The sequence below is a fragment of the Bidens hawaiensis genome, unplaced genomic scaffold (genome assembly GCF_021521415.1).
Source record: "Bidens hawaiensis isolate Kalapana, Puna unplaced genomic scaffold, B.hawaiensis_p1.1 tig00062044_1, whole genome shotgun sequence".
In the NCBI taxonomy this organism is placed as follows: domain Eukaryota; kingdom Viridiplantae; phylum Streptophyta; class Magnoliopsida; order Asterales; family Asteraceae; genus Bidens; species Bidens hawaiensis.
This window is the reverse complement of record NW_027501120.1, coordinates 6722-78810: the sequence shown is the minus strand read 5'-3', so window position 1 is coordinate 78810 and position 72089 is coordinate 6722. Positions and strand designations below refer to the sequence as shown.

General features: G+C 39.5%; 3 protein-coding genes and 2 pseudogenes across 4 annotated transcripts; 2 read left to right on the top strand and 3 right to left on the bottom strand.

Annotated features, from left to right (window-relative positions):
- Positions 1 to 27603: 27603 nt before the first annotated feature.
- On the bottom strand, positions 27604 to 31894 carry LOC143603495 (tRNA-specific adenosine deaminase TAD2-like). Of its 2 annotated transcripts, XM_077080272.1 has the most exons (8): positions 31807 to 31894; positions 29920 to 29996; positions 29519 to 29556; positions 29374 to 29440; positions 29128 to 29287; positions 28965 to 29043; positions 28283 to 28386; positions 27604 to 28011 (listed from the first exon to the last, which is right to left on the bottom strand). In XM_077080272.1, exons 2-8 carry the CDS (start codon positions 29983 to 29985, stop codon positions 27974 to 27976), a joined length of 552 nt encoding a protein of 183 aa, XP_076936387.1. In that variant the 5' UTR covers positions 29986 to 29996; positions 31807 to 31894; the 3' UTR covers positions 27604 to 27973. The 2 variants fall into 2 exon arrangements, with proteins under 2 accessions (XP_076936387.1, XP_076936386.1); XM_077080271.1 differs by lacking the exon at positions 31807 to 31894 and having other exon boundaries at positions 29920 to 30506.
- A 607-nt stretch (positions 31895 to 32501) lies between these two features.
- Positions 32502 to 33874, bottom strand: LOC143603493 (UDP-glycosyltransferase 84B2 pseudogene; annotated as a pseudogene).
- A 1802-nt stretch (positions 33875 to 35676) lies between these two features.
- LOC143603492 (UDP-glycosyltransferase 84B1-like) lies at positions 35677 to 54706 on the bottom strand (annotated as a pseudogene).
- A 4226-nt stretch (positions 54707 to 58932) lies between these two features.
- Positions 58933 to 62275, top strand: LOC143603494 (protein TIC 21, chloroplastic-like). The gene is made up of 4 exons (XM_077080270.1): positions 58933 to 59271; positions 60486 to 60743; positions 61627 to 61830; positions 61942 to 62275. The coding sequence occupies exons 1-4, from the start codon at positions 59005 to 59007 to the stop codon at positions 62053 to 62055; spliced, it is 843 nt and encodes a 280-aa protein (XP_076936385.1). The 5' UTR covers positions 58933 to 59004; the 3' UTR covers positions 62056 to 62275.
- A 1525-nt stretch (positions 62276 to 63800) lies between these two features.
- Positions 63801 to 65619, top strand: LOC143603491 (putative carbohydrate esterase At4g34215). Its single transcript, XM_077080268.1, has 4 exons — positions 63801 to 64369; positions 64471 to 64528; positions 64583 to 64671; positions 65425 to 65619. The coding sequence occupies exons 1-4, from the start codon at positions 63821 to 63823 to the stop codon at positions 65617 to 65619; spliced, it is 891 nt and encodes a 296-aa protein (XP_076936383.1). The 5' UTR covers positions 63801 to 63820.
- The last annotated feature ends 6470 nt before the right edge of the window (positions 65620 to 72089 follow it).

Here is a 72089-nt window from a genome sequence, read left to right as displayed (position 1 = left end):
TGAAAGTATATGCACTTATGTGTGTATGAAAGAAAGTTAAGAGGTTAAGTATGAAATGTAAGAAGGTATTGTATGATTATGTGATTAACTAGAACTCACTCAGCGTAGCTGACTTTTAGTATGCACGCAGGTGAGTAGAATGAGGCAGGTAGCTTGAGGAGGACACATGGCAGAGTTGGACGAAGCTGGCATCTGAAGATTTTGCTATGATGTTTTATTTTAAAAGACTATGTTTTGTTTTTAAATGACTATGAATGCTCGATAAGACCAGAATTATAGTTATGGAATGTAATGGTTTGAATGTTTTTAATGTTCCGCGAATGTTTTAATTAACTCTGACATTTAGAACTGCGTTTATGAGTAAATCCAACACGAAAGTAGGGCTACCGGTAACGGGGCCTTCCAATAAAGGTTTAGTTTTTGGTAAAACTGATAATTCGGATCAGGTTATCAGTGGGTATGTGGACTCTGATTTTGCCAAAGATTTGGACAAAGGGAGGTCCATTACTGGTTATGTGTTTAAAGTTTTAGGTGGAGTTGTAAGCTGGAAGGCAACATTGCAAAAGGTTGTTGCCTTATCCACCACTGAGGCTGAGTTCATTGCGCTGACTGAAGCAGTTAAGAGTGTATTTGGCTTAAAGGTTTCATGTCAGAAATGGGTCTTGAAATAGAAGATGGGCTGGTGTATTGTGACAATATGAGTGCTATTCATCTGTCAAAACATCAGGTCTTTCATGAGAGATCAAAACATATTAGCGTAAAGCTGCATTGGATCAGAGAAGTTTTAAGTTCTAGGGAGATCAGGGTTGAGTATGTTGATACAAGACACCATGCAGCTGACATGTTAACTAAGAGTGTGCCTGGAACTAAGTTTATGCATTGTTTGGAATTATTGCATATTTCTTAGGTTCAGGGGCAGTTTTGGTATTTTTAATTTCTGCTCAAAGGTGGAGATTGTTAGATATTGAGCTAAATTGAATAGATGATCAAGAGTTAGTCAATGACAGTTGAGTTAGATTGGTTATGTCAAAGTTGGTAAAGTTGAAGATGTTACTCAGCTGTAACTTCAGGGACTGTTTTGTTACTCAGTTGTAACTTCAGGGACTTTTTCTGTTATTTCTTAAAAACATTGATGCTGAAGCCGTTAGCAAGTGGTTAGGGTTATAATTGGGGTTTTTTCCTCAATTTAGTTTTAATTCATTTTTCTTGTAATCTTTCTTAGTACTCTCTCATATTTCGATTTCATTGTAATTGTTCTGATTGTTCATAATAATAGACGAGTAATCTTTTGATCGTGTTCTTCTTCTGGTGCTTTGTAATTTCGCTAAATAGTTAACAAACATCATGTGGTGTATATGATTCTTAGCCAAACTTTCCTTATGATCTTCAAAACATGTTCCGCTTAAATGAATACCCCTATATGCCTGATAGTGTTCGTCCACGACACTACCAAACTGCACCACAATCACACCAAATGCCAAACCTCATTTCCTATTGGACTCAAATGGAACACATGATCAACCGATTCCTCCTCCAAAGAGCATAAACTGTGGATGACCGTTGCACCACAAATTCTTTACTATCAGTATACAACTTTGCAACAATATCCAATAACTATTACGAACATTTTATAATGTTACACAAAAGTAACGCTAGTACATAATTATTTTTCATGTAATCCCTAACTTTAAATCTTTATAAATGGAAGTTTATTGGTTGTACCCCTTGTTTCTAAACCTGACCTAAGCGGTTGATCGGGCCAATTAAACCTAGAACCGGATAAGACTCACGTGCAATTTAGCATGATTAAATTGCTAGCCAACAAACCAGCCAATTTTGGTAAAACCGTGGTTAAATTAAGTCTTGTTTTCATAACAACATTGATTAAAAACATTTCTGCCCGCGCCATCCCTATTGCCATGAAGTTTAAGAAGGGGCAAGCGCTTCCGAGCCTTCACGCTTCCAACTACCAGGAGGCTGAATGGTTCGCGAAGATATCCCGGGTCCAATCTCCGGTTTACCGGTTTGCGGAGTCCGGGATGGTGATGCTGGGGATGAGCCGGGTATGGAAGGAGGCGTCTCGGTTTCCCATCCTTCTCGAATACGGTTTGAACTCTATTCCTTACGGTATGTCTTGTCTTTCTTGCTGATATGAGTTTGTCTTCTAACTGTTTCTTTTCTTTCAGAGGGGAACGATTTGGAGTCGCTCCTGTACCCACGGGAAGCTGACGGTCCCGTGCGGGTGGGCACTCGTGCTCTAGACGAGAACGAGTTGCCCATCCTGGAACAAACGGCTGATCGGTTTGTGGAGGTCTATCCGCTGGGCCACGAGATCCTGAGCCACCGGCGGCCAGGTAAGGCGATACTCTATCCTCAACCCCTCAATGCTGTCCCGCTGCTGGAATTCCTGACATCCTGTCTTCTTCTGAGGAATCCGCAGATGGTCCTCCGCTGGTGCGGAAGAAGAAGGCTGCCGGCGGGAAAGGGAAGGAGAAGGTGGCCTCCACAGCTGATCCGGTGCTTCTATCTGACACCGAGTCAGATAGTGAAGAGGTGGCGGGGAACCCCGGTGGTGAGAAGACCACTGCTCCGGAGGCTACGACTGTTACCTCCGGAGAACCAACGACGACGACGGTGACCGGCATCAAGAGACCGGCTCCATCGGGCTCGTCCCCGCCCGTCCGTACGTTCAGGCTCAAGAAAACCCGTAAGTACAAACATCCTTATCTTTGTAGATTTATCACTTTATAAATTTATTGAAACACTTATCTTCTTGTGCAGGCGTGGATGTTGACGCATTCCAGGGTGGAGCGCAGAGGAGTACCCCTCCGCCGATGACGGTAGGCTCGGTCAGCCTACCTGAGGCGACGACCCAGGCGCCCGCGCCTGCTTCCGCTGGATCAGTTGCTCGCTCCCTTGAGCCGACTGTTCCAGCTGAGATGACGTCACCGCCGGTGGTAAGTGCGATTTTTACAGCATCTTTCACCGAGCCGGCGGTTACGATTGCTGCGGATTCTGCGGCGGCGACCGCGGCGGCGACCACGGCGGCCGCTACTATGCCTCCGCCACAGGCCACGACGGCCGACCCATCAGGTACGCGCGGGGCTTCTCGCCAATCTTTGTCACCTTCCTATCTGCCCGACCTTTTGGATGGATTTCCCTTAGGTTCAGGTGATGGGTTCGGTGGCTATCGGCCTGTGATCGACCCTACAGGTGCGTAGGGTTCTTTTGGCATTTATATTTTTCTTCATCTTTTCCTAACTGCTTTGTTTCTTTTGCAGTGTCGGATTCCAATGAAGTGTATGTTCCGCGATGGAACATCCGCCGAGGAACAACCCTTCGTACCCCTGTGGAGTGCGTGGAATGGGCTCGCCACGCTGCTCCCCATGGTGCGTTGGGGGAAGCCATGGCTAGCTACCAGGAGGGTAGGCTAACCAATGAGCTTCGGGTTCTCCAGGCCTGGATGCAGCCGCGCGTCGAGCTGCTTTGTCGTGAAAACGACAAGTTGAAAGCAGCTCGCGCCAAGGAAGTATCTCAAGCGCGGGCTCTTCGGGAGGAGAACCAACAGTTGGCCGCAGCTGCTGCGGAGAAAGAGAAGGCCTTCAAGGCCCTCGAGGTTGAGGTTCAAGCGCGACTCGAGGCCCGCTCCAAGGCTGCCCAAGCTGTTAATGAACAGCTTCGGCTGGCTAAGGAGACTGCGAGGAACGCAACCGAGAGGGCCACCAAGGCTGAAGCCGTTGCTGAGCCTTTACGCGTGGAGAACGAGGAGCTCAAGGCCAAATTAGAGGCTCTCCAACGTGCTCATGATGCCTTGGCGATGGAAGATGCCAAGAAGCTCCAAGAGATCCTGGACCAGAGGGGCGTGCTTGACCATACCGAGCGGAAGCTTAAGGGCGTCGAAGAGGCTGCCGCAAAGGAAGTGCTACTTGCCAACCTTAACAAAAGCGAAGCCGAACGCGCCTGCACCCAAGCTCAAGCCGCCCTTAAAGAAGCTCTGGTTGCCAAGGAATGGCTTCTTCGAGAAGCGTTGTCTCAGGTATGTTTAGCTTTACGTCTTCACGCTTTCCTTTGTACATAGAAAAGGTGTTTGACACTTGTATTTTCTTTGTAGGTTGTGCATCGGGTCTTCTCAGAGACTACTTACGATGATGCCATGAGCGCAGCCCTCAACGCTTCTCATGAGGATGGGGAAAAGGGCGGCTTCCTGCTTGGTCTAGGGTTCGTTGAGAAAGGCGTCCCGCCTTCCAACTTCCCTTTGTTCGATGTGGACACCGAAGCTGCATATGACCAAGCGGTGAACCAATATGCCGCCTTCCCGCATCCGGTGGTGGAGAAGGTGAAGGAAGTCGCTGCTGCTGATGATGGACTTGCTATCCTCAAGGCTTTCCTTGAACCGCCACGCTCTACTGATGGGGCGGGTCCAAGTGGAAGTGGTCCTGAAGCTTGATTCTGAAGATCCCTTCCCGCTGCTAGGATAGACTATAGATTTTGTTTTGTAGGCGGGTAGTTACCCGGGCATTCTTGTAATATATCTTTCGTGAAATACAAATCTTTTTGCGGATAAGACTGTTATTTCCTTTGGGTTCATTGCTTTATAAACCTTATATGACTTGCATACTTAGTTTAAATTAGCGATTTCCCAAGTGTTTAGAATAAGTTAACCTTGAATGTGGTTGACAGTAGGTTGAAGTTTTGCTTCCCCCTTTGTGAGTGTGCGGATAGGACCGGCACTTGCACTTGGTAGGATGGCTAAACTTTACCTATGTCTGACCTGCGCGTAGGTTTTTCCTTATCCTTTCAGAATGACTTTTAACCGTTCGACGCGCGGTTGTTAATGAGTTAGTGTTCAGCTTCCGCTACCAGGATTCGTGCGGGTATACCGGCACTTTCACATAGTGGGATGGCTGAACTCTTCCCCTTTAACTGTCCTGCGTGAAGGTCTTGTCATTTTCTGGGTTTATGCGGGTTTTGCCGCCTTCCCTACGCAACGATTCTTCACTTGATGCGGCGGATACCGGCATCTCCATGTGCAGAGTTCATAAAATATAAATGTAAAATCATCAGCTTCAATTTATAGGAGAATCGTTTCCATTAGAAGTAGCTCTAGGCCTTTTCTTTACAAATTTGGAATTGATCTACATACAAACTGTGTAATTGAGCTCCCATTAGACGTGGCTTGGATGGGAGCACCATCGAGCCGACATGTATCTTGTTCGGGATCTCGTTGTTTACGCAGTATGTAGTCTCCGTTGAAGCTGCGATTTTATTCGTGCGTTTCCCCAGCTGGGGTTCACGCATCAGCCTGCTCGACGCTCACTTCGCCACAAGGTGCGCGAGTGTCCCATCCTTGACAAATGCTTCGACCAAGTCTTTTACGTCTAAGCATTCTTCAGTGTTGTGACCTTTGGTTTTGTGAAAATCACAATACTTTCTCCGGTCAGCATTGTGGCGATGTCGGATGTATGGAGACTTCGGCCACGGGAGCTCCTCCGTGGCGAATATCTCAGTCACATTCTTTGTGAGTGGCGTCCACCTGGAGTTCTTCTCCGGTTTCACGTTATCTCTTCCGCCCAACCGATGTTGGAAGCCGGACGGGGTGTCAAAGTTTACCCTTGACTGCCAAATGCCCAGCTTCCGTTTTTTGTTCAATCGGGCGGTAAGGACGTTGTTTTCCCTCGTCTTCTGGGTATAGAGGTTGGTGCTCTGCGGAAGATCTCTGCCCAGTTGCCTCTCAGTTTCCGCAAAGCGTTTAGCTGCGGTCATGATGGCATCCCATGTGGATGGCATGCCATCTTTGCCCGTTAGAGTGCGGATGAGTTCCGGGTCGTTTGCGCCTTGGATGAAAGCGGCGCGAACGAGATCTTCGCTAACGTTGCCCAGGCTTAGCTTCTTCGAGTTGAAGCGAGTGATGAAGTCAGGCAAAGATTCTTCCTCCTCTCGGACACACTTGAGGATTGTCCACTGCTCCTCAGTGTACTTTCTTTGCTGACTAAAGTGTTGGCTGAACTTCTGTTGGAAGTCTGCCCAATCGTAGATGTGGTGGACCGGCAGACGGTCGAACCACGCTCTAGCTGCCCCGACCAGCGTCATTTGGAACATATAACACCACGTGGGTTCCGTCCAGTTACTGACGGTCGCCCCTGCGATGAATCTGTTCAAGTGATCGTCAGGGTCAGAAATACCATCGTATGTGCCTATGTTGGACATTTGTTTGGCACTTCTTGGGGCGATTGCTTCCGCAATGTCCCTTGCGAATTTGGACGTTCCCGCCCTTGCCGCGGTTGGCGTGAATGTTTTGGAGAAGTCTTGGGGCTGTTGCCCACGTTTATTGGACTGAATGCTTCTCCAAAACGCCTTCTCGGTTGGGAATCCGTTTCTTTACGCTTCCCTTTCGCCCTATGGCGAGGGTTCGCGTCTTCCTCGGATTCTTCCGAATCATCGTCGTATTCGAATTCTTCCACTTGTTGGAGTGAACGTAAACGTTCATCCAACTCAGCTTGGAACTCTCTTTGACGTGCTTCGGCCCACGCTTTAACCTCATCGAGTGTTTGGCAGGGGAGCTTCATCTGTTGATTTTCTAACTGGGTATCGGTGAATCCCAGTGTCTGATTATTTACTTCACTTGCCCCGGCTTGGGTAGCTGGGGTAGTGTTCGTAAAGTTTGTGTACTCGGTATTCCCCCTTATAGCTGGGGTCGTAATTACCGGAGTCTCTTGGTTACTCGGTTTTGGGACCGGAGTATCCTTAACCATCTTTCCAGAGATTTTGAAAAAACTGGAGAAAAATAAAGTTCTAGCTTTATGCACGGATGGCGCCAATGAAGAAACACCAGTCGAACCCCGACAGATTACGAGTAACCTGAGGGTTAGATAGACGTTTCCCACGAGGGGTTAATTCCGGCAAGATGGTTCTTCCGATAACCTGCAAAACAGACACCGTGAGCTCGTCACTAAGAAAGGGGGGGTTCCTCCTTGTGACCACCCTCCGGCGTGAGAATCAGTCTATATTACTCTTTTAACATAAAAGTACATTAAGAATACTAGAGCAGTTATCAGGTAAATTATACAAGATATTAGATGATGAAATGATAATACCATTTGATGTCTTTTATAGCCGAAGGTGGGTTTCCAAGGAGGTTTAGCCGGCCTAGTACTCTGCCAACTGTGGCCTACACACGTGCTCTGCTGGTAATTGGTGGATAGGCAGCGGCTGATAGTGACCAGGCGTGCTGTTCACTTTTCCTTTTCCACCAACTACAGGCTAGGCACGTGGTATGGCAGGAGTTGGTGAGCAGGCGGCGGCTATTGGTCACAGTGCTGTGGCGTGTTGTCTGCCATGCTGCTGTCAGTGAGCTGTCGTATCCTTGGTCAGATCTTTTGTCCATACCTCGTCAGGTATCACACAAAAGATCCTCCATTATTATACGGACTGGCTCATTTAGGCGGGAGTTTTCCCCCTCCCGCCTTTATGCGAGAATGTTCCCGTCTTTGCTCATTCCTTCTTCAGGTGACTACTGAATTATTACGAGTTTGAGCCTTATGCGTGTAGCCATGCTGCGCGGGTGGCCAGTCCCTAATGGCGGGTATCCGCACCTGCGGGAACAGGCGGATACTTGGAAACCATAGGGAGGCATTTCCTGCGGGACCAGCTTGCGTACCGCATGTGAGGTCGTCACAACTCTGAGCGTGGTGGGTCCTGCGGGTTTGGTAGGTCGCGGCGCAGACGTCCCTATGGTGAAGTCTGCGGGTTCAACTGCGCAGACGTCCGTTTAAGGAGTCTTGCGTGTTCAACTGCGCAGACGTCTCCTTTTAAGGGAGTCTTGCGGGTCCTAACCACCTCTGCTGGGACCTACCTCTTCAGACTCACGTGCAATTTAGCATGATTAAATTGCTAGCCAACAAACCAGCCAATTTTGGTAAAACCGTGGTTAAATTAAGTCTTGTTTTCATAACAACATTGATTATAGGAAACCCAGAATCAAGTACTATCAAAATTTTCAATCTGAGGGTGCGAAAGAATCATAATTATTCCTATCCTAGGCTGCTAGTCCAACACACCATCATTGAATGTGCCTAGAGTTTTCATACTTGCCTCAATTTGAATCCAGGTAATGATATTTTATTTAGAGGATACCTAATTACCTATGTCAAACAATTTGCAAAAGAATGTGCAAGCTTGCCATGTGATAAAAGTCATATGCTGCAAATAAAGTAGACTATGTCAACATAACGACATTAATGTGAAAATAAAACGACTAAATTGACAACTAATTAAATCAAACAATTTCTTAAAAAAGAAAAAAACTTTCATTCAAACTAACATATTTTTGTCCATTATCTTGGCATCTGTATCATCAATTTCCAACATATATATGTTGCTTTCCTTAAAAAAGAAAAAGCTTTCATTTAAAATATAAAATACGTAGGTAGAACATATGCTTCTAGTGTTGCCAACATTATGTAGGCATACGTATATTATGTTAATCTAAAGTAGAGTATGTCAACCAATCATGAAAATTGAAGTTTGAGTGAATAGTGAAAATATGAAGTTTGAGTGATAATGGATACTCATGTCACTTTTAGCACAAAACTAGTAGACCGGAATAAATATTAGTTGTTACACTTACATGCGTAGATCGGAATATGTCAAATATAAATATATGAATAAAACTAGTAGTAAAACTGTTTGTAACACATTTCCAATTTTATAATGCAACGATGTCACTAAACTTGACCAATGTGCACAGGTTGACTTTTTGACTTGAATATTTTTGGTTGATTCTTGACCACTATCATCTTTCTAAGTGTCCACAAATCATCATTTCACATCTATCTTGAGTGATTCATGATATTAGAGACGATATTGTCAGGGTTACGAATTAAATAGTAAATGAATATCAATACATTAATAAAAATCAAAGTTTTTTCATAATACCTCTAAAAACATACACGTAACCTAAATCCTTATAAAAGAAATTGATATTTACCTAAAACTTATATAGGTATCTTTGATATTGTATGTTTGTAATGTAAATATGAATGTTCTAAGTTTTAACATTCATATATAATATTAAATTATCTCAGTCAAAATAAGGTATAGGAAAATGATTCTTTGTACATCATAAGGTATATTTATATTCTTAAGTTTATCACAAAACAACTCCCACCAAACACTTCTACTAACCGTTTTTTATGACTTGCAAAACCAGGAACATAGACTAATATGGTTAATAACTTAATATATTCAAACCTTGTGCTTATACTTTCATAAATTCATAGCCTTCATACGTATATAAAAGAGAGCCATGCTTAACTACAACACATATCAAGGGCACACGCCATTTAGACATTATGAAAACCATTAGTTTTCATATGGCTGCAAATGCGGTTTTTGTCGTCCTCTTCTTTGTGCTTGTTTTCATGTTAACTAGAGTCGATGGTTGTCGACCCATGAGAGAGCACCACCAACCTCCGTCAATCTTAGAGCTGTCTCGGCTATACTCAGGTCCAAGTCGTCGTGGTCCTGGTCACTAACGAGAGGGGGTTCGTCTGTTACCTTCATATGCAGTGTTCATGTTTTTGCTTGATTCAGAAGACTCAAGGATTGTCTTCTTAATGCTTAATTCAGCTTTCATTCTTGTTCACATTTTCACAATAAGTAAATGTAAATGATAACTTCATAATAGCAAATCTACGGCAGTTATTGAATAACATATAAAGGAGTAAGCTTGTAGAACTTATTATGTACAAGTTAGCTAGATTGTATCACAAGCATTAGTATATATGGGATCAAAATATATCTATTTATATACGTGTTTTTTTCGTTAGTGTTTGCGATGGGATATGTTTATTTTTCGTACTTACCTCAAAACATTTTGAGAAAATAATATAGATACATATTGTGACACTCACGCTCTATAGACTTGATAAAATCATTTAGTGCGAAATTTGGTCTCAACTCTTTCAAAATATCGATCACATGAGCGTGATTCTTACAATTTCAAAATGCCAAACGTGTATACTTTGCATGACATCACATATGTAGGGGTATGGTATTAAACCCGGTTTACAATCCTAAATTTATTATATTTGGTTTGTTTTATTATATGGGCTAATACATTTGTTATTGGGCTGAGGAGGTTTGTGGAGGTAGCCCTAATTGGGCTAGGCCCATTAGGGTATCATGATGGTGGCCATGAGACTCTATATAAGGAGGTCTTCACCTCCTTATCAGGGGGTCATGCTCAGTAGGTGCCACCACCAGTTTTTGTGTCTGTGAACAAGAGATCTTCAAGATCATCTTAGCGGTCACCTCCACACCCCCAAAACGCCACTGCAGATCGCGAGCAGCCGGAGGAGAGGATCAGCAGACCAGGATGCGGTTCATTCATCTCGAAATCCGTGGAAGCTCCGTCATGGGTCAGGTCAGATTCCATTTCGTGCTTCGACATTGGCGCCATCCGTGGGACGGCAATGAACCACACTGGCCTCTCTTCTCGGCCCTCCGATCCGTTCATCAAAATCTCAGGAAGAACCACCAAGCTTTTGGGGGAAACCCTTAGATCTATGTTTTCAGATCTGGAAAATACTTCCAGATCTGGAAGATGCAGGAGGAAACCACCAAGCTTTTGGGGGAAATCCTTAGATCTGTGTTTTCAGATCTGGAAAATACTTCCAGATCTGGAAGAAACAGGAAGAAAACAACGAGCTTTTGGGGAAAACCCTCAGATCTGGGTTTTCAGATCTGGGTTCGTCCGAGCAGCAGCCACACCTCATATTCATAGGTTTATAAACCCTATCAGATCTGTTGGTTTTACATAAAACCTACCTGATGTAAGGCCCCGTTACCGGTAACCCTACTTTCGTGTTGGATTTACTCATAAACACAGTTCTAAATATCAGAGTTAATTAAAAACTTTACGCGGAATATAAAACTTTCATAAAACATTACATATCGATTCATAATCATGTCTTAAAACATTCCTCTTGTCTTTCAAAATCAAAACATAACTTATAAAACATATCAGATCTTCAGATGCCAGGCTTTAGTCTTCTGCCATGTGTCCTCCACTCAAGCCAGCTGTCTCAACCTACTCACCTGCGTGCATACTAAAAGTCAGCTACGCTGAGTGAGTTCTAGTTAATCATACAATACTATACAACACCTTCTTACATACATACGTACTTAACCTCATAACTTTCTTTTATACACACATAAGTACTCATACCTTCATTCTTACTTACATACTTTCTTTCTTACTTACATACTTTCTTTACATTCATAATCATATGTTTTAAAGAGCCTTTCGCCCTATAACCTCACAGATATTATAAGGGTCTGGTCCCTAACGTCACAGATATTATAAGGGTCTGGTCCCTAACATCACAGATATTATAAGGGTCTGGTCCCTAACATCACAGATATTATAAGGGTCTGGTCCCTAACATCACAGATATTATGAGGGTCTGGTCCCTAACATCACAGATATTATGAGGGTCTGGTCCCTAACATCACAGATATTATTAGGGTCTGGTCCCTAACATCACAGATATTATAAGGGTCTGGTCCCTTGCTTTCGAATATTAGTAGGGTTCAGTTCCCTCTTCGTTACTATACAACCATGCAACATACCTCGAGTATTATTAGGGCTTGGTACCCTTTTCGTAACCATACAACCATACAACCGTCATTTCCTTCTTTTATTAACTTTATTACGTTCATACACATAAACATACATATCATACTTGCCATATTTATAACGTTGCAACCTGACAGTACGTGCAATATCCGAAGATCGTTCACGAACCATCAAGCAATCATTCATACATATCACATATATCGCATATGGCTTTATAACGTTACAACCTGACAGTACGTGCAATATCCGAAGATCGTTCACGAACCACCAAGCAATCATTCATACATATCACATATATCACATATGGCATACACTTATCACTTAGGATAAATGTATTAACAACACATCAAGTATGCACACAGCCCCGAAAACATAACAAGGAATGGGGCTAGAAACTCACCTGGATCCTGTTACGCTCGCCGTTGATCGTAATTCCTTTCTTTAACTGGGCTCGGCTAACTGTATAATATTTACACATATCAATTAACTACTACTTCTCGTTTTGTATTTCTATCTATATATGACCCACAACGAACGGGGGTCCGGGGGCAGCGCCCCTGGCAGCGGGGTTCTAGGGGCGGCAGCCCCTAGCGGGGTCCAAGGGGCAGAGCCCCTGGCTGGGGTTAAGCTGCCAGGTCAGCTTGGAAAAATTTTATTTTCGATAACTGCCTTAACACATTTTCCATTAGGTTTTTAATTTATTTTCTAAGCGAACTTCACTTTAGGCGAAGTTAAACCTTAGGCGAACTTGGCTTCAGGCGAAGTTAAACCTTAGGCGAACTTGGCTTCAGGCGAAGTTAAACCTTAGGCGAACTTGGCTTTTAGGCGAAGTTAAACCTCAGGCGAACTTGGCTTTTAGGCGAAGTTAAACCTTAGGCGAACTTGGCTTTTAGGCGAAGTTAAACCTCAGGCGAACTTGGCTTTTAGGCGAAGTTAACCCTCAGGCGAACTTGGCTTTTAGGCGAAGTTATCATTTCAGCGAAGTTGCCATCAGGCGAACTTGGCTTCAGGCGAACTTATCATCAGGCGAACTTGGCTTGCAGGCGAAGTTCATCAGGCGAACTTAGCTTGCAGGCGAAGTTCATCGCTTGAAGGCGAAGTTGCCCAGATGAAGGCGAAGTTGTCGCGCTGCAGATCTGTTTGCCCATAACTCCTTCGTTTCTTAGCCAAATAACTCGATTTTGGTATCCACGGAATCGTATGATCGGCGCCTACAAATCCCAACCATCAAATCGGCCTAAAATCGACGTTTTAGGGGTCCGATTTGGGCAGTTGTGTTTCGGGTCCGATTAACCCGTCAAATCCTAACCATTTTCAGTAATATTAGCTTTGCGGGATTAGTTCTTACCTTTCCAACTCAGATCTACCAGCAAAATCTCGGGTCTCGACTTCGGATCTCGGTCGGTTATGTGTGTGTTTTTGAGTGTGTAAAAGAGAAAGATGGAAATAAAATGATATCTTGGGCTTGGGATGGGTATTTATATCTCTCAAGCCCACGGACCCAAAGCCCATTCTCATTTAACCCATCTTACGTAATCTAAGCCCATGACCCGTTCCTTACTCGACATTAAATAACTAAAACGTGAAATCACTAAACATAACTTTCTTTTATTTAACATTATAAAAATTTTAGGATGTTACACCTGATGTGGATATTCAAAACCTTTGGGTCGCGCGTGCGCCCAGGCAATTACTCTGCGCCACAGCGCGCGCGCGCGCCACAGGCGATTACTCTGCGCCTCAGCGGGTCGCGCGCGCGCCCAGGCGATTACTCTGCGCCTCAACGGGTCGCGCGCGCGCGCCACAGGCGATTACTCTGCGCCTCAGCGGGTCGCGCGCGCGCGCCACAGGCGATTACTCTGCGCCTCAGCGGGTCGCGCGCGCGCCCAGGCGATTACTCTGCGCCTCAGCGGGTCGCGCGCGCGCCCAGGCGATTACTCTGCGCCTCAGTGGGGGTCGCGCGCGCGCGCCCAGGCAATTACTCTGCGCCTCAGCGGGTCGCGCGCGCGCCCAGGCGATTACTCTGCGCCACAGCGGGTCGCGCGCGCGCGCCCAGACATGAAGGCAGAGCATGCTCAAGCAATAAGCATGCTCAAGCAATAAGCATGCTCAAGCAGCAAGCATGCTCAAGCATCAAGCATGCTCAAGCAATAAGCATGCTCAAGCAGCAAGCACGCTCAAGCATCAAGCATGCTCAAGCAATAAGCATGCCCAAGCAATAAGCATGCTCAAGCATCAAGCATGCTCAAGCAATAAGCATGCTCAAGCAGCAAGCATGCTCAAGCATCAAGCATGCTCAAGCAATAAACATGCCCAAGCAATAAGCATGCCCAAGCAGCAAGCATGCTCAAGCATCAAGCATGCTCAAGCATCAAGCATGCTCAAGCAATAAGCATGCCCAAGCATCAAGCATGCTCAAGCATCAAGCATGCTCAAGCAATAAGCATGCTCAAGCAGCAAGCAGGCTCAAGCATCAAGCATGCTCAAGCATCAAGTACGCTCACGCATATCACATGCTCACACGTAACGCATGCTCACACATCACAGATGCTCACGCATTCAAAATCTTTAGATTACGCGTCCCACTGCGTATCAACTTCGGGTTCCGCATGCGCGCTCCCAGCGATCACTTCGCCACAGCAGTTTTGCATTCGCGCCACCGCATACAAGTTTTCGCATACATGTTTAGCACTTCCTTTTACTAATTTGAGCATCAAATTAAAAAGAAAGCGAAGTAAAACATACATGCGTGAGCTCCAAGCTCAAACGCGTTGACGAGTCTTAACTCTAAAACGTCAGGGCCTTAGCCCAAAAATATGAGCTTTAGCTCAAACTTAAAGGTTGGGAATCCTCATAATATCCCGTATGGCTACGCGCCAAACTTAAGGGTTGGGGACCCTCATAATATCCCATATGGCTCCGCGCCATAGGCTGGGAATCCTCACAATTTCCCATACGGCTCCGCGCCATAGGCTGGGAATCCTCACAATTTCCCATACGGCTCCGCGCCATACTTAAAGGTTGGGAATCCTCAATTTCCCATACGGCTCCGCGCCATACTTGAAGGTTGGGAATCCTCATAAACCCGTCGGCCACGCGCCAGCTTTTATTATCATTACTTTCATTGCCCGTAAGACGCCCCGCGCGCAGGTTTCCATTATTATTACAGCCCGTAAGACGCCCCGCGCGCAGGTTTACATTATTATTACAGCCGTAAGACGCTTCGCGCGCAGGCTACTGTTATTATTACAGCTTGTAAGTCGCCTCGCGCGCCAGCTCAGTTATTATTACAGCTCGTAAGTCGCCTCACGCGCCAGCTCAGTTATTACTCTTAGCTCGTAAGACGCCTCTCGCGCGCAGGCTTTATTATTTTCAGCTCGTAAAACGCCTCTCGCGCGCAGGCTTTATTATTTTCAGCTCGTAAGACGCCTCTCGCGCGCAGGCTTTATTATTTTCAGCTCGTAAGACGCCTCTCGCGCGCAGGCTTTATTATTTTTAGCTCGTAAGACGCCTCTCGCGCGCAGGCTTTATTATTCTCATCTCGTAAGACGCCACTCGCGCGCAGGCTTTATTTCTCAGCTCGTAAGACGCCTCTCGCGCGCAAGCTTTATTATCCTTATAACTCGACACCACCATTATCTTAAGGATCACAACGCGTCACCATCATGGAGAAAATCTCCCAGACTCAAGACAATAAAGATAAGGCCGAATAAAAGGGAAAAAACCGCCCTAACACCTTATAAAGTCCAACGCTCCACCTAAGCGCTTGCGCGCCCAGGAGCAACGCTGGACTTGGGGGGGCTTGTAGGGGTATGGTATTAAACCCGGTTTACAATCCTAAATTTATTATATTTGGTTTGTTTTATTATATGGGCTAATACATTTGTTATTGGGCTGAGGAGGTTTGTGGAGGTAGCCCTAATTGGGCTAGGCCCATTAGGGTATCATGATGGTGGCCATGAGACTCTATATAAGGAGGTCTTCATCTCCTTATCAGGGGGTCATGCTCAGTAGGTGCCACCACCAGTTTTTGTGTCTGTGAACAAGAGATCTTCAAGATCATCTTAGCGGTCACCTCCACACCCCCAAAACGCCACTGCAGATCGCGAGCAGCCGGAGGAGAGGATCAGCAGACCAGGATGCGGTTCATTCATCTCGAAATCCGTGGAAGCTCCGTCATGGGTCAGGTCAGATTCCATTTCGTGCTTCGACAACATACATCCCAAAAATACAATGGTTTATGGTTATATGCACCAACATGATTTAGAAGGTTTAACGAATTTATATTAACACACAACATTTACAAAAGGGTGGTTGTACTTTGTCCTTAGACCGATCGAAAAGAAACCGCCAACAGGATGTGCCTTACCAGAAGTACATGTCAAACAACAACATTAGCAAAGCTAAGACTACACGTTAATAACCTAACTGATAAACCCCAAGTCCCAAAAAAATAGGGATTCTAGCGACTTATGTGTCGAGTATTCGAGTGGTTTCATTGTGGTCGGCCCATGTTTTTCGGAAGCCCAATTTGCTTCTTTTGTTATTTGGTTACTTGGTTGAAGGCTCAGTAGTGGGTAAATTTGAAGCTCATGATGCTGAATTTCGGCCCACATTGAAGCCCAAGAAATTCAATAATATAAAGCCTACTCGTTTATAGTTATCGGAGTTAAATAGCCGAAGTTTCAAATTTCCATAACCAAAATACATTTCCAAATCATTGCATTTGTCAAAAGCGAAACAAAAAAAAATACAAAATACATTCCGCAATTGAATAAATTAAAGAACTGAAACAAAAAACTTCTCTTCCATTGCTTCGTTTAATCGTTTTTGTGGAGAAGCAGAAGAACCAGAAGTCTAGAACCCGCCCCACACATTAACTTAGGTATTCTCAAAGTTCAATCAAGACAGGTTAAGCATCTTGGCTTGGGAGTGGAGGGTCTTGGTTCAAGTCCCGCATACTACAAAGATTAAAAGAAACTTGTCATTCAAAAAAAATAGTAATTACAAAATATTGCAAATCAAATTCTCAAATTTGAATCACAATGATACATTATCCTAAAAAAACTTAACCATTTACCTCTAAAGTATATTTGAATTCAAAAATCAAACTTCATGATATGTTTGTTTTTGTGAGGAAACTTTAAAATAGGGTTATGTGCGAGTTATGAGTTTGGACTTTTTGAATTTATATATTAAAATTTCTAATGCTAATTTATCAACAAAAAAGAATTATATCTTAAATACAATTTAAATAAAAGATTCATCATGTGACTTTTTTATATAAGAGATTTACCACACGTAAAACTTAATTAAGGATTTCACATGCCTTATTCCCCAAGAAATCTATTTACATAATATATAACCCTAACCCTTCTAGCAAAACCATTATTATTATTATTATTATTATTATTATTATTATTATTATTATTATTCAAACTCGACCTTCATGGAGAACACACAACCCTCTTTGATTGCAAAGTTGCAAGTAGTCATGGTGGCGATCCAAGAACGAAAAGACGAGCGTGCCCGCAAGAAGCTACAACTGTTGGAAGCAATGCGTTTGGGAGGAGACGTGCGTGTTCTTGAAAAAGAATGGGGGGTTCTTGAACTTGAAGTTGACGTGCTCGAGCACACGGCTAATGTGCTTAGAACGAATCTGGCATGATCGGTCGACCCATGAAGAGAAGAAGCCTCTGAAACCATGAATCAATTGTGTTGATTTTGATTATTTGGAGCACACAAAAGAAAATATATAACTCTATTGATTCATATTATGTTTTATATTCTTTGATACGACTTGTATTAATCTATAAGGCGGGTTTGTTATTTTATGTTCCAATGGCAAAACAATAACTTTGTAAAGTCTAGTTATGATTTATTGGTTTTCTTAACTTCATATTCGATTAGCTAATTACACAATGGTTTTGAATGAATGATTATTGCGGCTGGGAAGCCTAGCTGGATGGTTGGAGATATAAGGTATAAAATTAAAATCGTATACAAAGGGATTAGGATTAGGGGTGTGCACAAAATCGAATCGAAACAGATAAAACCAAAAAACGAACCGAAAAAATCAAAGCGGATTAGAAACCGACGTTTCGGTTTTGAACTTTAGCAAAAACCGAAATACTGGTTTTGGTTCGGTTTTGTATTTTGTTAAAGAATCGAAAACACCGAACCGAAATAACCCAAAAATTGAAATAATCAAAATATCTTAACCGTAACCATTAAAACAAAATCTACCGACGACCATTTGTTTAGTTTTAACATATGGTTAATAATAAATATATTTAGTTGCTATATATGATTAATAACTAATAATACTAGTACTTTTAGTTTTAATTTTAAATGTATTTTTTCTTAGCTTTTAATATTTGAAGCTCAAACATTCAATATTCTATTAATCATTAGTTTAAAGAAATAAAAAATATTATATCCAATTTCAATATTTTGGGTCAAAATGTTTTTTTTCTCAAAATGTTTTGGCTCGATTAGCAAATCCGCATCCAAAACCGAACCAAACCCAAAAACCGAAAAAACCGAAACCGAACGGTTTTAAAAATTCATAAACCGAAAGTTTGGTTTTGGTTCGGTTTTAGTCAATAACCACACCGAATCGCACCACGCACACCATAAAATGGATAATAGTCAAATAAAATATATCACAATTAACAAGCCGAAAGCCACAAACGTCTCTGACCCATTGAAGTAGCAAACTAGCAAATGATTGAAGAGTTAATCTTGATATAAAGTTCTAAAGTGTTGGAAATTGAGTTGGTTATTTAAGCTAGTTTATCATATCGTTTATCGGTTTTATTAAGTTAAGTTTATAAGAGTTAAGTTTTGAGTCGACGTTAGATAGGGTTAATGGTTTACATATATATGATTTTATTTTCAGTTTGATTGATAAATAGTCGATCAATTGTTCTTAATCAAAATTTTTCCCTTAATTGGTTTTGCGCCAATAACATACACCAAAAATTGTTTCCTTAATTGGGTTTTATTAGGTTAAGTTCATATGTTGTTTACTATGGAGCCAAGGGTCCCGCTGGATGGATGTAAGGTTTGTTTTCATTTCATCATCCTCGTATCTTATTAATAGTTTTTTTTCTATTTGTGAAATTTATTATGTACGATTGATGTTGTAATTTTTTTCCTCGCCCGATGGCATGGAGTTATTGTGTATTGATCATGTTTATTGATTAGCAATACCGCGTGTGGACTATGGTGGAAACATGTTCCCACAAGTGGCCACCTCACCACTGCCGACCTTTTGTTTTGCTTGGGGGTCGGGGAGGGGGGGGGGGGGGGTTCGACCCAATCATAGGTTTGAAGGTTTGAATTTTTCTAAAACTTTTATATATACTAAAAAATATATTTATAATAAAAGTTTTATATTTTTTTTATAAAAAAATTAAAATTATTTATAATATTTAAATCTAATTACTTAATTCATTTAGCCTATCTTAATAAAAAAACTCATGTAATAACTTAATTAATCAAACCCAATATATATATGAAAAAAAAAACATTTTAGTTTAGGCTTAAATTTTTTCACACTAATTTTTTTTTGGGTCATGATATTCATACACCCCTTCTAGAAATTCACACACCCTATATACGATCATATAGGAGCTATACGATCGTATGGAATAAAAATACAACAAAAGTACACCTGCACGCGCAGTGTACGGAGTTTGACTGGGAGTCATACGATAGTATGACTCCCATACGATCGTATGGATCCAAAAAAACGAAAACTAAATTATGCCACATGTTTTTTCCTCTGAATATACGGGTCTAGCGCCGAACAAACAGAACGTCGTTTACTAGTTATACATTATAAAAGTTTAAGCCTTTTAAAGTTATAATTTCTTAAAAAAGTTATACCCAAAGTTCCGAATAATAAACGGGTAGTTAATACATGCGTCTACCCAAAGCTATACTATTTCTCAAAACTCACACGTTCTAAAAAAAGACCGTATAGTTGCTTGTTTAAAAAACTCACAAAAGTTGCAGATTGTTAAAAAAAAAAGACTATACGATTGTATGATGTTCATACTATCGTATGGAATGTTCCTGACAACAAACAAAGGTTGCAAGAATCTGACAAAAGCTGCAGTCTTATACGATCATATAAGAGCCATACGATCGTATGGTTTCCAAGAGTGTGTGAATAAGTCAAAGGATGTGTGGATAACCTAAGCTTTTTTTTTTAATAATTCTCGAGAACGTACTGCACCTCGTTACCACATCTCTCACCTCATATCTACACCCACTTGCCTCACAAGTATTTTTTATATTTGATTATTATCTATTAAATTTTGCATGTACTATTGTGACACTAAAAGTGAAATTTGTGATATCTTTTATCAAAGTTCTGAGCATTGCCTTTATTTGACTGATAGGCACCTTCGCCCAAAACCACCAACCAATGAAAGGGTGACTGTACACGTCTAACTTTTATTTCAGCTTAGAATAGAAAAATAGTTCAGTGGTGTAAAGATTAAGAGGCAAAGTTCTTCCGTTAGTTGTCCTTATTTTATTACCATCCATTTGGTCATCCATATATATATATATATATATATATATATGCTAAAGTTATAAGTTAAAAACTTGTGGATGATAACGGGTTATGTATGATAATGAATTTGGAGATTCTAGTCATTTATTTATTTATAATATCTAGTTCATATCTATTATAATATTCTTGAAGTACCTAACTACCAATAACCCGTTATGGTTTTATGCGGTAACAATTTAATCCTTGAGATACCTATTACCCGAAAACTGACCTCAGGATGTAAAATAATAAATACTCCACTACACTTTAATCAACTATGTAGTTTTTGTCATTGTAAATTTTCAACAAGTTTAGCTTACAATTTTATTAATCACAAGTTTCTAGCAAACAAGTGGGTTTTTTTAAAACTAAACAGGTTTCGTTTGGTTGGCTACTCGCCTTTGTTCCAAATTTAAGTACATATATACATATATATATTTTTATTCAGGCACTTTTTTTCATGATTATGCCGAGGCCTCTTATAGTGAACGAATTACTTATCGGAATCTAAAAGAATTACTTATCGGAATCTAAAAAGAAAAGAAAAATTACATGTTTTTTAAGTTTAGTTATTGAAAAGGCACTTGTTTGACTATATTATATGTTTCTTCATCAATCGTTCAATCTTTTAGCGTTTCCCTAATTTTTCACATATTTTCTTTTTCAAACACAATAATTTTGTGTATCGATATATGAAGATGAACTTAGTCATCTTGTAATCCGATCATATTCTTTGTAATCGAACTATATCATTTTGATCTCTAATGAAGCTTTAAACGTTGTATTTACACTTGTTTGTTAATATGATTACTATAACCATGTCAATGACACACACGATTACGGTTCCGCATGTAATTTTAGTTGAATCATCGACGTAATCCGTTCCACGGCTAATCAATAGTACATCTTAGCTAGTTTTAAACACTTAGTACCTTGTTGCAAAGCTTTCATCAATAAACACACAACACTACTATTTAAATAGTTATAAATAATAATAACATATAACTAAATTTTGTTAAAAATTAATAGAATGAAGGTTAATCCTGAATAATCAGTAAGATTAAGGATTTATTTTGTTATGTTCATTTATTTTAACTAATTGAATTGTAAAGCTATGTCTTGAAGAGGGGGGGTATCTCAATAGTGGATCATTAGGAGCTCCGTCTGTTCGAACTCGTGCCGGCTCGGGCTACGCTTAGCCAATGGAGGTCGCGTACGGGGTACCCGACGTTACTTAGTTGGTCGTTAAAAAAAGTAGATCTATGTATAGTGGTTTAGATTATTGTTTTTATTTGAGTATCTTTTCTTGTAAGTTCGTTAAGTTCGTTTGCTTAAAATAAAAAAGTCGTAAGTTGCCCCGCCCCCACCCAAAAAAAGTATCTCATATTCGTTTAATCTGATTGTTTGTTCCGTCTTGATCGACATACAACACATTTATCACCAAATTTCCAAACAATTTCTTCAAAAATAATATTTCACCCATGTGTCTTTTACCCTCATGCTTAAGTAACAACAAAGTATAAGTTATCCAAGCATTTTAATATTGAACTAAGTTATTTATGGTAGTAGGTAAGTAATAAGGAAAGAATATATAGATGGCCAATGAAATTTTAGAATTTATAAATAAATAAATAAAAACTAATATTTAAAGATTTGGAGATGGTGAGAATCACAAAGTCGGTCTATAGAAGTTCAACTACAAATACATTAATCCCTATGCATTATTCCCCAGGAAAACCTTCACTATAAATACCCCTTAAACCAAACCACACATATATCATTCATTCATATTTTTATATTTTCATTCAACCATCAATGGATCGCAGACAGTCTTCTTTCATCTCAAAGTTGCCAGTAATCTTGGCCACCTTAGAAGAACGTAAGGCAGAACTCTCATGCAAGAAGCTTCAACTCTTGGAAGCAAAGCGTTTGGGAGAAAATGTTAAAGAACTCGAAGTCGAGTGGGGTAGTCTGGAATCGGAGATTGATTTGCTCGAGCACACGGCTAATGTTATGAAGAATGATTTGGTGCAAAAGGGTTTGTTGGTCATGGATGACATGAAGCTAGGTGTTGGAGTAACTCATGAGATACTAGTCAACGACAAAGTTTAGTTGGATCAAGATCATTGTTCTTGAAAAGGTTGCGTGGAATCGAATAAAGATTGTTGAAGAAATTAATGTAATCTTTGTTAATTTGTTAAACAAAACACGAGTTTTAAGTTGTCTTTGTTTTGGTTTTTATAAGGATTTAGGTTTCGTATGGTTCAACTATATGTCTATATATGGTATATGATGTATCGAAAATCTATCTTGGTGTTTTATTGTTTTAGTTTGGTTACATAGTTTAGATGTTTCGGATTCGTTAATGGCGGGTAAGAATTTTATTAAGAAATTATTAAGGAATTAGATAACGGTACAAGTGAAACAAATATAGAGCAAAACTTCTCTATAGGTTGAAAGTGCACCACACTAATAATCCAAGAAAATTATTTTTATTTGTTTGGTTGTAGGTAATTTCAAGGAAGTTGTAATTCACTAGTGTAAAGAGGAAATCTAACAACAGAGAAGTTGCACTACTTTTGTTTATCTAGTGGTAGGTAATTTCAAGGAAGTTCAAAGTTGTTAAAATAGTGTAAGAAGGATTAAGGTATTGGTTTTTCTAGGTTGAAAGTATTAACTAGATTGGATGGTTTATAACTTTGTATTGATGAATGTTGACTAATAAAAAATGATTTAAACATGTTCAATCAGAGTCAAATATAGGTGTACTGATTGGTTTATCAAAATTAGGGAGTATTTAAATATTATATTTGTTTTAAACGAAGAAATTTAATTTTTGTTTGAATAGGGTTAGAACTTACATGGATTAAATTTCACAAATTATGACCTGAGAAATGGTAGTTATAGTTTTATTATAGTTAGTAAGTTTTCTTTTTCTTATTTTTTTAAACGAGTAGATATGTTAATGAAAAACAAACACTCCAACAAGCACTCGGAGAATCCGACATAGTACAATCAACTCGACTTACATCACAAAATAGATACTACATTTACACCACCAACCCAATCTAAATTTGAAAACTCAGATAAGAGTTTTCTTAATTTTTAAGCTTTGGAAAGGTATTTGTAGGAATATAGCTTAAATGCAAAGCTTTTTATTGATTTCAGATTTTTTGCAGATAAAATGTTATTCATTGATTTATTTTGACCGGCATAAAATATTTCTTGCCCCACTAATGAAATACTAGGGATCCAACATTACTTTTGTGACTTATTTAAAGCATTTAACAAATATATTAAAGTTTCTGTATTAAAATTATAAAATTGTTACTCTTAATACAAATACAAATAATTTATAAATTAAACTGTTTTTATTGAGTAGCATGTGTTATGACGAATCAGTGATGTGGAATCCGTGTGCTTTCCATGCTGCTTTTTTGGCGTGTGAAGGCTGAAGATCCATGCCAAAAGGATTAATTAAACAATAATTTTCAATAACCACTCTCCATTATACCAAATTATAATCTCTCTACAAACGGTTTCTTACTTAGTTTAAAGGCTGTTCACGATTTAGTCTACTAGTTTTGAACAAAAAATAATAGTTGAATCATTAACTGTTAGTATTTTAGTGTAATTAGATTAATTGATCAACCATGTATCATAATAAACATTAAGCAAGTTAGAGATGTGCGGAGTACACACTTGTTCTAGTTTTTTTTTAGTATGTTATGATGTTAGGGGCGAAGTCACGAACAGGGGTTCGGGGGCAGCGCCCCCTGTTGCGGGATCTTAGGGGCGGCAGCCTCTAGCGGGGGTCCAAGGGGCACCCATGGATGGGGTTAAAAGTTATTAGAAAAATGAATTTTTTGATTGTCACACATAAGCATAAGTAATTGTTGGGCTTTATTAATTGACATTTAAAATTTTAAAAGATAACTAGTTATCTATAATCACAAATACCCTAACGATAAAACACCATTCAAGTTTTAATAGACATTCAATCTGGTTCATCTTCATCACGAAACCATACTAAATTTTTGTCTTAATTCAGAGTTTTATCTGATTACAGTATTATGAAGACCACCGAGATAACTTTTAATCTAAAAGTTTTCATACGACTCTCTGAATAATCCCGGTTGCAATTCCAAGATCATCAACATTAACTGCCTTTAAAAAAACAATAAATCAAATCTATTGAACCGCTTGTTAAGATGAATCAAAATAATTAGTCATTTGGTCTTATAATTTAAACACTACAACCATAGTATTATACACAACGATAACTGAATATTCTAAAAGTATAACTTAAAAATACATGACAAAGATCAATTCTACTTAGTTATCGTTAACCCGGCTGTAAAACTTGAGTTCTCGCATCATTAACTTGAACGAGCATGTAAACCTCAAACCGGTCGATTTACAAGGTGTAAAGAGTTTGTTTGGTTTCAACTTTTCAACATTATATAATAACTTTCTTTAAAGTATATTATACCAATGAAATTAGTTGATGAATAATTGTTTCGTTGACTTTTTTTAATCCACCCAAAGATGGCTCACCCGTGCCCACTATGGTGTTTTATACTTTTATAGAAAAAGTAATAAATATTTTATTTGATATAAGTCAATAATAATGTTAAAGTCAACTATTCTTTTGACATAAAAACTCCTATGAATAACTTGGCCACCAACTAATTATTATAATTTATATTTTATTAATTTAAACAAAAGGTTAAATCATTAAAAAAACTTGGTTTCATTTATTTTGATATCCGAAAAAGCAAAAGCTCTTATATAGTTATAAAATTTTAAAATAGTATAAAAATGTGAATGATTGTCGATTAAAGAAATAAGAGGTGGCCTTTCAACAACTAATCTAGTCAAAACAGATGAACTCATTCATATTTTTTTATTGATTTTCATAAGCGTGTATTTTAATTGAGAATATATAATTTTGTAATTGTGACATTTGAATAAGACCTGATTCAAATCGGAATCAATCAATAACAATACTTATATGAGTTACTTTTTTTTATTCTCTCTTTATAATTTTTTTAACAACCTTTAATATGCATATAAATCCATAAATGTAAAAACCATTCAAATCTATACATTTGTGCTGACTTCTCGAATTTGCTTTTGTTTTAATGAAAATTCGTTTTTTCTAGTATTAAAAAAACAATCTATATTTTTAATATTTACTCTAATATATAACAAAATATAACTAAAGATGTAATCTTGTTATATTACCTTTTTACAAGTATTTTCAACTTTATGAGATAACAAGCCCTTATTATACTATCTTTTTATAAATATTTAACATAAAGATTAAATTTATATAATATAATAATAAAAGTGGGAGAAACATGCATTATTGTTTTGTACATTATACATTCAAGTTTGTACAATGTAATATATATCTTTATGTAACTTTCATTTTTTTACCTTTGGTCCCTACACTTTTTCATAGTTTACAAGTATATCACAAAATACATTTTTCCAATTTCAACTTTAGTGCCATATACTTTTCATCTTTTACATTTTTTTTGTTTAACGTTTACATTTGAATTTAACGAGTTAACACGCTGCAACACATGTGTGTGGTTGAACGTTATGTCTATTTTCTCGTTTAACAGCCTCATCGCAAAGCGTAGATGTTAAGTTGACCTAGTTAATATTTTTTTATATTTCATGTTTCGGTCTAATTTTTGTGTGTTAACACGATGCAATGAGCGTGTGTGGTTCAACGTTTTTACGTATACTTTTTGTCAAGTATTCTTAATGGTTAACGTAAGTTACTGACTGCGGGAGAGGGAATGGCGAACGAAGCCGGTGGTGGTAATAACTTCATGCTTTCGAGTGGAGTGGATATGTAATTACAAGGTTTTACACCTCCACCGCAACGCAAGGGTGTAAATACTAGTTATAATACAAAATTAAGCTTCATTCACTTTAATATTATTATACTAAAAATCTATTGACTCATTTTGCCACTAACTTTTAACCTTTTCTTTGGTATGCTCGAAATATATAATATAATTAAGATAGAATTACAAATTTTGTCCTTTAAAATAAGACGAATTACGGTTCGTGTCCTTTTCTAAGTTTCCTTGCAGGCGGTGTACTTTAAACTTTTTTTTCCTACAAGTTTTGTCCTTTACGCTAACTGGGTTAGAAAAAGTCAGTTAAGTATGACATGTGCCAGACATATGATGGGCATAATTGTAATTCTAATGTATCTTTAAATTAAATAAAAAAGAAAAGAAGATATATATATAATATAATTAACTTAAAACAAAAACAAAAAAATCTGTCTGCACCTTCACCCTCACCCTCACCCTCACCCTCACCCTCACCCCTCACTTTCTTCTTTTTAGTTCTAAACCACCACCACCACACCATTACCATCGCACCACCGACGCAGCACCACACCACCACAAAAAAAACCCCTTTAATTACTAACCCGAGGATGGTTGGAGGAGCTCTGTGGCGAGGATGGTGGTGTTGGCGGAGTGTGGTGGCGACGGCTGTGGGTTACGGTAGTGGTGGTGTATTTGGGTGGATTTAATGTGGTGGGTGGCTGGAGGGGGTTATGATGCGGTGACTAGGGTTACGAATTTGGGTGGGCGATGGCTACGGCTAGTTACGCTAGGGTTACGGCTAGGGTTTTGATGGAAGTCTTAAACGGTAGGGTTACGGAGGTGGTGGTTCAGGTGGCCGGAATTTTGGAGGTGGTGGTTCAGGTGGCCGAAATTTCGGAGGTGATGGTTCAGGTGGCCAAAAAGAAGGTGGTGGTTCAGGTGGCCGGAATTTCGGAGGTGATGGTTCAGGTGGCCGGAAACGGAGGTGGTGGTTCAGGTGCCGGAAACCGGAGGTATGGGAGTGGTGATAAACTTTTTGCAGGTACAGGCGAAAAGACAAAAATGCCCTCACATGCGTCTCACGTGAGGGTATTTAACTGACTTTTTCTAACCCAGTTAGTGTAAAGGACAAAAGTTGTAGGAAAAAAAAGTTTAAAGTACACCGCCTGCAAGGAAACTTAGAAAAGGACACGAACCGTAATTCGTCTTATTTTAAAGGACAAAATTTGTAATTCTGTCTATAATTAAAAGAATCTAGTTAATAAATCTGTTAATATCATGTACAATTTTTAAGTAAATAAACAAATTGTTTTGGATTAAGATATCATTACCCAGTCCTAATCAAATGACAAAAACTGTATAATAAAGTTTTACAACTTTGGTTATGACACAATTGACAGCAACCCATTTATAACTAGATCAAGAAGATGAAGCCAACAACAAAAGAATATAACTTTAAAATCAACTAAATCCCATATATTACACTAAAAAAAATCAAAAAAACAATGTTACACAAGCTATTTTTTTTCTAGTTTCTTAAAAGTCAAAATCAGTTAAAATTAGTCAAATTTGGGAACCTTATCATACTCATACTCCATTTAGGTATGACTATAACGGACAAAAATAAGAATTTATTGTACAAATTAGAAATGAAACTATGGGTAGCATAGAACATTTATTGTGACCTAAAAACATGTCAAAAATGATTGTTTTTTACTCAAAAAGTCACATGTTTTGTATATCGAACCTCGTATACCCACAAACTGGTGCTTATTAAGCTCGGTTACCTGCAGGTACCGCACTTGCCTTTTGAAGTCTAGCGGTCCCGATGTGTGTGTAATCGGAAAACAAGATGCAGTAAGCATGCCTCCTTAAAAGTTAAAACTACAAAACCCCAGATGTCGGTTTGCATCATGGTTGTTGGACCGGCTGCCTGTGAGGTTTTGGAGCTGCATTAAATAAAATGAATAAATAAAAAACTAAATTTTATTCAAATATTTAAAACAGTAGTTTCTAAACCAGACATCATAACCGAAAATATCTTATTCTGTTTAATAATTTCTATTCAAATATTTTGATTAACTGCAGAAAAATAAGTGCATTTCTCCTAATTTCTTTCTTTTCATTTAATTTTTCTCATACACATAAATTGAATTCATGATTCAAAATTCATATTATAAGTATCTAACAACAGAGTTGAGACTCGTTTATGAGACGTACCATTAGGGTTTCCAAGCTCGTAGAAGTTTCTAAAGAGAGAAACGGCTTCTTCCGCCATTATCCCGCCACTGCATTTGTAACTCTTCCCACCATCCTCTTCACAACTATCATGATACCGCCATTATCACGCAAATGCACACACAACACAAACGATTAAAAAATCATATTATTTTATTGAAAAGTGAAGGCGCAAGAGATACTGTTAGGGGTGCTAAACAGGTAGTTTCCGCAGATTCGCGGTCAATCCGACACGAACCCAAACCTGTAAGGCCACATGAGACATATGAACCCAAACACGGCCCGGTTAACCCAAACTTTTTATTTTTTCCGCTTACTAATACTTTAAAATTAAATATTTACAAAAAGAAAAGACAAATGCGTATAAAACAATTGCATTTTAATTATAAAGTCTTATGCTATTTTCTTTTCTAAGTTATAAGTTTTAACATAAAACACATATTAAAATAACAAAGCAAACAACAAACAGGTTAACGTATCAACCCGCAAACTCGTCGACACACACATGACCCGTTTAGCTATAAACAACTTCGCAGGTTCAACCCGAAACTAACCGAGCCCGTTTATATTAAACCCAAACCCGTAAACTCCGTGTTAGGTTCTTGTCGTGTTTTCGTATCGTGTCATAAATCCACACCTATGGATATTGATAAGTGACACTAACCTCCTTGTATGCAAGGACAATATTGAGCCACAGCCTCCAAACTTATCATTGGCACAACCATAATACACTTCTTTTATACCTACAGTCATGTGTCATCTGGTCAAAAAGATGCCATAAATCTATATATGAAATCAAAAAAATTTAGTAAGGTATGTAAGTATACCAATAAACGATAAGGCAGCTGCGCACATTATACACGGTTCACATGTAACATAAAGACAACATTTTGAGAACCTTTCACTAACTTCCGCCTTTAAAAGCTTTAAAGTTTTCCACTCATCAAGTAGAACATCAATAGCTTCCATTTCAGCATGTCGCGTAGCCTGCAGTTTAAAGCCCATTTCAACAATATTAATTAAAACAAAGACATGCTAAACAGAAGAAGTAACAGAAAAACAGATATTATTACATTTCTTGTTTCATTAGTCCGGTTTCTTCCACACGATATTACCTTCCCGTACATAACAATAACACACCTGTTCCAGATAAATATAATCATTAAAATATGAAATCATGTCAAAAACGCTCACATGTGTCAGAAAAAAGAGGCATACCCCACAGGAACTTCAAGGCTGTCAAATGCAATTTTAGCCTGAAAATACAAATACATGTTCAATGTTTAGTTGAAATACTTTCATATGGTACAAAGTGCATTCGGTGAGCAGGTCTAGTTGGGTCAGCTGATCGCCCAAAACGAGCTGTTTTAAAATATAATTAGTCAAATAGGTTTGGGTCAAGTCGATTAGCTGAGTTAAAGCTATCTACTGCCTATCTCCCATTGAAAGTGCAACATATGCCTCATTTAATAGATTAATGTAAGTTTTAGGTGTTAACTATAATGGCAGATTTAACTTAACCATGATAAGAGGCAATGTGTGTGTGTGTGTGTGTGTATAAATAGAATAATTTAGCATTGAAACATGCCATATTGAATCCTTAAACTTGCAAGGTATACCTGTTCTAATGCCAGCTTCATAAATGCAACAGTGCCTGCGTTTTCTAGCTCCCCACACGAAGCCATTTGGAAAGAAACTGAAAACAAAAATGAGTCAAACAAGCATGGAAAAAAGAAGGGAAGAAAACACATCTCAAAGCAACTACAAACCGTATGCATTCCAAATTATTTAGCACAAAGATTTTATGAATTCATATTGTTGGTTACTAGCTATCGATGCAATCCAAACACTTAGGAGTAGGGGTGTGCATGATTCAGTTCGTTTATTAGCCTAAACCGAAACCGAAAAAAAAATTATCGGATAATCTATTTTATTAACCAATCTGTTTTCGATTAATTGGTTAGTTTGTCGGTTTTCAGTTCGATTAATAACCAAAACCAAACTCAGGCTAAATTTTTTGCTTAGAAATACATGAAATGGAGGCACGAAACATGAAATACAAAAAATGGAAGTTTAAAAGCTAACAATATATAAAAATATGAATGATTCAGTTCGGTTAGGTTAGGTGAATTCTGGTTAACCAAGGGTACAAAAAATGACCGATAACCAATTTTCGGTTAACTCGATTTCAATTAACCAGTTTTCGGTTAACGTTTGGTTATAGGCTATTAGGCTTATAGCTCACCCTTAGTACCTCAAACTCATTGAGCTTGTTGTCATCATGGTCTTGATTAGACCAAAGCTGCCAGATATTCTAATTCTACAAAACTAAGTTACAAAAATCTCAAGAAATGTGAGCTTACGCCTTACGGTTCAGCTACTTTGTATAAAACTTTCCGTGCCTCATTGCAGAATACTTTACAAGATTGCAACAGTGGTGAAAGAGTATGAAAATAAGACGTTATATATTGAAGACATGTGTTTCTTGCTAAAACATCTCCATTTTGTAATCTAGAAGTGTAGTAAATTCATACATGGTAAACATCCTATGAGAAAGTCACTCTATACAGCCATCCTATACCTGGCGAAACGGGCGAGGCATAACAGGTTCGGGCCATGACTCTTAGAGAATACTATGGGATTATAATCAAATATAGCGGGATAATATTTATTGTTCCAATATTCCATATTTATAGATAGGCCCTTTGTGTGTGTGTGTGTGTGTGTATAGGGATTAACTCTTTGATTCATTCAGAAATATCAACCATAGAGGTTTTTAAGGACTAGCCTTTTAAAAAAAGTTCCTTTCGGTTCGGGTTTGAACAGGTTTTGACAAAAATAGGCATGGGTCAAAACGGGCCATTTTAAAATATTGAGATTATTGTAAACAAAACATTACAAATTCACTTGAAGCCATCATTTTGCAAAAACTTTTTCCACGAACAGCAAATTAATCACGTTGAAATTAACCCAACAAACAAATTACACTATAACAGTAGTAAAGCAATTATATTTTTAACTTTACAACTAGCAGATTGAAATATTGTATAACGGGTGTGAAAAAATGTACGAATGTCGGATTGCAGCAGTGGGTCGGGCCGTTGGGCTTTCCGGAAACTGTTCTGCAGCAAGCGATCAGCAGGGTCGGTATGGTTGCGCAGTGGTCCTATTTCATAGAAACGAACATAAAATTTTTCTGGGTCTGTTTGACGATTCAGGTCGGCTAAAGTTCATCACATAATTTAAATACAACGGTGTTTACGAATTAATATATAACTCCAGATTAGTACCTAAATTAAGATTAGTAGTAGGACTAGGGGAGACCATCAACCATGTATATTTAGGAATGACTACAAAATCTGTATGAAATAATTATTTAGCTAAGCCCTTGACTTGATCCTAATTAGAACTAATAGCAAACTAAGAAATTGAAACTAATATGCATTTCAAACTAATTCACAAATTCATTTGCAAATTAAAGAATTGGTAGTTTAGTAGTAGTTTACCTATTAAGTGAAATCCGAATCTGAATTATTTCCGGTGAACCGATGGTTGAGCTGGGTGGTTTTTGGCGAACGGTGTCGCCGGAGAAACAGAGCAGGGCTTACAACAAGTCTACAACTACAAATGTTTTTACAATTGGGCCTACATGATTCTAATCCAATTTTGGGCCTAGAGTCAGTCAAGTATATATTATTTTAACATAAAGAGGTGAGCAAACCGGGTTTATTCGGAAACCGGAATCGGGTCGGATAGTAACCGGTTATGGTTATTGACATATGGTCGGGTTTTGACCGATTTTGTTGGGTTATTATCGGTATTGGCGTGGTCGTGTCCAGATTTTGACGAGGTAGAGGTGGAACTTGTTCTCCGGGTTGATTTAGGGGAGGAACTGATACATGAAGCGTACCCGTGTGTCTGGGGTCCAATTACCAATCAAGTACATCCTATTATTGATCAAGTACACCATGTGAACTGGGTTTTATGCCCACATCCACATAAATTGTTCTTTTTTTATCTAACATAATATAGTTTAGAATTTGACAAACCAACACAACTATGTTTTCAGGTTAAAGTTTTCACTAGCCCGAAATTAAAAACTTAAAAACACCTGATGCGAAATGCAATAAACTTTTACTTAAAAAAGAAAGAAAGAATGGAAGTCATTTCTTATTTTTGAAAACACCTCTTATGTTTATAAATAAACACATTATTTTGTAATATCAGTATTTATTTTTGTTTGGAACATGAGGGGCAAGAAGAAATGACTTCATTTACAAACATTTCAATGTTGTTGTCTGACGAACCACCATCCGCCAATGCCTCAAGTGCCGCCACTTTCAACTCCAAAACATTCTTCCTAAATTCCTCCGATCTCGGACCGCTCATAACCTCCTCCACGCATCTCCCCACTAACAACACCTTCGGAAATCTTCTTCAACCTCACACCAACACCCCATACATCAGTCACGAGCTTAGCGTTGGTGGGCTGATCACTCCTCTGTGGACACGCAATAACTGGTACACCAGCAACAAGACCTTCCAATAATGAGTTCCACCCACAGTGACTCAAGAAACACCCGACTGAGGGATGTGACAACACTTTCGTTTGTGGGCTCCAACTCACAATCAACCCTTGTTCCCTAACTTCTTCTAGAAACCCAATTCTTTAAGTCCTTGGTTTCTAGTTGACCTTATGACCCATAGAAACGGTCGGTTTATACTTTTCAGACCGGTAGCTATACTATGTATTTCTTTTTCGGACAACGACATAATAGTCCCGAATGATATATAAATAACCGAAGATACTTTTTGTTTATTTAGCCACTCTATACAATCACTCTCACCCTCCGGTTTCATAAGATCAAAACCAGCATCTTCTTCCTTACCCAAAATCTTCTTCGAAACTAATGGCCCAACCGGCCAAAAGTCACAGCCAGCATCACTCAGCGACGCAATTACATCTTTCTCGAGCTCCATGAACGAATTCCCAAGAACCCACTTCACCTTATGCATGTTATTAAACACTTTGTTTAGTATAGCATTTAAGCTACGCGACTTGTTTGTTGGAAGAACATACGACGGCAGTTCTTCCAAACTAAATACTGGAAGCCCGGGCAACTTCACGCTTATATTCATGTTACTTTCAGTAGGGAACTCATCGAGGCGATTGTAGTAACGATTATATATTTGGTACAACGTACACGGTTGGATCCATAACATGGCGTGTGGAATATCAACCTCTTCCGCCACATCAGCCACCCACGGCACAAAAGGTGTACTGATGATGCATGCAAATTTACTCTTACATGATCTAATTAAGGCTAGGAGGTTAACAGGTGCAAACTTGCTTAACGTGTCCATGTAGTAATCTATATCAGCCCCTCGGTTGTAGTCTGCATGTAGACCATCGGATATGAACTCTAGGTGGACATCGCCGGTGAAGGAACTGTTTTGGAGGATAGTGCTGGTGGTGACAAGAGTGACATGAAGGCCTTTAGAAACAAGAGATTGGCCTAGTCTTAGTATAGGGTTTAGATGACCTTGAGCTGGGAGTGTGACTAGAAGAACATTTTGTTTGTTCCATTTTTGAGGTAGAGAAAAGAATTAGGTGATCATGAGGAGGAAAACATGTACATATTTATAACCTGTCTTATAATATATAACTTACAAGTTACAAATATTATGTTACAATTTCTTTTTTTTTTAATAATTTGGAGTTTATTGTGAACATTGTATATTTGGAAGACGGCTAAAACAATGATCTCCTTGTTGAAAGGAATTGGAAAATATAATTGGAGCAGACAACTCATAAACCAATATATGCTCAAAAGTGGACAGATGCAATTAAATATTGGACTAACTTAAAAAATAAATAAGAACCTAATTTTTTTCAAATACTTGAAACAGTAGTTTCTAAACCAGACATCATAATACCGATCGAAAATATCTTATTATGTTTACTAATTTATATTAATTTCATCTTCAATTTTGAAGTTTCTTGTACGCGTTAATTGCAGTATTGTTGGGGAAACATACCGTTAGGGTTTAATTCCAAGCTCATTGAAGTTTAATTCTATTGATCGAGAGAACCCACTTTTCACCAATCTCTTCATAGTGTATGTGAGTATGTGACATAAACATTAACCTCGTATGCAAAGATAATATTGATACACAGCCTCCAAACTTAATTATCATTTGCACAACCATATATACTACACTTCTTTTATACCTACAATTATGTGCCATGCATGCATGTTGCATGATAATCTATATATGAAATTAAAACCATTCTGAATCAAATCTTTTATAGAAAAAACATTAATTCATTCTATTTCAATTGTTGTTTTCAGTTTTTCAGTAGAAGGTCTTGAAAAATCTTCAAAAAACATTGGATTACCGTATCATATTAAGTACTAATTGTATTAATTAAATACTATAAATTAGTGTACTTATATATCCAAGTTCAATCACATCTTAGCTCAAATTACTGTTTTATAATTTTAAATACTATTTTTAAGTATATAACATTATATTTATTCAGTCCCTGTATATTAAGTAGTTTTCAGTTTGATGTCCATGACTATTTTTGTTCCAAATGTGACGAATAAGAAGAAATGACTTCAATAAATATCTTAATACTGTTGTCTGACGAACCATCATCCGCCAATACCTTACACCCCACCCGTTTTCAACTACAAAGCATTTTTCCTAAACTCCTTGGATCTCGGACCGCTCATAACCTCCTCTACACATCTCCCAATTCCTCCCCACTAAAAACACCTTCGGAATTCTTTTCTAGCTAGCTTCACACCAACACCCCACACGTGTGTCACAAGTTTTGCATGTGTCGGTTGATCACTCCACTGGGACATGCAATGACCGGGACACTGGCAACGAGGCTTTCCAACAACGAGTTCCACCCTCAATGCCTGTCCGATGGATCGATGAGACAAAACTTCCGTTTGCGGGTTCCAACTCACAATCAATATATCCTTGTTCCTTAATCACTTCCAAAAACCCTAATTCTTAAAGTCCTTGATTCTTCGTTGACCTTATCATCCATAGAAACGGTCGGTTTAGACAATTGGCTATACTCTCTATTTCTTTTTCCGACAACGACAGTATAGTCCCGAATGAGAGATATAAACAACCGAAGAGGGTTTTTGTTGTTTGAAAAGAAAATTATTATGTTCCATTTCTCGGTGCCTAATTAATTACTTGTCCGCAGTCCAAAACAAAGTCCACATAATGGATGATATTCATAAAAGACATGAAACGGATACTGCTCACAAGATGAGTTCGTTAAATTCCATGCACCAATCAAACATACAAACCTGACATTAAAATTTCATATGAAACCATTATGTAATTTAGTTAGTAATTTTACTCGTGTATACGTGATAGTGATGTGGCAGGACATTTTTTTCCTGCCTTTTAGTAAAACCATTACACTGATGAGGTAATATCCACACTTATTTTTGTTTGGAATATGAAAGAAGAAATGATTTCATTTACAAACATCTTAATATTGTTGTCCGATGAACCACCTTCCGCCAATGCTTCACACGCCACTGTTTTCAACTCCAAGGCATTCTTCCTAAACTCCTCGGATCTCGGACCGCTCATAACCTCCTCCACGCATCTCCCCACTTCCTCCCCACTAAGAACACCTTCGGAATTCTTCTTCAACCTCACACCAACACCCCAGACATCAGTCACGAGCTTAGCGTTTGTGGGTTGATCACTCCACTGTGGACACGCAATAATCGGTACACCAGCCACGAGGCTTTCCAACAGTGAGGTCCACCCACAGTGACTCAAGAAACACCCGACCGCAGGATGTGACTAGGCATGTTCAAAACGGTTTAGGACTAGGAACCGGAACCGGTTCCTAACCGGTTCCTATATTCAAAACCCCCTTTTAAACCGGTTTCAGGCTCGAACCGGTTAGGGAACCGAACCGGTTCTCCCACCCTCGGACCCCTAACCTATCTAACCGGTTCTTACCGGTTCCTAACCCGGTTCCTGTACCGTAACCGGTCAAAAAACGGCTATTTTTGACCCCAACGGTCAAAAACCGGCAAAAAAACGGTTAGGAACCGGTTCCGGATGGTTCGGTTCCAGAACCGGTTCCGGTTCGGTTCCGGTTCCTACCCGCCCCCACTCAGAAATGCAAGAACCGGTCACGGATCATCGGGTTGAATCAGATAGGGTCCGGTTCCTACAAAAAACGGGTAGGAACCGGTTCGGGTCCGGTTCGGGTCCACCGGTTCGGTTCCAGGAACCGGTTTCGTTGAATATCTCCAGATGTGACAACACTTCCACTTGTGGGCTCCAACTCACAATCAATCCTTGTTCCTTAATCTCTTCCAGATGCCCTAATTCTTGAAGTTCTTGATCTTTTGATGACCTTAACACCCACAAAAAGGTCGGTGTATACTTCTCAAACCTGTAGCTATACTCTCTATTTCATTTTTCGACAACGACCAGATAGTCCCAAATGAGATATAAACAACAGAAGATACTCTTTTTTTATTTAGCCACTCTACACATTTACTCTCATCATCCGCTTTGAAAAGATTAAAACCAACATCTTCTTCCTTACCCATAATCTTCGACGAAACTAATGGTCCGACCGGCCAAAAGTCACAACTAGACATAATAACATCTTTCTCGATCTCCATGAGCGAATTCCCGAGCACCCACTTCACCTTGTGTAAATTATTAAACACTTTCCTTAGCATACCATCAAGCGTATGCGACTTGTTCGTTGGAAGAACAAACGACGGCAACTCTTCCACATTAAAAACAGGCAGACCAGGACGAACAACTTGACACTATTGTGATAGAAGAATCCATTCAGGACGAACAACTTGACTATGGTCAGTTTGGAGATGACGAGGAGCAGGCTGCGCCAGGTGTTGAGGGCGGTGATGAGGATGATGAAGAGGCTGAAGTCGACGTGGAGACCTGAGAAGCCCTTCATGTTTTTTTTTTTTTTTATTTGTAGTTTGTATCACATCTTGTAAACTTGTAAATTTCAATGCTTTGGAATGAAATTTTGTTTTTCCCTTCTTCGCATCTTGCGCATTCCCCATTCATCTCTTTATATTGCATGTTTGCTTGTTGAATATAAGATATGCTTGCACGTTGAAATAAGAACAAGGTTGTAAGGAAATTATTATACTTAATCCTTGTCATATTGTATGTGATTTTGCCATATCTTGATTATGTTGACACGTGCCTTGGCGTTTTCATTATTCCTCTTTTGCGCGACGTTATCGCGCATTTATTATATGGAATTATGAGTTTTTTAGCCTTTACGTGTCAATATGTGTTACTCAGATATCCATTACAATTTGATGCGCGACCTCGACCTGAGACCTTAACAACTATGTTTTGGCATTTGCTTTGCCTTAGTTGTGCTTAGGTATTTTTATGGTCAGGCTGCGCAGCATGTAGGATGGATGTTGTGAGTGATTTGAGCTAAGGCTCACATTATTGGGCTAAGGCCCTGAGCTAAGGCTCGTATTATTGGGCTAAGGCCCTGACGTTCTAGAGTTAAGACTCGTTAACGCGTTTGAGCTTGAAGCTCGCGCATGTATGTTTTACTTCGTTTTATTTCGTTTTGATGTCAATACAATGTTGTCATATTGCTCAAAATTAATAAAGGGAAGTGTGAAACATGTATGCAAAAGGTGATAGAATCCACATTAAGAGAAGATAGCGCGTATCATTATTCATAATGGCTTAAAAATCCTTGATTACAAACTTGACATTTTTTACATGAAACATTTTCTAAGCTGTGCCGCGTTCCATGCGCGCGGGATCTTCTTTCCATTCAAATCTTTTAAAGCGTATGCGCCTTTTCCCAATTCTTCCGAGACTTGATAAGGTCCCTCCCAATTGGGGGACATTTTTCCCGGGGGTATCGCGCGGCTAGCTTCATTGTTTCGAAGGACAAAATCATTTTTCTTGAAGTGGCATTCTTTCACGCGCTGGTTGTAATATTTTTCCAGTTTTTTCTTGTATTTGGCTTCACTGATGATAGCCGCCTCTCTGCGCCCTTCAAGTAAGTTGAGATCCAGCCTTCTTTCGCGCTCGTTATCAATCTTGTTCATCATGAGCACTCTATGGATGGGCATCCAATTTCTGCTGGAATCATAGCCTCCGTTCCATAGGTTAGGCTGAACGGGGATTCGCCATTGCTGGTTTTGCTTAATGTCCTGTGTGCCCACAGGACATTAGGTAGCTCTTCGACCCAAGAATGGGATTCTCCCTCCAACCTTTTCTTCAGCCCATTTAACAAGCTTTGATTCGCGCGCTCCACTTGGCCATTCCCCTGAGGGTGGTATACCGAAGTGAAGATTTGGTTGATGCGCAACTCCTTGAGCCAGTTGGATATCTTCCTGTCAGTGAATTGTTTGCCATTATCGCTCACAATTTCCATGGGCAAGCCAAAACGGCATATGATGTGGCTCCAGATAAACTGCTTCATCGCTTCGGCTGTGATTTTTGCTAGTGGCTTGGCTTCAACCCATTTTGTAAAATAGTCTACTGCCACTACCAAAAATTTTACTCGCCCTTGCGCTTGCGGTAGGGGACCCACAATATCGATTGCCCATTTGTGAAAAGGCCATGCGGAGGTCACCGGAATCAAGTTGTTCTTTGACCGCATGGTGTTTGGCGCATAGCTCTGACATGCTTTGCATTTTTGGATCTCTTTTAGAGCGTCCAAGTACATGCCAGGCCAATAGTAACCTGCGCTCATTGCCTTGGCAACCACCATGCGCGGGCCAGCATGTATTCCACAGATTCCTTCGTGTATCTCTCTGATCACATAGCTTGCTTCCTCAGCATCTAGGCATTTCATGAGCGGTCCAAGATAAGAGCGTCGATATAATGTACCATCAAGCAGTTCATAGTTCTGCGACTTGTGTCTTATCTTCCTCGCCTGTGCGCGATCGTCCGGTACTTTTCCCTCCTTCAAGAATTCCATTACTGGAGTTATCCATGATGAAGGGGTTGTATGAGTTACAAGGACAGACTTCGCTCCCACCGACGGGTTGCTCATTACTTCTACCCTGACATCTTTGCCAAAGTGATCGAAGCTGGTTGATGCCATCTTGCTCAGCGCGTCAGCAGATTTGTTTTCACTGCGCGGAATATGAATGATTCTGAAGCAGTCAAATTGCTCGATGAGCTTTTTCGCCTGCTCTAGATACAGAGGCATGGTGTTCTCCTTGGCATCATAAAGGCCATTGACCTGTGCTGCTACCAAGTATGAATCAACATGGGCCTCTAGCTTTTTAACTCCGAATTTGTGCGCGATGCGCAGGCCAGCCAGCAGGGCTTCATACTCAGCTTCATTGTTGGTGCTCTTGAAGTCCAACCTGATGGCGTAAGTATATTCCTGATTCTCTGGATCCACCAGCTTGAGGCCTGCGCCGGATCCTTCGTTGTTTGAAGCTCCGTCGGTGAATAATCTCCAAACATTTTCTTCATCATTGGCTCGCGGAGGGTCTACCTCGCGCTGAGCCTCTTCAATTTTTCCTTCGGGAATTTCTGCAATGAAATCAGCCAAGACTTGTCCCTTTATTGCTGGACGGGGCTTATAGGCGATCGTGTGCTCTCCTAACTCCAGCGCCCATTTTGTTAGCCTTCCCGAGAGCGCGGGGCGCCGCAAGACTTGCTGGATGTTGTAACCAGTTAGAACTTCAATAGGATGACCATTGAAATATCTGTGAAGCTTGCGCGACGCATGTGTTAGTGATAAAACTAACTTTTCCATGATGGAGTAGCGCGTCTCAGGATCTGTCAGGACCCGACTCACATAGTATATTGGCGTTTGGATTCCCTTGCGATCCACCAACAATACTGCACCGATGGCGCGCTCTCCTGCTGATAGGTACAATGTCAAATTTTCACCAGGAAGTGGAGCTGTGAGCGCGGGCAGATTTATCAAACATTCTTTTATCTCACTGAAAGCTTGCTCGGCCTCAGGAGTCCATTTGAATTGGCTTTTCTTTAAGCAATTTCTCAATGTGTTGACAAATGGGGTAGATTTGCTTGCATGGTTCGCTAGGAACCTGTTGATTGATACCAATCTACCATTCAGCTTCTGGACTTCTTTCATGGTGGATGGCGAAGGCATGTCAAGGATGGCCTCCACCTTCTCAGGGTTCACCTTGAAACCATCCTTGGTGACCATTACACCTAGAAATTTTCCCTCTTGTACGCCGAAAGTGCATTTGCTCGGATTGAGCTTCATGTTAACTTCCTTTAGGCGCCCAAGGGTTTCTTCGATGTCTTTGAGCATTTGTTTTTCCTCCCTGCTTTTGATCACCAAATCATCCACATAGACTTCTAGGTTTCTTCCAATTTGCTCGCTGAAAACGGCATCCATAAGTCTTTGGTAGGTGGCTCCCGCATTTTTCAAACCAAAGGGCATTTTTGTGTAACAAAAAACACCCTTGTCGGTTCTGAAGGCGGTCTTGTCCTCGTCTTGTGGTGCCATTTGAATCTGGTGATAGCCCTTGTAGGCATCCAGGAAACATTTGAGCTTGAATGGCGCCACGGAGTCCACCTTTGCGTCGATGTTTGGTAGGGGGTAACAATCTTTTGGGCACGCTTTGTTGAGGTCCTTGAAGTCAATGCACATCCTCCACGACCCGTTACTTTTCTTTACCATCACAGGATTGGCTACCCACGTCTGGTATCGTATCGGGCGGATGATGTTTGCGCGCAGTAGATCCTCAACCTGCTCATTCATGGCCCTCGCTTTCTCATCCCCCATGACTCTCTTCTTTTGAGCAATTGGCTCTACAGACTTGAACGTGTTGAGAGAATGTTGTGCCAGGTCTCGCGGAACCCCAGTCATATCAGAGTGTTGCCACGCGAAGACCGACATATATGCTGTGAGCAATCTTTTCATTCTCAACCTCGTGTCGTCTGATATCGTTGCGCCAATTGTGATTTTCTGCTCCGGGAATTTTGGGTTGAGAATCCATTCCTCTGGCGCGTTGTCTGCCATTGGACGTTTCATTCTCCCTTTCCGCGGAGTATTTGTCACTGCACACAAATGATCTCGGTATACAAAAGTTACACCTGTTGGTGTTGGGAACCCCAACGCGCCGTGCGCTGGCGACGGTATGGCGTTGAATTGGGCAATCGTTCCCCTACCCAAGATCATATTGTGGCATGAAGTGGTGGGCAAGACCAAGAAGTTGACAACTTCGGCTCGCTTGTGTTTCTCATCCCCCATGGTTAGTTCAAATTGTATTTGACCTAGGGGATGAATGATTTCATTTGAAACACCAGAGATTGGTGCATTCACAATTTCAAGCCTTGCTTGGTCTGCCGGATCCAGTTTTCTGAAACATTGCTCATACATGATGTCTATTTCGCTGCCAGTGTCTACCAGGACTTTTGACACTTCATAATGAGCAATATGTGTAGTGATGACAAGATGACTGCTGATAGAAGGGCCTCCTGTGACAACTGCCCAATCCGACCCAACCCAGGTACCCGTTTTCGAATCCGATTCTTTTTATGATTTAAAATTTGATTATTAATCTTTGTAAATTTAACATTAAATAAATAATATATATATATAAATATATTTTTATATTACTTACTAATAATAATAATTTCTCTTCGCCGTCCCGCCTCCCTTTTTCTCTCTTGTCGCCGTCCCGCCCCCCTGCTTAACCCTTAAGCCTTGAAACCCTTTCTCTCTTAACTCTCTGCTTGTCCTCTGGTTCTTCCCGCCTAAGGATGTCTGCGCAGCTCCACGCGCCAGACTCCTTACAAGGAAGCCTGCGTGAAGACCAGCTGTTCCTGCGATACGCGAGGAGAACTGTTCCCGCGGCGCGCCAAGGATTGTAGTTCTTCCCGCGGCGCGCTAAGGATTGTAGTTCTTCCCGCGGCGCGCGAAGGATTGTTGTTCTTCCCGCGGCGCGCTAAGGATTGTTCTGTCTGCCTTCGCCCTCGCGCACTCAAGCCTTCTCGCGCTAGACACTTAAGTCTTTTCTCCGATTTAGGTCAGCCTGTATGCTTTTGTAATATCTTATCTTTTGTATGAGCACTGTAGGTCAGTTCCGACATCTGTCCGAAAAGCCACTTTCGGCGCAGCATGCGCACCAATCCTATTGGTTGACAGAAAAAGTGACTGACATAATCTTTTGAAATCCTCTTTTGCATGTCTTGAACAGTGTTTTATCTGACACCTCCCATGCTTTGAACTGTAACCTGTCAGCTTTTCCCTATCCCCTGCAGCTGCCGGCATATCTTTTGATATCTTTTGCTTTTGGTTTCTTGTGCTTTTTGATATCTTTTGCTTGATTTGATAAGATCTTTTCCCCTTTCAAGGGATTGTGCTCCCTTGGGTTTTCCTATAAATTAAGCTAATTTCTTGTTTATTAACACTACACACACTACACTTAAACACTCCCCAAATCTCTCTCCCTTTGCTCTCTGCCGTAGTTCCTCAGCAACGCCACTCCTCTCTTTGCCTCCGTCTTCTCTTCTGTTCTGCCCGGAATCTCGGTAAATATAAATATATATATATTTTGTTTTAATTTGTTTAACTAACAAAAATCGGTAATTACCGCATTTATTCAAGACATAAAAACCAATCGTTAAACCAATAACCTCTTATTTATAGGTTAACTTGTGCTTGTTTTAAAATTGGAATCTTGCATCATCTTTCAACGCACCGTTTACATGTGAGTAACCTCGTACTTAATCCCCTTTTATTTTTTTAAACGTTTTGGGATGTTCATGTGTTCGTACAACTTGAGTCTTAAACTTGTTTATGAAATTTATGTGCGCAAAACCCCATGTGTTATGGACGTTTACTTGGCTGTTTATTTGTATGTGTGAATCATTAACCGCTTTGTTCGGCCTATTCCGAAGTTTTCATGGATCCATTAGATGAACACGGGAGACCTATCGTTTACGGTTTTTCTTGTTTTGTTTACACATGCACGTATGATTACTTGTTTTTGTGCTCGATTGGGAGCACGGATTGAACTATGAGCTATGATCTATTTAGGCTTGATCACAATCTGATTACACCCTATGTTAAACCCCAGTTAAGCACATGTTGCGCTCAGTGATTGTTATTATCTATTTATATCTATTAAACTTGATTGCTCACCGACACGCAAGTGTTGACGTTTTATTTTAACACATGTTCAGGTTTGCTGTAGCTGCTTTTGGAAACTCGAGGACACGTAGGATGTTTTCTTTTTCTTTGGACCTAGATTAAAATGTAACAAGACAAATTTATGTATTTGAATATTTTGATTTATGATATGTGATTTATGTTACTTTACGATTTGTGTTCTGCGCGTGCGCAATGAAAATGTATTTATTAAATATTGACACCCAAATAGTGTCACGAGTAATGAAACAATACGTGGCGCCCCGATGTATAATCCGCCATCGGTCGGGGTGTTACAGATTGGTATCAGAGCTCCGTGACTTTAGGATAGGTGGTTAGACGTAACGACCTAGAATACCTAAGAGTCCCTTCTCGCACATGAGAAATATCTCATGTTTGCGCGCTAATTGTTAATTACTCGATATTTATAAGATATGCTTGCGCATACGCAGCACATGATTTCGTGTTTTATCCGCGATCTTTCGATTTTTATTGTTAAATTTCAATTTATTTCTTTACTTACATATTCGTTTGTTGTTGGGATTTAGCATTGAAAATCCGAAAAGTCATGGTGATACATGAATAGTTGATTTTCAATCCCCATTAACTTTATGTTTTAAAGTGAAGATTTGAAAAGTCATGGTGATACATGAATTGTCAATCTCCAATATTCATTTACTCGATATTTTAAATTGAGAATTCGGAAAGTCATGGTGATACATGAATTGTCAATCTCCAATATTCATTTACTCGATATTTTAAATTGAGAATTCGGAAAGTCATGGTGATGCATGAATTGTCGATTTTCAATTCGAATTCATTACCTGTATTAAGTTTGCATTTAAATTCATATTTTACTTCAAAATTTGATAGCATTTAACTCCGCGAAACAAGCTTTACGACGATATACTTTGCGCTAAAACGATTTCCCATACCAGGATATTAACGAAAACTAAAACTTTTATAGAATGCCTCCGCTATCAGCTCGCCGTCATCAGAGGAGAGAGGCCGCGCGCAGACGTATGCAGCGTCGTTCCCAGGAAATGGCCACCGCAATAGCCCAAGCCTTAAATCAAAATAATACCAACCCCTCCGGATACAATATTAAATCCTTTAATGCGGGTAACCCTCCGAAATTCACAGGGCTTGAAGGAGCCACCGTAATGCTCCAATGGCTCGAGAAAATTGAGAACACCTTCCTCCATACCCAATGCCCTCCAGACCGACGAACCTTATACGCCTCAAGTGTCCTAGAATCAAGGGCGCTTACATGGTGGAACGGAGTAGCTCACGCGCGTGGCGCAGGGGCTGCTTCTAGCATGCTCTGGGAGGAATTCAAGTATCTTTTGACTCGAGAATTCTGCCCTCCCAACGAAGTAAAGCGCCTTGAGGAGGAATTTTGGAACTTGAAACAGTACAGTGGCGAAGCGCGCGAGTACGCTACGCGCTTTCACGAACTAAGTTTGCTTGTCCCGCACCTAGTTACCCCTTCCCGCCGAGCCATCGAGAAGTTTCTTGGGGGTCTCCCCATGGAAATTCAAGATTCTGTATGGGCCAGGAACCCAGCAACCCTCTCTGACGCCATCGAGTTGGCCGCTGTGCTCAGCGACAACCATGTCAGGGCAGGAACCTGTTCCTGCGGGGAGCCGAGAAGACCAAACTCACCAAGACTGTCCCAGAACCAACAGAAACCAAGCCAGAACCCTCAAACCGTAACAACCTCAAGCGGCGGCGCAAACCCAATCATCAAGCCTACGCGCTTACCAACCCGCTCGTTGTCCAGCAACCCGCCTACCAACCTCCAGTATACGCTCCTAACCCACTGTCAACCTACCCAACACCCCCTGTAGTTCATAACTATGCCTTAACCAATCCCGCACTCCCTGCCCCGTCAACTAAGAAACCTTACACAGGAAACCAACCCTTTTGCCCAACCTGTAGACTTCACCATCCAACTCAAGTCCCGTGTCGACAATGTAACCGATGTGGCCGTACTGGTCACACTGCTGAGAACTGTAGAGTCCTTCCCGCCAACCCAATCGCACAAACACCACCAACTTACCCGCTAAACCCACAACCAACATACCCTAATCCACGACCCAGGTCGTGCTATAACTGCGGTGACCCCAGCCATTTCCGGAACGCGTGCCCGAGACTGCAAGTACAAATTACGCAAGTTAATCCGGTTAACCAAATTTCAAACCAAGTGACGCGCGGACGAGCTTTTAATATAACCGCGCACCAAGCGCAAGCGAATAATGACGTGGTTAATGGTACATTTTTACTTAACGGACAATATGCATCTATACTTTTTGATACTGGCGCCGATAGAAGTTTTATTTCTCGCGCATTTGAACAAAAACTTGCGCGACCGCGAGTAAACTTAAACGAAAACTTTTCAGTTGAATTGGCTAATGGTGAAACTATTTTAATAAACTCCTTGATCAAAGATTGCACGCTTAACCTTAATGAACATGATTTTCTAATCGACCTCATTCCCATGCCTCTTGGAAGTTTTGATGTGATTATTGGAATGGACTGGCTCTCGCAAAATCGCGCCGAAGTAATCTGCGCCAAGAAGTTGATTCGCATTCCTTGGGAAAATGGTCAAGATCTTCATATCTACGGCGAGAAACCATCTAACGGTCTTAAACTTATGTCATGCTCTGAAGCCCGAAGACTTTTGCGGAAGAAATGTGTCGCGTTCTTAGCTCATGTGGTCCAACCCGATGAAGGAAAGAAGAAACTTTCTGAAATTCCCATCGTGCGTGACTTTCCTGAAGTCTTCCCCGATGATCTTCCTGGTTTACCTCCCGCTCGGGAAGTTGAGTTTCGTGTTGATCTTGTCCCTGGTGCATCCCCCGTCGCCAAATCTCCTTATCGACTTGCACCCGCTGAAATGCAAGAATTAGCAAGTCAACTTCAAGAGTTGACCGATAAAGGATTCATTCGCCCTAGCTCTTCGCCGTGGGGTGCTCCGGTGTTGTTCGTTAAAAAGAAAGATGGATCGTTTCGCATGTGTATCGATTACCGCGAGCTGAACAAGCTCACCATTAAGAACCGGTACCCCTTACCGCGTATTGACGACCTCTTTGACCAACTCCAAGGTGCCTCTTGTTTCTCCAAAATCGATCTCCGTTCTGGCTATCACCAGTTGCGTATCCGCGAAGAAGATATTCCCAAAACTGCCTTTCGAACCCGCTACGGTCATTTTGAATTCTTGGTCATGTTGTAAACAAGATGGGTATTCATGTCGACCCATCCAAAATTGAAGCAATCAAGAACTGGATTTCACCGTCCACTCCTACCGAAATCCGTTCCTTTTTGGGCTTAGCTGGTTACTACCGGCGATTCATTTCGAACTTCTCAAAAATCGCCTTGCCTTTAACAGCATTAACGCACAAAGGCAAACCGTATATTTGGGGCTCGAAGCAAGAAGAAGCCTTTCAAACGCTCAAGCAATTGTTGTGCGAAGCTCCTGTTCTAGCGTTACCTGAGGGTACTGACGACCTTGTCGTTTATTGTGATGCCTCCAACCAAGGTCTCGGTTGTGTACTTATGCAACGAGGCAAGGTTATCGCTTACGCGTCTAGGCAACTCAAAATTCATGAAAAGAATTATACGACTCACGACCTCGAACTTGGTGCAGTTGTATTTGCCTTAAAAATCTGGAGACACTACCTATATCGTACTAAGTGCATCATTTACACAGACCATAAAAGCCTTCAGCACATTTTTGATCAAAAGGAACTTAACATGAGACAACGCCGATGGAACGAACTCATCAGCGATTACGATTGTGAGATCCGATATCACCCTGGAAAGGCTAATGTGGTAGCCGATGCGCTCAGCCGCAAACCCAGTCAACTCAACTGTATCTTGCCGCGCACGCAACTTCATTTCGCGCCGATCCAAAACGATCTTGAATCGCGCATTCGCGACGCGCAGCGCGCATCGATCAGCAAAGGCAACCTACGCGCCGAGTTAGCGTGTGGTGCAGAAGCGCATCTAGTCCCTAACCTGAATGGAATTCTCTGTTATCTCAATCGCATCTGGATCCCCAATGATGAGAATCTTCGCTCTGTCATACTGAGTGAAGCGCACAAAACTCGGTATTCCGTTCATCCTGGTGCTGACAAAATGTACAAAGATTTGCGCCTTTCTTATTGGTGGCCTGGTATGAAAAAGGATATTGCTGTGTTCGTAGCTAAATGCCTAACTTGTTCTAAGGTAAAAGCTGAACATCAACGCCCATCTGGTTTGCTCGAACAACCTGAAATTCCTACGTGGAAATGGGAAAGTATAGCAATGGACTTTATCACCAAGTTACCCTTGACCGCAAGCAAACATGATAGCATTTGGGTAATAGTGGATCGATTGACCAAGTCTGCCCACTTTCTGCCCATTCGTGAAACCTACCGTGTTGAACAACTTGCGCATCTTTATGTCAAAGAAATTGTTTGCCGTCATGGTACTCCCTTGAGCATCATATCCGATCGCGATGGCCGTTTTATATCTCGCTTTTGGAAATCTCTCCAATCTGCGTTAGGAACTCGTTTGGACATGAGTACTGCATATCATCCTCAGACTGACGGACAGTCTGAGCGAACCATCCAAACCCTTGAGGATATGCTTCGATCTTGTGTTCTTGATTTTGGAGGTAATTGGGATTCACACCTACCTCTGATCGAGTTCTCTTATAATAACAGCTATCATTCTAGCATCGGTATGGCCCCCTTTGAAGCACTTTACGGTCGAAAGTGCCGCTCGCCGATTTGTTGGAACGAAGTGGGTGAAGTTCAAATCACAGGACCCGAACTAGTTCAAGAGACAACCGATAAAATCGCCAAGATCCGTGATCATCTGCTGACTGCCAGAAGCCGACAGAAGAGTTACGCAGATCGCAGGCGGAAGCCTCTCGAATTTCTAGTTGGTGATCTTGTTCTCCTCAAAGTGTCGCCCTGGAATGGTGTTGTCCGCTTTGGGAAGAAAGGTAAGCTTGCACCTCGTTATGTTGGTCCATTCAAGATTCTTGCGAGGGTGGGAAAAGTTGCCTACAAGCTGGACCTGCCACCCGCGCTCAGCAATGTGCATCCAACTTTCCATGTATCCAATCTCAAGAAATGTTTAGCTGACGAGAACCTCCACATACCACTTGATGAAGTTCAAGTTGATGAGTCTATGCATTTCGTTGAGAAGCCTGTCGAGATTATGGATCGCGAGATGAAGCAAACCAAGCGCAGTCGCATCCCTATTGTTAAAGTTCGTTGGCAGTCCAAGCGCGGAGCCGAGTTCACTTGGGAAAGGGAAGATCAGATGAAGATCAAGTACCCACACCTTTTCTCTGCGCAACCTACTTCGAGGTAAATTTCGGGACGAAATTTCTTAAAGTAGGGGAGACTGTGACAACTGCCCAATCCGACCCGACCCAGGTACCCGTTTTCGAATCCGATTCTTTTTATGATTTAAAATTTGATTATTAATCTTTGTAAATTTAACATTAAATAAATAATATATATATATAAATATATTTTTATATTACTTACTAATAATAATAATTTCTCTTCGCCGTCCCGCCTCCCTTTTTCTCTCTTGTCGCCGTCCCGCCCCCCTGCTTAACCCTTAAGCCTTGAAACCCTTTCTCTCTTAACTCTATGCTTGTCCTCTGGTTCTTCCCGCCTAAGGATGTCTGCGCAGCTCCACGCGCCAGACTCCTTACAAGGAAGCCTGCGTGAAGACCAGCTGTTCCTGCGATACGCGAGGAGAACTGTTCCCGCGGCGCGCCAAGGATTGTAGTTCTTCCCGCGGCGCGCTAAGGATTGTAGTTCTTCCCGCGGCGCGCGAAGGATTGTTGTTCTTCCCGCGGCGCGCTAAGGATTGTTCTGTCTGCCTTCGCCCTCGCGCACTCAAGCCTTCTCGCGCTAGACACTTAAGTCTTTTCTCCGGTTTAGGTCAGCCTGTATGCTTTTGTAATATCTTATCTTTTGTATGAGCACTGTAGGTCAGTTCCGACATCTGTCCGAAAAGCCACTTTCGGCGCAGCATGCGCACCAATCCTATTGGTTGACAGAAAAAGTGACTGACATAATCTTTTGAAATCCTCTTTTGCATGTCTTGAACAGTGCTTTATCTGACACCTCCCATGCTTTGAACTGTAACCTGTCAGCTTTTCCCTATCCCCTGCAGCTGCCGGCATATCTTTTGATATCTTTTGCTTTTGGTTTCTTGTGCTTTTTGATATCTTTTGCTTGATTTGATAAGATCTTTTCCCCTTTCAAGGGATTGTGCTCCCTTGGGTTTTCCTATAAATTAAGCTAATTTCTTATTTATTAACACTACACACACTACACTTAAACACTCCCCAAATCTCTCTCCCTTTGCTCTCTGCCGTAGTTCCTCAGCAACGCCACTCCTCTCTTTGCCTCCGTCTTCTCTTCTGTTCTGCCCGGAATCTCGGTAAATATAAATATATATATATTTTGTTTTAATTTGTTTAACTAACAAAAATCGGTAATTACCGCATTTATTCAGGACATAAAAACCAATCGTTAAACCAATAACCTCTTATTTATAGGTTAAGTTGTGCTTGTTTTAAAATTTGAATCTTGCATCATCTTTCAACTCACCGTTTACATGTGAGTAATCTCGTACTTAATCCCCTTTTATTTTTTTAAACGTTTTGGGATGTTCATGTGTTCGTACAACTTGAGTCTTAAACTTGTTTATGAAATTTATGTGCGCAAAACCCCATGTGTTATGGACGTTTAGTTGGCTGTTTATTTGTATGTGTGAATCATTAACCGCTTTGTTCGGCCTATTCCGAAGTTTTCATGGATCCATTAGATGAACACGGGAGACCTATCGTTTACGGTTTTTCTTGTTTTGTTTACACATGCACGTATGATTACTTGTTTTTGTGCTCGATTGGGAGCACGGATTGAACTATGAGCTATGATCTATTTAGGCTTGATCACAATCTGATTACACCCTATGTTAAACCCCAGTTAAGCACATGTTGCGCGCAGTGATTGTTATTATCTATTTATATCTATTAAACTTGATTGCTCACCGACACGCAAGTGTTGACGTTTTATTTTAACACATGTTCAGGTTTGCTGTAGCTGCTTTTGGAAACTCGAGGACACGTAGGATGTTTTCTTTTTCTTTGGACCTAGATTAAAATGTAACAAGACAAATTTATGTATTTGAATATTTTGAGTTATGATATGTGATTTATGTTACTTTACGATTTGTGTTCTGCGCGTGCGCAATGAAAATGTATTTATTAAATATTGACACCCAAATAGTGTCACGAGTAATGAAACAATACGTGGCGCCCCGATGTATAATCCGCCATCGGTCGGGGTGTTACACCTCCCCTGATTCTTGGGAAGATTACCTGTTGCTCGCGCCAATCTCCTTGGATTTGCGCGCTTCTCTTTCTTGATCTTTGCCCTTGATTTCCCCCCTCGGCTACACAGATTCTTTTGAACTTTTTGCTGGCAGAGGCTCCTTCTGGTTGTTCATTTTCTGGTCTTGAGTTTTTCACCAGGTGAGCCAGTTTGCCTGATTTCACATCTTTTTCAATTTCATCCTTCAAGTGGTGGCATGCATCAGTGTTGTGTCCTGTGGACTTGTGAAACTCACAGTACTTGCCACTGTTTGATGGTCCCTGGCGGTGTAGTGGCTTGGGGCTTTTGAATTGGACATTCTCAGTGCTTAACACTTGTGAAGGTGTTTTAGTGAGGGGAGTCCATATTCTTGGCAGAGGTCTGCTAGGATCTCTGCCGCCTTCCCTCTTATCACCTTCCCCGCGATTACGAATGTCTTTTTGGGGCTGAGGTGAGCTTGGTTGCGCCTGTTTTTCTGCGGGAGAAAAACTGGTTGGTTGCAACCTGGACCATACAGTGTTCTGTTTGCCCCTTCTTTCGTTGCTGCGCGGTGCCTCTGCTTGATGCCCTCTTTCTCTCGCTCTATCCTGGGCAATTTGTTTTTCATTTCTCACGAAGACTCGCGATGCTTCCATTAGTTTGGCCCAAGTGGTGGGCATGCCATCTCTGCTTACGAGAGCTCGGCGGAGTTGATCACTGCACGCGCCTTGTATAAAGGCCACGCGCAATAGTTGCTCAGTGATGCCTCCGATTGCCAGAGACTCCTGATTGAAACGAGTGATGTAGTCTTCAATCGTTTCATCATTCCTGTGCACGCAGTGCATGATGTCATCAGGGTCGCGCGTGTGTCTGCGCTGTTGTACGTAATGAGCTTGGAACTTTTCCAATAGTTCCTCGAACCCATCGATTTGCCCAGTCGGCAAGCTTTCGAACCAGACACGCGCCGCGCCCGTGAGGCAGCGAGCAAACATGTGACACCATGTTGGCATCGTCCAGCTTTCTAGGTTTCTCGTGTTGTAAAAACCTTGCAAGAAATCGTCTGGATCTGTTGTGCCGTCATATTTGCCCAAACCACTTGGCATCTTGGTTTTGTGCTGAATGGGGGCCTTCGCGATGCGCTCAGTGAATTTTGAATGTTTCACTAAGATGGCTGGCCTGTACGGTGTGGTTACGTCCACTTGCCCTCTCACTGGTGGGCTGTATGGTGCTTGCAGATCCAGATCGGCTCTGGCTCCAGGCGCCATGTTCATTTGCGCGCGGGGCTGTGAGCCTCCTACATGAGTATCTCGCGTCCTCCTGACGCTGTGCACTTCTTCATCACTAAACTCAGCGTGTTCAGTGTGAACAGAGTGACCCTCTTCCGGCGCGCCCCCTTCTTGTTCCATGAACAGTTTGCTTATCAAACGCTTGCCTTTGTGTTTTGTGTTTGACCAGCTCATTGTACTTGTCCATTAGACGCCGTTGCTCGTTTATGAGCCATTCTTTAGGGTCATTTGTTTCATCTTCTGGACCCATTGGTCCTTTTTGTTTCGCGCCGGCAAGATTTTGTAACGTGAGATCGTCTGGAGGAGTTTCAGTCTGACCATGAGGAGTTGTGATGAAGGGACGGTTACTGGTGGTGCGCGTAGAATCACGCGGCACCCTCAGAAACTGCTGTCCCTCATTAACATCCTCACGTTCAATATCCTCCAGAACTTGATCAACGTTACGAACGCCAGAAACCATGGTGAGAATTTGTTTTTGAGATCTGATGAGATCTTGTTGCCGTTGTAACAGGTGATGGCGCCAATGAAGAAACGTGGATCGACTCACTGGTAGACGATCTACTTTCCTCGGGTGTGATTATGCTATTTCACCGATGGTTCTCTGGGATCTGGATTCTTCCACCTACAAAATGAACAGCACCGTCAACGTACCCCTCAGAAAGGGACAGAGGGGTCCTCTTTGGGGTAACCCTCCGGTGTGAGAATAAGAATTTGTAGGAGAAGATAATAATATGAGAGTAAGGAAATTGAAGTGTATTGCTTGATATAGCTGAATACTGTGTGATTGTCTCTCCTTGTGGAGTTGATGTGGTATTTATAGTGCTAGGGTTTCCAATGATTGGGCTCAGACCCAATTAGGGCCTTGTTGGCCTCCTCCAATTGATTTGTGCCACGTGTCCTTGGGGACACCTGGTGCTTTTTCATTAGTTATAATCACGTGGTAGCACATGGGTTATGCTGAGTTGTCCACCTTTTATTTGGCAGCTGTCAACATCAGCATATTCTTATTCCTTAAAAAGATACCTTCTGGAAGGTTGTCTGACGTGCACAATCAAGGTTGCCCTAATCCTGATTTGGATAAGGACGAGGTTGATTATGTGCATGTGTGATATGCGCCTATCCTGAGGATGCGCGAGGTCTTCTCTTTATTCTCACGCGCAGATGTTTCATGCGCAGATGTGATATGCGCCGCGCACGGATGCGCCACGCGCTGATGTGATATGCGTGAGCATGTGATATGCGTGAGCATATGTGATGCGTGAGCATATGTGATGCCTGAGCATGTGATGCATGAGCATATGTGATATGCGCCATGCGCATAGGTTTTGGCTTTGTGCCTTCATAATATCTTGATTTCAAGTCTCTTGTCTGTATCTTGTGGGTTGACCCGCCTCGCTCGGTGTTGAGGCGGGTACATACCTCTTCACTTACAATCTTTAATTCAAAAACAATCAACTAACTAAACAAAAAGACCTAACAAACCTATTTATAAATAAAAATAAACATTTGAGATGGGCCGGGCCTAACCGACTTAATGAACCAGATGCTCCTGCATCATACTCCCGCTCTTAAAAAAAATCGTCCTCGAGTTTTGCCTCCAGGATCGAATGGAACATCAACCCGCTTCTCATTTATTATTATGATGACTGAGCTAAACAATTTAACTTCATAAGTCGTTTCACTCAACTCTTGATTTATACCACCCGGGTCAAAGGGAACATCAACCCTATTCACCTTACTAATCGTCTCGAGGCTTGTACCACCATGATGTTGAAATTCCCCACTAGATTTTTGCATGTGAAACACGTGGATTTGTAGCTAACGTACACTTGTATAAATTGTTTTGCACAATCTTATTTTTTGCTAGCTCAAACTTTTCAATATTTTATGGAAATAACAAATTAAATAACCCTTCACGTGGAATGCCATCGTAACTAGCAACCTAAAAATTCAAATTATGCTTCTTATCAAAATTACCTTTATCTTTAGAAATGTTCAAATAGCCCATAATCATGCGTGGAGATAATGGAATGTCAACATTTAAACCAAAATTACCATCTGACTCCATAAATGTTGGCATATTGATTGAAACTTCCAAAAACAAGTCCACGCCTCCAACTGATTCATCGTCACTAGTAGTCACAGTCTCGCCACACAAATCCATCGCATGACCATCATCAACATCTAAAGAAACAATTATATTTTTCTGCACATCAGACTTTGTATCACAGTCATTAACGTCTTTATCTTTCTTTGGATCGGTCTCTTGGACGGTAATCCCGCTAAGAATGTTTTGCACAAACGAATATTCTTCTTCATCGAAATCAAATCTGTCTTCATCAAACACGGGGTTGTCTTCAGACACACTTTCTGGATAAATTGGTTCAAATAACCGAGGCGGGTGACTGCCAAACGGATGCTGCTCTCCGTCGTCACCCTCGTCCCAGACGATGGTGCTCGACTCGGTTTCCGCTTTGCACATATCCCCTTTCAACTCGAGATCTCGAATCCTCTGTCGGAGCCGCTTGATCTCTTGTTGTATTTCAAGATCTCGGACTCGTTTCCGTAGCCGTTTGATCATCTTACGATCTCGTGGGTCATAATAGACTCCGTCGCTGCCTCGATCGGCGACTATGCGAGTAGGATGTCGATCTTCACCACGAGCACGTGAACCACCAATGTTCTTGTCGATGCCTCAGTTGGCGACTCTTCGAACAAGAAAACACTCGCCTTCACGTAGAGCCATTTGAACAACCAAAGCTCTGATACCAACTGATGCAGTTTCGGAAGCGATCAATGGCTCGAGACACTTTATGATAATCAAAGACGATAATTGAACCAAAGGTTCCAAGAACAAAGTTCTTATTAATTCATAATCAATCAAAAAACTAATTAACAAATAAACCCTAACACCCTATTTATACTAAACAAAGGAATATAGATAAACATGGAAACGAGATAAACGTAAAAATAATAAAAGATAAACTAATAATTTAAAAGATTTCAATCCCCTATAATGCTCCTGCATCATACTCCCCTTCTTTGAGAAAACTCGTCCTCGAGTTTTGCCTTCGAAAGCAAGCCACCTGGATCAAACGGGACATCAACCCGATTCCCATTTATTATTATCATCACGGCTTGTCCACATAACGTAACTTCACGGGTTGTCTTGCCCTGTTCCGAACTAATACCACCTGGGTTGTTATCATTATTATCGGAAAGCATATCAACAACTTTGGAAATCCCAATAATCTCCCCGGTTTTAAAATTCGAATTCATAGGATAACCGAAATTTTGGGAGTTAACATTCATGTCTCCCACTATTTTCGGCAATATGATTGGGAATCCAAAAATGGACTCGTCTCCTCCAGCGAACTCACCAACATTTAAGCCAACCCATTTTAAGTTATGACTTTGCATATTTGTTGATAAGCTAGTAGCTTTAAAATTTATACCATCTTTTTTAATAATCTCAATGTTTAAGGAGTGCTCGTTCAAGTCGGCCACAATATTGAATAATTGCACACTCCAACATGATATTATTGGAGATATATCAACAAGTAGACGTGGTACTTGAGGATTGATTTCACCTTTTGTTTGGCATTTATTAATTTCAACACTATCTCCATTTAAAATATTAGCTTTATTCACAAAATCAAAATTCCAATCTTCTTCCAAAATTAACGATGAAGATTTCAAACTTTCATTGAATATCTGTTTAGTGGGTTGACTTACCAAAACTGAATTGCGAGTATCCCGATCAACAAAAGCAGTTGTTGTTCTCCCTTTAACTTTCGAAGAACCACCAATCATCCAAGAATACCACTCCTCATCCCGGTAAGTATCAAACACGAGTGGCGAATCATAACTAAAATCAACATTAGAAGAAATCACATCTTCATCCTCATAACTCGATTCAAAGAACCGAGGTGGTTGACGGAAAAACGGATGCTCCTCTCCGTCGTCACCTTCGTCCCAGACGACGATGCTCGACTCGATTTCCGCCTTGCACGTCTCCCGTTGTAACTCGAGATCGCGGACTCGTTTTCAGAGCCATTCGATCTCTTCAAGATCGCGGACTCTTTGTCGGAGTCGTTGGATCTTCATAAGATCCCGTGGGTCGTAACAGACTCCACCGTTGCCTCGGCCGGCGACTCTGCGAGTAGGACATCGATCTTCTCCACGAGCATGTGAATAGAAAATACTTCGATCGTTGCCTCGGTCGGCGACTCTACGATCAAGCAAGTATTCAACACCACGTCGAGCCATTTGAGAACCAAAATCCCTGATACCAACTGATGCAGTTTCGACTAGCAATCAAATGGCTCAAGAACACATTGATTTCATTCAAACGATTCGAACCGAATGATTCGGTTAACAAGCTTAAAAGCTTACAATCTTTAATTCAAAAACAATCAACTAACTAAATAAAAAGACCTAACAAACCTATTTATAAATAAAAATAAACATTTGAGATGGGCCGGGCCTGACCGACTTAATGAACAGATGCTCCTGCATCATTTATTACATTGATATTTGTGTCTAATTATCGGTTCAAGTCAGGCCGGTCCATATTAAAATTTTCATTTATTTGTCAAAATGAGTTATTGGCAAACATATGTTTTGGGTCAACAGCGGGTTGTGGCCGGTATATGTTTGTGTCAAAATGGGTAATAACCAAAATGTGTTCAGCCAAAACCGGTTATGACTAAAAGTCTAATATATGTTTGGGTCAAAAAAAATTGTGACCAAAATATGTTTGGGTCAAAACGGGTTATGGACCAAAATATGTTCAAAAAGGGTTATGCCCAAACTATGTTCGGGTCAAAACAGGTTATGCCCAAAATATGTTCCCATCAAAACGGGTTATTTCCAAAATATGTTCCGGTCAAAAATTTCCTGCAATTTACAAAGGTTGATTTTAAGGTTTACAAAGGTCTGTGACTCCTTTTTTATGTGAATAGACAGACACATGCTGCATGTGACAAGGAAACCTTCAATTTCAGTTCAAAGATTTTTACTTCCGTTTAGCAAGATTTTGTTACACGTGTACTATGATGATGACGACTACTTATAAATAAGAATCTGAAGACTAAAGTCCTAATCATGAGAGTTTGTTCATCTAAACACTCATTCTTTCTTATTAATATCAAACACCACCTTAAGTTTAATGGTTGGTCGGAAGAATAGATTATGTGGAAATCAAGATACTGAAGGCTTGAAGAACAACATACGTGGGAGTTGTGTGAATTCTTCTTCAGATTTGGTGGTTACTGTTCGTTTGACTGAAGAGCTCAGCAAGCTATAGTGAGTAGCTTTAACTTAAGTTTAAGTTTGGGCTTAACTTGCTTTTGTGTAACTCTGTCATAAATATTTTAGGCTTGAGTCTGGCTTAGTTGTGGAGCCTCAAGTTAACACATATAAGTCCAAAATATGTCAAATTTAAAATATACACAAGGCTCAACAAGCTTATTATCTATCCTCAAGCTCGGTCTCGATAATTAAACGAGCTCTATTGTAGCTCGAGCTCCAAAAAGCTCGGCTTCTTTTGAGCTTTTTATCGAACTGATTTTGAGTAGCTCGTGAATGAGTTGACTTATTTGTACCTCTATACCTCTAATGAAGTGTAACGGTAGAACCTTAAATATGGAGTTTTAACTAGCTTTCCGATATAATTGGGTGATAGGAAGTCGACGTGGAATGAATATGTAGAGTTTATGGATTTTAAAAAATAGATTTAAAGATAGGGTTTACAAATTGTGATGCTGAAAATACTTTTATTTTTTTTAACTATTTTTAGGAATGTAGGGGCTTTAAAAGTTTTATCATTTTTTTAAGGTTTGTCCAACATTTTTTTTGTTGTTAACACATGTTTGTTTATGTTTGATGTTTGGTTATGAGATTCTTTGTGTTGAGCATATGTGGCTCACTAGTTCTCTTTTGAGCATTTTTTTTGTTATAATGCATTGACATGGAAATGTCCTATAGTTGTGGTTAGTATCTTAATCGCTAGGATGAATCTATTTCGGCATGCATACTTTGGTCGATGGTTTATATCCAAGATACATCTAGCGGCCATACCACCCATACGTTAGCCCATCTAATATTACAAGGCGAGCTTGATGGTTTATATACAAGATACATCTAATGACCATACCGCCCATAAGTTAGCCTATCTAATGTTAAAATGCGAGCTTGATATACATCTAATTGTGGTTTTGACATGAAGAGTTTTACCTAAGAGCAGTATGGGTGCTCACCGAAGGAATTCGGCGAAGATCCAACCACCGTTGGACAACTCATGGCAAACCAAAGGAATAACCTACCACATAGCTACAAACCATATCTCTCTCTCTCAATGCACACACAAGCGCTCTTTCATTCCTCTTCTTTAGCCAACAACTAAAAGCCATAAAATATACCCGCTTACATGTGGCAAGGTATAGATGATGGTCCAGCCGTTGCTACCCAAGTACGTACCCGCAAGGGGAGACCGGAAGGTGTCCCTACCGCCCTCATCAGAAAATTTCCATTATGGTCCTAGAAATAGGGATACAATCTAGGGATGAACGTTTTAGATAACCGTCGGTACTAGATCATCATCAAGATTTTGAGTTTTCGGTACCAAACCGAACATTTCGATACTAGTACCAAATGTTTCAACTTTTCGAGATCGGTACCGGTAAACCAACACCGGTACCATCCCGAGCTCAACCATTTTAATCAAGACAAGGTCCACTTTTTTGATGATATTTTAAGAATCTAACATAAAGAAAGAAAGAAAGAGAATCAAAGAGAACACAAAACCCTCTTCTGAAAGCAAGAAGACCGACCACTCTATCTCCTCCACCGGTCTACTGAACATACATACATTCCAAAATGCTAACGTCTCTACTGCCGGCAGCTCGTTGCGGCAGCAGTGCACCGCCGTCATTGGCCGGAATCAAATCCAAACTCCACCGTCCTCTCTCAACCCCTAATTTCCCATCTTCACTCTCATCACCATCATCATTAACTCACCCATTGAACTTTTCACTACACAATTATTATCGAATTCCAATCAAATACCCGAAGCTTGCTTCAGCTCCCATCTCACCCGCCTACAGTTCGCCCAATGACGATTCCGAAAAAGCAAAACTAGCACAGGTAATTAGCGAATAATAATAATAATCTCTTTGAATTCTTTATTGGCTTTGATAATTCGGTTTATGTTAATTGGTATTTGCAATGATCAAATTTGTTCAAAGTTTAAGTCATTGTAAAAATTAGGGGTGTGCACGGTTCTGTTTGGGTTGGTTTTGAGCTAAACCGAACCAAAAAGCGAAACTTTGTTTTTTTTTTTTGTTTTTGAAAACCGTTCAGTTTCGGTTAGGTTTTATAGGTTTTGCCATTGGAGCTTGAAAATTTTGAGCCGATTAAAATCAATCAATCAATCAATCATACCCAGTGAAATCCCACTAACAGCAAAGCTACAAGTAGGGTCTGGAGAGGGTGGGATGTAGGCACACCGTACCTCTATTCAAAGGGATAAAGAGGTGGCTTCCAGAAAGCTATATATATACACCAGAAAATACCATTATTAGTATATCCCACCAATAGCAAAGCTATGGTAGGGTCTGAGGAAGGTAAGATGTAGACAGCCTTACCTCTACCCCATAGGGATAGAGAGGCTGCTTCCGGTGAGACCCCCGGCTCGATAGTAGTTTTGCATCAAGCCTTGGACATAAGGCACATAACACTCAACCATCGGGACACCGGCTGATCGGTGCATGTACCCTTGTCTTTTGGCTATCAAATTTGAGCTAAAATATTTGAGTTTAATATTTTTTTAATTTTTATAAATTACTTTAGAAAAATGGAAATCTAGAAATTCGGTTTGGTTTTTATTACTTGCAAAACTAAAGCCAAAACGTAAGTTTTTTTTACAAAAGAAAAACCAAAACCTAAACCAAAACCAAACCATTGGTTTTTGTTTCGGTTTGTTTTTTTCTTGTTTTGCCATTGAAGCTTGAAAATTTTGGGCTGAGCAAAAAATTTAACTCAAATTAATGAATTTAGGCCCAAATGATATTTTTAATTAATAATATACATTTGGGCTAAAATACTTGAGTCACATATTTGTTAAAAGTCTTATATTTAGAAAAAAAAAAAGAAAGAAAATCTAGAAATTTGGTTTTTTGGTTTTTATTACATGCAAAACAAAACCGAACCATAAGTTCACTTTTTAAATAAACATGCAACTATATCGTTGGTGTTTGTTTCGGTCTGGGATTGGTTTTTTCGGTTTCATACACACCCATACTTAAAACTGAGTCAGGTATTCTGAAATTATGTTGTTTGTGGTTTGAAATGTTGTGTAGGTTGCAAAGAGATTAGAGGCTACTTCAAGGTATTTCAAGAGACTGGGTAGCTTAGGGTTTTGGGGGCAACTTGTTTGTACAATTGTAGCAGCAGTCATTCTTTCGTTTTCTGTTGTCATTACCGGGAAGATCACATCACCGGCTACATTCTATGCTACTGCTGGTGGTATTGTAGCTGCTTTCCTCTCGGTGTTCTGGTCGTTTGGTTATATTCGGCTTTCTGAGAGGCTTAAGAAAACCGCCAATGACCCTGCAAAGGTATCTTTTAGCAATATAACTATTAATGTATGAAACTATGAAATGATTACATAAATGAATTCCAGGATAATGTATGCATAGGGCCGCCCAAGTATTTCACTTAGGTCATCTAAATATTAAAACAGTGTTGCAGCCTTACAGGCCACCCGAGTATTGGTTTGGTAACTTTGATTTAATTTATTTCAAGTTCAGCAAATATATTGCCATACAAATAAAAAGACAGATGACCCCCTCCCCTAACTTTAGATGTATCGTAACAAAATATTTTGTAATTTACAAAGCTTTTAGGGGAATTTTTGTCATTTTTGCATGTTTTGGCCGGAATTAGCATAAACAAAATCAAATTGATACTTCAGTGGCCTGTGATGACGTGTTAACATGTTGGATAGTGTTGAAGCTTACTCTTTTTAAATACCTTTTAACTGCGTTGCGTATGCACTACAAGAGTACAAGTATTAGCCTTTTGTATTCGTTTTTGTCATCTAGAGCTTGCTACTGTTGCCTTTAAATATTCTGGACCTTTTCTGCAACTGTGATTGTGATAATCAGGATTTCAGCAATTGATGGTTCATTGGTTTGTGTTGTTGTGGTCATTTAACTTGAAACTAGGTCAGCTATGAAGCGGTTGTTCATTGTGAACCGCACACCATTATCAGCAAAATCACCAATTCTATCTGGAATGGGGCTATATCTGTGTGTTCTAGAATGATAAGATCATGAATGTTTGGAGTGTTGAATATTTGTTGCGACTTACAAGAGGAGAAGCTCATTAAAATAGGTTTTACGGGCGATTTGAATTCCATGATTCTTTCTCTGCTGCTGTAAACTAGAAAAGGATAAGATTATTTCCTATCAGCTAACACATTATAGAACATATTTTCAGGCTCCTCCACGTGCTGATGTTGTAAAGAGCTTAAAAAACGGGATAGCCGTGAACCTTTTGGGTATGGGTGCAGCCATCCTTGGGATGCAAGCCACCGTAGGACTGCTGGTGGCTAAGGCCCTCACCACTTCGGCTAACCCTTATTACCAGGGCATCTCTCCCGGCACTAGCCCTGTCCTTGCATTGGACGTCTTCTTGGTCCAGGTAATATTCCTTGCATTTCATTCAACATTTTGGCTTTTGCATATCCAGTCTTATTATTATTATTATTATTACTTTATATGAAGTAACTTTATTTCAATTTGATCATTGCAGGCGAGTGCAAACACGATCCTGTCACATTTCTTGGGGCTTATTTTCTCTTTGGAGCTGTTACGATCGGTCACAGTACCACCTTCAGATGTCATCCCGGTTCCTAAGGCAGCATAAGGGTCTCTATATGCAGGCGGAATAAGGTTTGATTTGGATTCAAGTTTGGTAGAACAAGCTGTGTTTGTGGCTTGATGGTAATTATAAATATTTTTGTATTTCAGTGTTGAGATAGGGTTCTAGTGTTTTTGTTTCATGGGTCAGATCACAGATGTCTGTAGTGGATTTATTATGATCTTTTGTTTGAAATAAAAAAAATTACATCTCATACATGAAGCAAACAAAACCATATTTGTATTGGTGAGTGTGTTCATGTTCTTATGATCTGATGAGTCACATATTGAGCAAACATAAACAATTTTCTTTTAGTAGTGTTCAGGCATTTATCAATAAGAAAAATAACCAAAGTAGGACATTAACAATTCTTGTAAGACATCACCAAAGAAAAAGATTATGATAAAAAAGAAGTATTCATTCTTTCAGAAAAGTACATATTCAATTATTCACTCAACCTTGGGTTTGCTTCAAGAAAAATTAACCTTGATTGATAAAGCCTTAGAAGGCTAACTTCTTTGCTTCATAATTCCTTTAAAGCGAGTAGTTTTGAACTTTTGATGTATTTACATAATATTCGATATATTTTTAAGTTTTCATAATCCAATCCCGCACAATTAGGGTGAAAAAGAGCCAAATCGAACCCAAGCTCGACTTGATTTGACTTACAAGAGTTCGGCTTGATTTAAACTCTTTTCCTAAAGCATTATCCACTACATCCATTTTGTGTATAATGCCTCTATGGTGACATGGCGTCACATGTTGCACAACGCCTCTATATGGGCATTATCCACTACACACAATCTTGTTAGATGATTTATATACACTTTTATTATTTTTATATATTTTAAGAAAACTTTAAATGAGCCTAAGCTCGGCTAGAACTCTTCTGATACCTTAAATGAGCTTATTAAAACCTAAAATTACACGATGCTGTATTTCAATAATCTAACAAGTTGTATTTATCGGTTTGGCTCAGCTCAACTCATTTACACCAAACCATGTTTTCCACAAATAGCCCAAGACCAAACAAAATACCCAAACTAGCGAAAAAATTCTGGCGGATTCGACTAAAACCATTTCTGATCCGACTGAATTTTTGAACCTTTAAAATTGCGCCATGTGTCAACGTTTTAATTAATCCGACCGAATATCTTAAAATTTTGTCGGGTCCGACTAAATTCTTCATCTTCTACCTTTTAAACCCTAAACCTTCATCTCCATATTTCTTATTTCTTCACAAAATCAAGCAAATCAAAGTGCAAATCGCTTAGTTTTAGAGCAGAAAACAACCATAGTGTTCAATTTCAATTTATAACTCAAAATAAAAACCCTCCAACTGAAAAATCTATGGTTCGTCGGATAAATTAAACAGTCGGATTTGACGGAAGCATGAACTGAACCGTCGGATCCGACAGTCTTTTCCTCCGATGGTTCTTCCAACTAATCGGTTAGCCAAAACCTTAAAACGTCGGATCCGACAGAAGAATATGACTAGTTTGGAAATTTGCTTTAATCTTAGACTAGAATTAGAAAACCTTGGTAAAATATGACTATTTTGAAGATTTTCCATACCCCGTATAAGGCTATACGAGGCGGGCGTATAACCCCATATATGTTTCATATAACCTTTTACGATGCGTACAGTCTCCCGTAATATGTGGGGATGTCCCTGGCAGGACCCATCTCGTAAATGAGATGACCCCATAAAACCAAATATAATTAAAACCCATTCATTCAATCAAATCCATAATTTGATCCTCTTCAATCAATGGGAATAATATTCTCCACTTCCCTCCATAAAACCACCACCACCACCAACCACCACATCTTCATCTTATCCGGCCAAAGCAACATGTCCGGCCGCGGCGGCGTTACCCACCACCACTGGGACCACATCATCCCAGACGACTGCAAACCCGACCCGTCAACCATCCACCGGCTAACCGCCAACTTAACCTGGGAAACCGCCCAGGACCCACTTCACGCCGACATCGACACATCCAAAACCTGCGGTGTGGGCCCCGGGATGCCGTTTGCTAACGCCATTAAGGATTACGTCACTGGTGTTATAGATCTTGTGCCGTGTGCGATTGGTGGTACGAGTATTGGTAAGTGGGGTAAAGGTGGAATGTTGTATGAGAATATGGTTAAGAGAGCTAAAGCGGCGATGAGTAGTAGTGGCGGTGAGGTTAAGGCGTTGGTTTGGTATCAAGGTGAGAGTGACACGTCGTCGAAACGTGTGGCTGAAGGTTATAAAGTTAGTATGGAGAGTTTGATTCGTAATGTTCGGTCGGATCTTGGATTGCCGGTTATTCAGGTGAATTACTATATGTGAACTAGGACCGGAAAATGGGTCGGGTTGGGCGGGTTCGGTTTAAACTGGTGGATTAAAAACTAAAAAGGGCTATTTTAGTTCAGGTTGGGTTCGGGCTGAAATGGGTGGGGTCAGAGTGGGTTCGAGTCAGAACGGGTTCCGGTAAAAACAATTTGGTTTAATTTTTTTTATTACTCCGTATTACTTTAATACTAGCTTTACTTCTAGTTTTCAGCACCTGGTACACGGGGTTCAAGCTTCGGTTACATATACCGGGGCCGAGAAACGCGCTTAATGCAGTCTCGGTACGCTGTTAGCTCAATGCTTGATGCGTAAATGGCTCTGCACGAGTAACCTTTGTCGGTTACGTGCGACGTCGGTTACAATCGTTTAGTGTTGGTTACGCACATTCTGGCGTTAGTTACACGTGCGGTGTTGATAACCAGCATTTCAGCGTCGGTTACGAGCATTTAGGCGCCATTTACGTGTGTGGTGTTGATAACCCGCATTTCAACTTTGGTTACGAGCGTTCAGACGACGGTATTTTGGGTTGTTCAAAAAGCTCACGGCTCGCTCGAATAAAACTAGCTAAAAAAACTTGATTTGAAATAACCTGAATTGAGTTAGCTCTTTTTTTTGTAATTGAGCCAAAATCGACCGTGGCTAGGCTCGTTGGCTTGATCTTAGGCTCATTTAACTTCAAAAGCGAGCTCAAGCCGAGTTGAGCTGCCTTGTTTAATTTTGAGCTCCAGCTCGAAACCACCCTGGCTTGACTCGTGAACATTTATGGTTAATGATTAGGTTACTCATGCGAAGCCATTTACATGTTGTGTTTGAGTTTGAGTTGTATAATTAAATGAGTTGTGTTCGAGTTTGCATGTTTATATTATAACATGTTTAGTTGAATATGTCAACCCACTAACATGTATATGACTCGTTTAACATATTTGTTTTTTTTTACATAAATGATCCCTTTGATTATAAAAGGGTATTCGTATCAATATAAACTCGTTGATTGATTCGGTTAATTGATTATGGTTTATTTTGGAGAGATTTAGGTTGCGATTGCATCTGGTGAAGGGAAGTACGTGGAGGTAGTAAGGGAAGCACGAAAAGCGATTGATTTGCCGAATGTGGTGTGTGTGGATGCGAAGGGGTTGGAGTTGAAGGAAGATAAGATTCATTTAACGACCGCGGCTCAGGTTGAACTTGGTCACATGTTGGCTGACGCGTATCTTGCTCATTTTGGATGAGCAAGTATATTGGTTGCCTCTTTTTAACGGGTGGCCGGGTGGGAGGATTGTTGTATGTTGTTTGTAAGTAAATTTTTTCGGTAATTCTATTTTTCCTACCTTGTATTATGCCGTTTCGACAATATCACACGACAAGGTGAAAGTAATCAATGTTTGAGTTGATTTGTTTAATTAAATTGGGGCGTTTTATTGACTTTTTAACACGTTTTGTTAAATAGGTCAATCTACCAATCCGTTTAGCACATATTCTTTTGATTATAAAAGAGCATTCGGGTCATTTTATTAAAATATAACTGAAAAACTAGCGAATGATAGTTTTACCCCCAAACTTGTTAATTGAAACCATAAAAGTATTAAACCTAAAGTTTGAACTTTCAAACCAATCGCATATGAATGGTACCATTCATGCATTTAACTCATTGTATTAATAAATCTCAGGATGAAAAGAGAAGAAGGATTTTACTATTGAAAAACGACTTTATTATTTTATTTTAATAATAGCACAATGTGAAATGTAAAATTTATGTTCAACATTTATAAAAGTATAATATATGATTGAATAAACTACATAATAGACAATATGAAAAAAAAAATTGAAAATTTGTAAATCTTTAAATATTATTTTGTATACAATATTTGTAATTTAATTTATAACTTTATCCTTCATATTAAAATTAGTATTTTCACTTTGTTTTTTGTTTCAAATCTAGATATGAAACACATAACTGACCATGTGTTAAAACAGGCTTCTCAACAAACAAACCATCTAAAGCGATTGACCTTAGCATTTATTAATGTTCATTGCAAAACAAAATAGAGTGAAAATTTTTTCTTTTAAATTTGAAAATAATTATTGTATCTAAATCAACGTGAAAATCTATTACTTATAAAAGCTTAATATTAATAACTAATAAAATATATTTAAATAAAACAAAATAATATATTTATGTTGTTATTAAATTTTTAAACCAGGAAATAATAATTAAAAAAGAAAATAATACATTGAAAAAAAATATATAAAACTATTAATAAGAAAACGAAATAAATATTTAACATGAGAGAAATAGAAAAATTTAAGAATCACTCAAGCGTAATGACATATGGCATTAAGACATGTGTAAAACACGATTTAGAATTAATAAATTTATTTAAATAATAACACAATGTGAAAAAGAAAAACAAAAAATATGTTCAAATGATATAAAGATATAATATATGGTAGAATAAATTACATATTACACAATATGGAAATAAAAAGTTGTTGAAAATTCGTAAATCTATGAATATTTTTTGTATACAATATTTGTAATTTTAACCTCTATATCAAAATTAGTAGTTCCGTTTTGTTTTTTGTTTCAACTTTAGATAATGAAACATATAACTTACCATGCGTTAAAACAGGTTGTCTAAAAAATAAATCAACCATATATAGTTATTGACTTTAGCTTTTATTAATCTTCATTGCAAAACAAACATAAAGTGAAAATTTCTTTATTTGAAATTTAAAAATAATTATTTTAGCTAAATGTGAAAATCATTACTTACAAAAACTTAATATTAATAACTAATACAACATGCTTATATAAAACTAAATAATATATATATGTTAGTATTATATTCTTAAATCAAAAAATAATTATTAAAAAGAGATAATAATTGATTAAAAAGAAAAAAAAAGTTAAATATAAAACTATTAATAAGAGAAAGAGGTGGAAATTTTTATAAGAAACTATGTTATGTAATGCCATATAACATTAAAAACCTTAATTTATTATATAGTATATATAACTTATAACTCAATGGAGATCAAAATATTAGTTCAAAAATATTAGATCAAAATATTATCAAAATATAGATAATATCTTGACTTTATGTAACAAATCTTTAATTCCACACTATAGTTTATACAAAACTACTTCAAACATGAACTCAAATCATGTTATTAAAGTAGTACTAAAAATCATATAAACATTATATTTTGTGTTTTTTTTACTTTAATTATGCATTTTCATACCACTATTTTTCACACCACTTTTTATTATAATGTGCAACTTTAATCGAGATGAAGCTTTCTCAAAAGTTTCACGATTACTTTATAACTTAATAACTACTTTCTTTCACAACATAAGTCGGAATTGCTAGATAAATGAGGAAAAAACTTTAATGGGAAAGCCCAGAAAAACAATGTCACAAACAAATTACCATGAGGTGTTTTGGGGTAAATTAACGTACAAATTAAATTATTATGTTAGCTGTGCGAATTAAGTAGTGTAATTGTATATACAACATAGTGTAATAACACTACGATGTAATTACATAATTACACTACCTGATTATCACAGTTAGCACACTAATTTAATTTGCACGTTAACTTTCTCCTAAGGGCGCGTTCGTTTCATAGAATGGAATGAAATTGGTTTATTTTTCCTTTTTAGTGGGTAAAATTTAGTAAGACTCCTTTTCACGTTTTAGTTTTTTATTGCAATTCAATTTTTTTTTTTTAAACTTTTATATGTATTTATTTATCCTTTAAATACCGAATATTATACGAAGGCGGCAAGTATTCTCACGTATAATACACCTACTGCTAAAAAAATTACCTGCATACACTTCTGAGTCCAGTAATAAAGTTCTATTCGGACATCTTAATTAAAATTTATTGGTCCCACCGCTACAACAAAGAATAGGTGACGGAGAAATGATAAAAGTTATCATATTTGCTACTTACTAGTGCCAAAGTATGTGATATCATAATCTCCGAACACCGACCACATACCTTTAAAGACTGAATTACCGAATTTTATTTATCGGATTTACTACCCCCACCCCCACCCCCTCCCACACACACACACACCAAAAAAGAAAGAAAGAAGTAATGTTTATTAAATTTTTGCATCAACATATTACTAAGTTACTGATGTTTAATGACTATAGTTAAATAAAAAAAAACATAAAAATAGAAACAATAGAAAAAAAAACGTTTAGAAAGGCACAATGTTTAAGAATTTTAGTTAGATCAATGTGCTAAAAAACCTTTTGTTTTGTTTATTATTATCATATTCGTTTAAATTATATAAGAAGAGTTTATATTTTAGGGTCTTTTGTTTTTTATGTCCCAGGCCTTGAGTTTTCTTCGTATTCTCGAGTACGGCCCTGCTTCTTACTACATAAGATAATGATCATTATTACAAGCTTCTCTCGAATAAAGGTCGAGATCACCAACATATTGTTTCTATCTCTTGTTATAACATATTGGGTGAACTCTCACACAATTATTTTCATATTAATGATCTTTAAATTTGGATGATAGGTGTTTTAGAGCTTAAACGTTCGTAAAATATGATTTTGGAGCATAAGGTTTTTATTGAAATGGTCTAAAATGTGGGAAGAAGAATTGTTTCAATAGTGTTAAAAAAAGCATCTTTGAAAATGTCGAGATTAGTGTGGACTCATGTAATCACTTGATGTTGACAACTTCTTGAGTTTTTTTAGCCTTTACTCACCCCCATTTTACTAAAAATAAGCATGTAATCACTTGTTGCAACATCTTGTTTTCCTAGTAAAATTTTTTTAAACAATATAATAAATCCCTAATAAAAATAACATGGACAATTGCAGTTGTCACTCTTCTTAACTTTTTTAAATGCATAAATCAACTCAAAAACTAAATTGCATATTTTTTTCTCGTTACTTGTATATATATAAACCAAATTTACCTATGTTGAAAGCCAAATAAATAAAATAACCTAACACCCATCCCAACCAAAGAAAAAACATAAACCTCTCAAAATCTAATCGTAAAAGCTAAACTAATTTGAAAAACTAAACCCGAAAGCCAAACCGAGATTATTTATTTATTTTTTGACAAGAGATGTTAGATAAACATTATGGTTTTTTTTTTGGATCTCTTTTTTGTTTTATAATTTTATTTTTAATTTACATATCTTTTCAGGGTCTTTTGTAAGTTATTAAAGGGCAATGAATGGATGTTCCCCTGATGGTAAGTATTTTATGCGGGGGATGTCTTGGTCGGTATTTGCCATGTTATGTTATCATATTCTTGCAACTCATGTTGAGCAATTGTGTCATTTTCTGTTTGAAAAACATGGCTTTTGCAACTACACTCTTGTCTATTGTTGCATTCACACAATACTTGCCAGGGAATAACTTTGTTAGGTAAAATAATTCAGCATAACATATTTTTGTGAGCTATTCATGTTGTGAAACATGTTTTGAATTAACAGTTTTGAATCTAGTTTTTGCATATTGGTGAAGCTTAAACAAAATTGCATGGTGGTTAGCCTACGAGGACGGGCTAAGACGAGTCTGGAGTGTTTTGGTGAAGGTGGCCTAATTTAGTAGTTAATTAGTAACCCGACCATTGTTATACCAAGACATCACCAGAAGACTAAAATTCTCTTTGTGACAATACAATGGCAAAAACATGTGTAACCTTGAAATGAATTTTTAAATGTCCACAGCTAATGATACACATTACAAAGTGAAAATTTTGGGGATTTATGAATCAAAACTTGTTCAAATCATCAATCGGAGAATGTGAATTTTAAGTACAATTATTCTAAATTGACTTATATAGAATTACACTAGACAAGAGTGTAGTTGCAAAAGCCATGTTTTTCAAACAGAAAATGACACAATTGCTCAACATGTGTTGAATTAAACTAGCGACAATAACGTGTTAATTTCATAGTTTACGAATAATTGTTACATTTAATAATAATAATAATAATTTCATAGCATACATTTTATTTTTCGAACTATAAGCTTTTATAAACAACCAAAATACCGAACAACAACCGCGAACACCCAGAAGCTGCCTCCACAACCCGGAGAGCAACCCAAAACAACCAAAAAACGTTACATAAGCTCAAATTTACACCATTTTGACCAATCTAAATTTTTGTTTTTACCCCTATTCAAAAACCAAAAAAACCCAAGCGACTTTATATCTCCAATGATATCTTCAATATTGACTTATTTGCCTTCAAACACCTTTTCATTCCTCACTTTCAAATTCTCCAACACGCTACAATAACCAAGCCATGAAACACTTCCTTCTCCTTCTCACCGAGGTTAACAGTCTTGTGCAACTCTAAAAGATTTGTTACTGAAAAACTGAAAATATGAGGAATTTTTAACCATCGGCTAATTGTTCCCAAACTATCGCCGCAACCGCACAACCTGTAAACAGATGGTCCCCCCGTTTCCAAACCCATCTCACAAAACACACACAAATTATCTTCAACTCTTAAGCATCTACGCTCCAAGGCACCCCGAGTAGGAATTCTATTCATCTTAGCCCTCCAAGCATGAATATTGCACTTAGCTAGCACCCACTTGCTCCATTTCATAACAAAATTATTCCCCACTACATTACTTTTGAGAAACAAACCTTTTACCGACCTCACCAAGAAAAAGCCTTCTTTATCGCCAAGCCAAACCCAACTTCTGGGCCCTCCTTCCACCTGGCTGCGATCATTAACTGGATGCAGTTTTCCCACTTGGCCCTTTATTGGGTAGTGCTTGGGCTCCTTCTCCAATTTCAAGCCCAGCCTATCCTTCCTCCAAACCGTCAAAAACGCTCCTTAACTTTGTACTTTTTTGTTCAGCTCCAACTTGAACAGATTGGGGCAAACATCTTTTAAGCTGTGACTCTCAACCCAATTATCATACCAAAAATGCAAACTGTGACCATCACCTATTGAACCTTTTACTGCCGGGGGGGGGGGGGGGTTATGGGTGTTAGACCATTCATAGTGGGGCGTTTCCCACCTCAAAACTCTCTCATAACTCTGTCAACACCATCATCCTTCAAGTTTTGAGCTAAGTTTTGGCATGTAGAGTTTTCTACGAATTGCCTCACCTCATCCCTTTGAAGGCAATCAGGTTTTTTTTTGTCATATTTATTTATTTTTATTTACATTAATAAAAAACGAAAATAATGAAAGTAATAATGATTATGTAATGATTGCAGGGGAGTTTTGAGGTTTTTTTTTACCATCACATCACTTTTTGTAAAACTCTTTATTACCGACTGAGAGTCTGAGATGCCACGTGTTACGCAATGCCCTTATATAAAGAGTTTTGACTACACATAATCTTATCAAATAGAAAAACATCCCCACTACACAAGGTCTTAACGTTGAAAAGAATGATAAGACACAAGAAAAAAAGGGATAAGTAAAGGTCAAAATGCATATTCGATACATAAAACTATAAAAAGAATGTTTTTACTATGTTTTACTCGTACCAAACCTTTTCTTTTAAAAAGACAATCTTTGTAGTTTGTACTACTTGAACCCCTGCAGTAACTTGTACCATCTTCCAAAAGTTCATAATATTAACTCTGCAAAAAGGAACACAACTTTTATTTTTATTGATCATCCGGAAGTACAATCTCATCTTCCCCACAACACAATTTTTCTTTTTTACCTTCATCCATCACATTA

Bases quoted from the DNA above. Each gene is read 5' to 3' on its own strand.
- LOC143603495 (XM_077080271.1), bottom strand. From the start codon at position 30,078: ATGCATACGGTTTGTAGTTGCTTTGAGATGTGTTTTCTTCCCTTCTTT. The intron at 29,288-29,373 runs GTAATAATATCT...TTTAAACTGCAG, and splicing joins GGACTAATGAAACAAGAAAT to GCTACGCGACATGCTGAAAT. The intron at 28,012-28,282 runs GTACGTCTCATA...TATTTAATGCAG, and splicing joins CGAGCTTGGAAACCCTAATG to CTCCAAAACCTCACAGGCAG.
- LOC143603494 (XM_077080270.1), top strand. From the start codon at position 59,005: ATGCTAACGTCTCTACTGCCGGCAGCTCGTTGCGGCAGCAGTGCACCG. The intron at 60,744-61,626 runs GTATCTTTTAGC...ACATATTTTCAG, and splicing joins CCGCCAATGACCCTGCAAAG to GCTCCTCCACGTGCTGATGT. The intron at 61,831-61,941 runs GTAATATTCCTT...TGATCATTGCAG, and splicing joins TGGACGTCTTCTTGGTCCAG to GCGAGTGCAAACACGATCCT.
- LOC143603491 (XM_077080268.1), top strand. From the start codon at position 63,821: ATGGGAATAATATTCTCCACTTCCCTCCATAAAACCACCACCACCACC. The intron at 64,370-64,470 runs GTGAATTACTAT...ATTTTAGTTCAG, and splicing joins TTGGATTGCCGGTTATTCAG to GTTGGGTTCGGGCTGAAATG. The intron at 64,529-64,582 runs GTAAAAACAATT...CTTTAATACTAG, and splicing joins TCGAGTCAGAACGGGTTCCG to CTTTACTTCTAGTTTTCAGC.